A 51,119-nucleotide genomic window follows, 5' to 3' on the forward strand; every position below is an offset into this window, starting at 1 on the left:
GCAATTATCGGATAACAGGCAGAGAACAGGGAAATATGAAGATTGAGAACTAAAGATATCGTGGAGTAGGATATATGGATTGAACGACGTCATTATACTCTATTAATAATCAAATATTTGGAAATAATATTGATCAAATAGTCCAGTTCAGTAACTTATCAAGACAAAATGTGACATAAAGATCCAGATATTAAGTACAAATGATTAATTGAGCATCATCAACAAAACAAAGTAATGCAGAGACGGTGCTAAACCTTGCACAAGTTCATTACTCAGCTATGAAGAGGACGACAGTACTAAACCTGTTGCGGTCGTCTTATTGTCCTAGATAGGGATGGCAATTTCCCTTTTAGTGAGATCTCCGTTGGTATTGCCCCATATAGAGGTGATAGGAGAAATTTCTGCACCTTAGGACAAAGGCTAGGTAAATTACTCCCTATCTAAAACATGGGAAAGGGGACTAGGTTTGCAGAAATAAACTAGGAAGGCCTCTCTGCCTCTGCCCAGTCGCCATCAGCCCTAATCAGCAACCTTATCGTGCTTTGGAAATAATAAAAGTAGTATCTAACTACAGCTGAGGAATCTTAGTATGTACATTCCTGAACTTAAACTCCGGTCATTGTTTTCGGATTTCTGCGGCAGGGATTGTTAAAGTCAGCCAATAGTATTGGATATGACATTGTTCTATTAAAAATGGGAACCAATTGCTGATCCAACAGTGATGCTTCAAGTTATGAAAGAAACAAACTAACTACATCTAACTTGCATGATTCCACAAAATTGTAACTTTATAAAGGAATATCTTTGACAACCCCATCATTGTATCACATGTTACACATACATCCTAAAAGAGGGACTCCCATTAAATTTTTATGACACGTATGGTATCCCTCTCCCTCTCGATTGAAAAGAAACCACCCAAAAAAAAAAAACTGTATAGTATGTTCCTGTTATCTCTATTAAACAGAAAATGAACATTTTAATGATATTTTGACTTTTTATCCCAAAAAAAAATGTTAAAAAAAAAAAAGAAATATGCAGGGTCTCTTATGGCTTCATCATCACCCAACAATGTGTATCTTTTCATCACTCATTTTTTGCAACGGACGAGAGTCGTCTTCCACTTAGATCTTCCTTTTGTTTCTCTTTTCATACCTAATATTCTACATATCAAAGAACCCCGTAGTTATTCTTTCAGGTTTGAAACAAGTTATGTAATGTCAAACACTCAACCCATAGATACAATTCTCTGTAAACTAGAGAATAAATCATTAACCTTTTCCAAAGAACTTTCCACCAATTTACTACAAATAACTGAAACCTCAATAAAATGTTTCGTGTCCAATTAATTCCACCAAGACAAGGATGAATCTTTAACCTGAGAGACAATATAAATGGAATTTATTTATTCACAAGGAAGTTGTGTTAGTTACAAACAGCGAAATTGTGTGAAAATGAACAACACTGGCAACAGATCAGCAGTGCGTCATTGAGATATACACAGGATAATGTCTAGGTCTATCCGAATTATTCCTTAAGACTAAACATCAAGAATCAAATTGATCCAGAACAAGAAAGTATTCATATCCGTACACCAGAGAAATTGAAATTTACGTCTAAATCACAGAAAGGGAAAGGAAGGAGGAACTTACAATGTCTTTGAAGATAACATAAGCGATAACAAAGAAAAGAAAGAAGAGGATCTCAAACTCAGCGAATTTGACAAATGCAAAGACGGATTCTACCAGCCGAGTCAAAGCCGATGGATCGCCTGTTCCTGTTCGCCTGCTCATCGCCGATCGAAGAATTTCTCGTCCTTGATTCCGCACCGGAAGAGAGAAGGAAGCTTTGGGGTTAGGTGACACGTGACTCGGGAAAAAAATATGAATGGGGGACAAGCCGGTCAGAAACGCAGAATGATTTTGCATCCGTTTGGATCGGGGACTGAAAAAGTAATTTATTATTAATTTAACTTATAAAAAAATAAAATTAGATAAAAACTAAATTAAATAAATTGAATTGTATTTAAATTAGAGTTCAAAAAATTAGTTTATAAAAGTGAGATTGGCAAAGAGTTATTTGAATTATGATTTGAGTAAAAATAAGTTTGATTGTAAAATAGATATAAGTTTTAATAAATAATGAAAAATAATTAAAAAAACTGATTTCATGTGATACAATAAAATTAAAATAATTTAATATGAATAAGTCAAATTTAATGAGTGAATTAAATTTTAAAACTTTAAAAAAATCATTAAAAAATTTGCAAATATAAACCGGAACATGATAAAAAAATTAATTTACATAATAAAATAAATTTAAATTAATTTAATATGAAATAATGAAATTGAATGAGTAAATTAAATTTTAAAATATTAGAGAAACCATAAAAAAATTATTGCATTTTGTTGACGAGGCAAACTTTTGACAAAAACTCATCCATGCGGTATTTGAGTGAGATTGCTTACATGACAACAGGTGTTTTATTGATTTTTTTCCCAAACAAAAATTCATCACATAACATGGAGAAAAACTTTTCTAAAAGATCTTGACTTTAACTTCATCACAGAATTGTTGGCCAAATTAAAATACTTCATCACAGAACAAGGAGAAAAAATATGGTCGACCCCAAACCATGATTGACATCGTGAATCGCGAAGAGGAGTTTACTCTTAAGCTCGCAAGGCAAACACGACGGAGCTTCTGGCGAGGAGGAGACGGAGCTTCTGGCGAGGAGGAGACGGAGCTGGTCCAACGGCGGAGACGAGTCATGGGTTTAATGAGCTCTAGTCCAAAAAAAGAGAGTGAACAATAAGAAAATAATAGGAGGAGTGAGAGAAAAATGGGAAGAGAATAGTTCTGACAAGACAACAGTCCATAAGCTCTTTAAATAAGCTCCCCATCAAAGCTTATTTTCAAACGCTTGGTTGCTCAGCTTTTAGCTTTCAAGCTCAGCAGTCCATAACCTGTGCCAAACATGATCATATTTTTCAATCGGGCTTCTTTTCAAAATAAGCTGCTTATGACCCAAAATAAGCCCTCCCACACAAGCTCTTTCATTATTACTCCCTCCGTTCCTTATTATAAGAGACATTTGATACTTATAGCATGTTCCTATATAGAAGAGACACTTAAAAGTTGTCTCTACTTTTTGTGTTGATTTTCTATTTTACCCATATTTATTATCTCCAACTCACACTCTCTCTTCCTCCCACTTCTCTTTCTTTTAATAATTTAATTGTTCTCTCTCATGCTCTCTCTCCTTATTAATGAGGGTATTTTTGGAAAAAAAATTATACTTTTTACACATTAATTGTTCTTAACTAATTTTAACTATTTTTTTGATCAATGTACTTCGGTTATTTGTCTCTTATAATAAGGAACGGAGGGAGTACTTCCCATAGTTTAAAGTATAAGACGAATTTTGTTGGGGAGGAGTTTGACTCTTTTTTTTTAAAGATACTCCTTTAAGTATAAGACTTTTTTATAGTGTAATTTTACACTATAAAAAGAATCTTATATTTAGAATCGGAAAAAATAATATTTATAAGTCACTTTATTAAATTTTTAACATAAATATATTATTTTGTTTTTTATTAGCTAAAATATATACAGCACCCCTCAACTTTGGTTACACATGTGACCTCCTTTAACTTTAAAAGTTTAAATGGACACCCTAAACTTTCTAACTTTATTTATCAACCCCCTAATCGTTAAATAGCCGTCAAACTTCACTGAAAATGCCAGCTCACGCCTCATACTAATGAAGAACAAACCAGCAAATGACATGAAATTTTGAGTTTAATTATTCTCATCCTCACATTTCTAGTGGAGGGTGATTTTGTCACATTTGTGCCAATTCCCAAGTTTCTTTTTCTTTTTTTTCCCCCATGTTTTATCTTCCCATCACCTTCTTCGGCTTTTTGTGAGGGAGCTTATCTTCGTCCCTCTTTCTATCATCTCTACTTTTATGTCTGCAAAAAACAAAAATTTCAACTCTCACAGAGAAGGAGCTTCAGTTTAATTAATGCAACTATAAAAAAGTTTCACAAGCAAAAAAGTTGCCAGATTTGGAGGAAGAGGATGACTGAGATGAGATACATAGGGATGGATTTTTCAATGTAAATAAGGGTTAAAAGCTGGACAAGCACCGCAAATACAGAGGACCTGCGAGAGACAGGGAGAGCGAGACGCTGTCAAGGAGGATGGGAACCGGGGATTGCCATAGAATCACAAAATTACCCTTGATCCTATCTAAGAGTTTAATGTTAATAAAATATGAGAAATTACATGTCATTTTCTAGGTAGTCTTAATTAATTAATCTGATGTGGAATATATTCTGTTAGATTTAACTGTGATGTTAGGAGTAAGGGGCTAATGGTCAAGATATGAAAAGTGAGGGTGTGATTTTTAGACTTTTAAATATGAGGGAGATTATGTGAAATTGAATTAATGCTGAGAGGGTTGTGTTCTTTGGCTTTGTTTATTTATTATAATATGGATAGTTGTTTTTTTACAAAATATATATATTAAATATGGGTAAAGTTATAAAGTTGTTATATTTTAATAGAGAGTTAATGCAATTTAAGGTTTTTCTTAATCTATGTGAAAATTACAAAAAATATCACTATACAATTAACTATTTGCATTATAATAAATAAAAGGCAAAATAATATATTGATACCAAAAATTAAATGATACTCCCTCCTCTTATTAATATAAGAGCTTGTTTGACTTTTATTTTTATTCCAAATATAACACCCAAATCTACTTTGTTTCTCATATTTATTCTTTTTTTAAGATACTTGTAATAATGGTAGTTTTAACTAATACACTTGATTAGCAAGAATATTTTAGGAAAAACAACATCTATTTATTATAAATAATTAACTTAACTAGTTTACTTAATTTTCTCAAATTAGTCTACTAATTCTTTTATTAAAGACCAAATGTAGTATGATTTATAAATAGAAAAAAAAATTATTCTCTCTCTATCTTATGAGTAGACCTAGAAGAGTTTTTTTTTTCACATAATATATGTATTTATTAAAAATTTCCTTACAAAAGATTATACCCCTTTTCCCGGTTAAGAGTGTTGATTAATGATTATCTCACTCCGCCACAGTACTACCGTTAGGTGCGTTCGTAACGATGGTTTTGAGTCCTTGAGGAATGAAACGAATATTCACATACATCCTTAATCGTAATACATTTTTTATTTTTAAGATTAATATTTTAAATAGTTAAAATTATAAAAATTAAATTGTATCAAAGTTAAAATACAAAGCTAAGTTTAAACAAATCAAAACCACTACTGTAGTTGTATATATTACTCATATCACTTGAGAGTTGAGATACATCAAGTTTTTTTTATATCTATCATGTCAAATTCTCCGACTACACATAACCATGTATCCTGTTTTTTAAATATTAATATTTAAATATAAATTCATACGAAATAAAAAATGACATGTAACCATGTATGATATACAAAACTTGACACAATAGATATAAGAAATTTGACCTAAGTTTTTTCTCATCACTTATACTCCACACCACACATTAATGCAACCTAGCCACTATTATCTTTTGTTTTTAATATAAGATTCATTTTATAGGTAAATTTTACATTAAGAACCAAAATTAGTAATTTTATAATTTAAAATATATGTTTGGTCTGATCTTTAATTTCATAAAGATTTCAGTTAATTTTTTTTAATAATAAAGATTTCAGTTAATTAGCTAGTTAATTTTAAATTATAACGTATTTTTTAATCCATTAATCTTAATATTGTTAGTTTCATTTAATAAGAAGATCCTAACTCAAACAAAATTAAATAGTGATTCAACAATTAGATAAGTATGTTTAAATTTTAACCATTTAATGTAAGCAAATAAAAGGGGAGAAAAATTTAAAGACCCTAAAACTTATGAAATCTCAATTTAAGTACTTCAATTCATATAACATCTTTGATAGATGAAAACTTAAATTGCAATTATAAAATCATGAAGAAAAAAAATCAAAATGCTCTTATGCTGAAAAACGTGCTGTTAATATTATTTTAAACTTGTCATTTTACATTTTAGAATTTGTTATTTCCAAATAAATTGTATATAAAAAACGTTATTAGTATTATCAAATTTAGACTTGTGATTTTATAATTAGAATTTATTGTTCCCAAGTAAATTGTGAAACATTTCGCCTGAGAAACAAAAGGGCATCTGGGTCCTTTCCTTATAATTTCGTAATTTCAAATTAGGTTTTTGTGTTTGACAGGGATTATATGAATTGTAGTATCTAATTTGAGATTTTATAATTTTTACAGTCTTTAAATAACTTTTTTCTGCAAATATAAAAATGAATGTTGTTGCATAATTTTTTATGCTTGTGGATTATATTAAAAATGCGTTAAAACATATATTTAATCTTTTAATTTAGTTCCTTAATTTTAAAAAATATAGTTATAACCTTTAATTCTAAAATTATTAGCCTAAAAAAAACAGAGAGAGAGAGAGAGCAGCACAGCACACCAAAAAAGGAAAGGAGAGACTGGCCCCAATTTCTCCTTCACATCCCATTCCTATTCCCGAGCTTGCACGCCAAGCATCTTGTGGTGGTGACCACTAGAGCTGGTAAAACGGGCCAACCTGCGGGTTGCGAGTTGGCCCGTAGTGGGTTGTGGGTTATTTGGGTCGAGCTCAAAAGGCCCGTTTTCTGGCGGGTTGGTATTCTGCCAACCCTAACCCACCAAGGTGGGTTGGCGGGTCAACCCACCAACCAGCCATATTTTTTTTATAAAAAAAAATTCTTATAAATAATCAAAAATTAAAAAAAATCAGAAATGATTTAAAGTATTCCAAGCATTCACACAAAATTACAACACATTAAAACACAAAATATACAATTGTTCAAAGTTCAAACTCTAAACATGATAAAACACAAGTTCAAATATAAATTTTTCCTACCTTTCCAACCCATCTCCTAATATTTTAATATATATAAAAATTAAAAAAAATTTAGGCAGGTTGGCGGGTTGAGGGCTGACCCATGGCGGGCTCGGGTTGTGACGGTGCGGGCTCATATTTTTCAGGTGGTGGCGGGTTGACCAAAGGCCAACCCTAACCCGCCTCTTTTGGCGGGTTGGCGGGTTCAACCCGCGGGTCCAACCCATATTACCGGCTCTAGTGACCACCCGACGCCCGATTATTAATTTGAAATGTCATTTCCCCTCATTGTTTGAAAATGTCCAAATCTTACACTTAAGTCTTTATATACATATACATATATACATATATAATCCCTTCAGTTTTATTTATAAGCTTCAAATTGGGAGAGAGGTATGGTCTATTTTATAAGCTTCAATTTTGTACCTATCTTAACATTTAATGTATTTTTTCTAATTTTATCTTTAATTATTCATTCTTTTTTTTGGTCATAATATCTCTTATCACATTTTTCCACACATTCTTTTTTTTTTCTCATTTATTACAAGGGCATATTTGAAAACAAAAAGAAATATTTTTAACCTACTTATTACTTTTAACTAATTTTAACTAATTATTCATTATTCATAAATTAGTTATTAGAAGTTTATAATAAAGACTGGAGGGAGTATAAGTACAAATGTTTCAACACGCACAAAGCTTGAACCAGTGAGTCTTCCAAGTCCTTCTTCAATCAAGTCGCCCCAAGAAGCAAGCAAGCCAACAGGCTCCATGCATTATGAAAGCGTGTGGGTCACAAAACTTCCATAAATAATATAATTTCACTATCGTCCCTCTTTAGTTATCAAATTGCTCTTTTATGCTTGGGGTATGAGCAAACAGCTCTTTCTATATATCTCACTGATCTTAAGCTTCTTCCTTCTTCATCTTCACCCTCCTTCCATGCTAAGCAAACGATGCTTCAACCCAATAATAATCTCCTTTCTTTAATCATCACTTTCATCATGTTCTGGTCATGGTCGACACTTAACGGCGTCGTTTCCGACCCACAGGCCAATCTCTTAAACAAAGGATGCACCCCATCCAACGCGTTCGCCGTGTCCAGCTTCTCCATCTTCAGTGGCAATGTGAACGAAACGTTTCGAGACATCAGAGAGCAGATTGTCGGCATGAACAAGCACTTCGCGACGGCGCAGAAAGCAAACCCAGAAAACCCCGTTTTCACCCTTTTTCAGTGCAGAGACTACCTCTCCATTCATGACTGTGTCACCTGCTTCGACGTCGCTGCCGTACATATTCGCCAATGCCCTGCCGGAGCACAAGGTGGCCGTGCCGTCTACGATGGCTGCTTCCTCAGGTAGTACAAACTAGTCCATTTCTTCTTCTTCTAGTCTGATCTTTTCTTTCTCTGAATAATATATCATATAAAGATAATGAAATTTATTGCTCGCATTATTATACAGTTTTTACGTTGATTAATTAAACTGTAGCAATATAATAGAGACCAAAAAAAAAAAAAACACCTAATCGATCAAGTGGCAGGATTATTCGGTTGGAATATCGTAAAGGTCCAGTCACAAACCTTGAGGTAACAAAGGAAAAAACAAAGTATAGAGACAAAGGAGAGAAAATAGACTTTGGTTTATTTTTATAGAAGGCAGGCATAAATAACGACCGAGATTTGTAAATTTTGATTATATATTGAAGCTGTATGTCTATTTCAGTCAAAACTTTTGAAATTTATGTTCATAAGAAATATCTTATTCTAAGGGTTATAGTACAAATTTGTCTTGGTAGTTTTCACTTAAGAGTGTTGGTCACCTGAAAAATTTTTTAGGATACAAATTTGTTCTAAAAGTTTAAAATCATAGCAATTTTACCTCTTATCGTTAAAAAACCAATATTGATAGTTAAAATAGTGTCTTGACCTACCACGGGCCAACCCGTAACCTGCGGGGTGGCCCATATTACCCCTCTAAGTATAGAGCAAAATTACTATGATTTTAAATTTATAGGACAAATTTGTACTAAAAAAACTTCCAAGTGCCTAATGTAAAAACTTCGCATAAAAATTTGCTCCTTAACCTCTATTAACTTAGAAAACTGATATATGATATCTAATTTTGTGTATTGAGGTACGAGATCAGTGCTTTCTTTGACCAGACACTGGACAGTTTCAATGCCGTATTGTGTGGTAATCAAACTGTAAGGGAATCCACCACATTATTTACCTCAGTTGGGCAACAAGCGCTCATGAATCTGCAAACAACAACACCCAAAAAGCAAGGGTTTTTCGTGACAACAAAAGCACAATTATTGCCTGATAATAATAATAATGGTACAACTATTTATGCTTTTGCTCAGTGTATTGAAACTATCACACAGCGTGGGTGTGAAGATTGCTTGAAGGCTGGTTATAGCAATTTGCAGACTTGTCTTCCAAATTCTAGTGGTAGGACTGAAGCTAATGGGTGCTTCATGAGATACTCCACCACTTCCTTCTTTCCAGATAATAACCAGACGTTTCATATTGTACCCTTGATCAAGCAAGGTACGTACATATCTTTGATTCTTAATATAAGAGCTACTCAATTAATTTGAATAGATTAATTAAGAAAATTAGTTAAGTTAGTTATTTGTAACAAATATGAATTGAATTTTCTAAAGTATATCCTTTTTAATCATGATTATATTTTATATTTAAGACCAAATCAAATCCCCAACTAGTTATTATATTTAGGACAGGAGATAGTATTTCCTTCTTCAAATCATAGTGATGATATCACACTCTACTTTGGATGCATTTAGTTAATTGCCTTAGTGATTGCACATGTACTCAAAATGACAATTGGGTTTGCTTATCTGTGTAGTTCTGAATGAATCCCTCAAGCTAACTAAGTTACATATGTATTATGTATGTTAGAAGGTTAGATGATTTTACTTCGTTATTAGTCATAATCACCAATTTAGTTAGTGATCCTGAAAGACTTACCTATAGGGTCATATATATATCACTGTATTAAGCATCCTCACCAAAAACAAAAACAAAAGAGGTTAACATAGGTCCTCACCTCATTAAATCACTTATAGAAGGGTTGATTAGCTCAGTTGTAGGCGTTGATTCTTGATTAATAAAACCCTTCTTTGTTTAGTTAATGCTCCTTCCAGTTCAATATATAAGCATCAACTCTTTGAGGGGGCTTAGTTCTTTTTACAAGTTACAATTTGGATTTATCTAATTGTTTAATGCATTTTTTCACTTTTACCCCTAATTAAGTGTATTCTCTCCCTCATTTCTTTTTTTCATTTATTCTCTCTCATATCTTTTTGACTCATTCTCTCTTCCACTTACCCTCTCCACAGAAACAAAGGTGTTTTAGGAAAATAAGTTATAGTTTTTTATATTTATTGTCTTTAATCACTTTAAACCAACTTTTTGAATTGCATGATTTGGTTAATTAATTTGATGCTTATATTTTGAATAAGAGAAAGCAATATCTTATTTCAGTGCCTGATTAGACATGGATATACATAGCCATACATAAATATTGACACATTAACAGTGTGTTCTTTACTTCTGTGTCTTGCAGGTTCAAATAAGAAGGGTACCATTAGAGGAGTAATTGTTGGAAGTGCAGCTTTTGTTTTGATCCTTCTTACACTATTAGCTTGGATTAAACGACCAAAAAGACCTAAGAGATCAGTTCCTAGGGGTAAACACCTTGAAAAGTACTCCTGTATATATTTTTTTAGTAATTGAAAGTGATGGTTTGGTCACACTTTCCCTTGAAAGAAAATGATATGTTATGGATGTTTAATTAATCTCTATGAAAAAAGGAATCCGTAACTGCTTTTTCTTAGAGACATGACTTGGGTTACGTTTTCCTTGTTTTCCTTGACAGGAGACATATCTGGAGCAAGTAAGTTGGAAGGCCCAATTCATTTTAGTTATTGGGAGCTGAAGTCTGCTACTAAAAGTTTCAGTGCAGAAAATAAACTTGGAGAAGGAGGATTTGGTGCTGTGTATAAGGTAACCATATATTTTGATTCTCAATTTTTTTATATAGATCATGTTCCAACGCAAAGATGTATTAAGGGAATACTTTCATTTAGTGTTATAAATAGGTCAAACTTCCAGCTTTCTTGACATTCTTCATTTTCATACATAGGGTACTTTGAAGAATGGGAAAGTAGTTGCTGTAAAGAAATTAACTTTACGCCAGTCTAAAAAGGTGGAAGAAGAATTTGAAAGTGAAGTGAAGCTTATAAGCAATGTTCATCACCGAAATCTCATTCGACTGCTCGGATGTTGCAGTGAAGGCAATGAGAGAATTCTTATATATGAATATATGAAAAACACCAGTCTGGATAAATTCTTATTTGGTATGTTTACCACCTAACAAAGCTTCTATATAGTCCTTCAATTTTTAGAAAGTGAATTTTCGTGTAAAATTATGACATGTGGACATATTTTCATGTAACAAATATATAACTAGCTCTTCACATGTCATAATTTCATTCAAGAATTCAATAACAAAACATGTTAATGTCTCGTCAAATTCTCCTTTTAATAAATGTTATTCTTTTTCCTCAACCCTTTAATGTGTGTAAATTTGTGAAATAGGTAAAAACAAAGGTTCTCTTAGTTGGAAGCAGCGTTATGATATAATTTTAGGAGTAGCAAGGGGTTTGGCTTATCTACATGAAGAATTTCATGTTCGTGTCATACATAGAGACATAAAGACTAACAACATTCTCTTAGATGATGATCTCCAACCAAAAATTGCTGATTTTGGCTTAGCAAGGCTTTTACCAGAAGAAAAATCTCATCTTAGCACAAAATTTGCTGGAACATTGTAAGCCAAAATAATAAATAATTCATATTGATGACACACATACATTACTATTTCATACTCAAAATATTGTTTCTGCATCGATTTGAGCCATTAACTACAATAAACATGTATATTTCAGAGGATACACAGCACCAGAATATGCAATTCATGGTCAATTATCAGAAAAGGCTGATATTTATAGCTACGGTGTTGTAGTTCTAGAAATTATCAGTGGTGAACGAAGCAATGAATTGAAGGTACAAGGTGAATTTGAAGGCGAATTCCTCCTTCGAAAAGTAAGAAAATTTCTATGATTAATTTAAAATATTATTTTCATTATAGAAAATTAGAATGCGGGATATTATTTCAACCACACAGAAGTTTTGCTTTGTCTTGTTTGCTCTTCTTATTCCATTTCCCTCTAATTCACTTGATAGGCTTGGAAACTATATGAGAGAGACACACACATCGAGTTGGTGGATGATACCTTGAACCCTAATGATTATAATGCAGAAGAAGTGAAGAAAATCATAGAGATTGGTCTGCTATGCACCCAAGCATCTGCAGAATTAAGGCCATCAATGTCTGAAGTCATTGTTCTGCTTCAAGGCAAGGGCTTATTAGAGAATATGAGACCCACCATGCCAATCTTGATTGAAACTTAATACTAGAGGTCCTGTACCACATCTCTACACTAATTCCTCTATGTCAACCGTCATGGCCTTCGCTATTTTATTATCGGCAAACTAATGTATATTTTTCATTTAAAGAGTAAGAGTATTGTTGGAGACATTCTTCTGGTTCTTAATATAAGACCTAATTAATTAAGTTAAGTAGATTAATTATGTTATTTAAATTAGGTAATATGATTTTTTTTAAATACTCTAAACATCTTCCTTAATTTCCTCCCTCACTCTCCTACTCGATTATTGTTTTGAATACCAATATGGTTAATTTGAGAAAAAGTTGATAAACACGTAAAGTAGGTCATATATATGACCGACATCAACTCCCATCCAACATTAAAGACTGGAGAAGTGTTAATTAAAATATAATTAGTTGGTTAGCTAAGGTCTTAGCTTAGTTCAAGACTTGTCCAGCTTCAAGCATGAAAGTAGAGCTGCTTCAAAATATATATATATTGTTCCTCTAAGAAATTTTTATGTTTTGTGAAATTCTGGAATTATCTTTTAATTGTGTGGATATTGACCTCCTTTATTTTTTGTTGCTACCAAAGATATAATTATGTTAAAATTTCGTATGTCTTATATCTAAGGGAAGACTTTATCAAAATTTTTCAAATTAGAGTAAGCTTTTTTTTATCCTTAAAGAAAACATCTTTAATTTTAAAGTTAAAATTTCGAGTTCAAAACAGTTAATCAAACCAAATCTGCTCACCATGAAACTTTAGATATATGTTCCTTATCGGCCATAGTTTCTCACTAAACTAGGGGGGGAAAAAGGCTCTTTACAATTTCATGCATTTATATGGAATTATCTTCGCTTCTTAAACATGATATTTGCAATTATTTTTGTAGTAATGCAGTTAAGCTAGACATGGAACTTTTTGCGCTGAAACTATTGATTTATTGTTATTGAAATTTTGGGACATATTAGGGAATTTTGTCAACATTTTTTAAAATAAACAAAACAATCCATTAAATTTCTAAATAAGCAATAAGTAAATTCAATAATACTACCTCTAGTCCTAATTATAAGACCTCCTTTGCAGACTACAAACGAGATCTTATAATTAGGACCGGAGGTAGTAATAGCTCCAATCCTTAATATAAGAACTAAATAATTAATTTATGAATTTAAGAAAATTAGTTAAGTTAATTATTTATAATAAATAATGAACCAAAATAGTGACAAGACAGAGAAAATGTATATTGTATTCATTAATCTGTTGTGTACACTGTATATGCAATATATAGACTAAGTTAACCAGTACAATGAAAACATGTATAAAGGAAAAGAAGAATATGGAATAGTAACACTAGGAGGGGTTGATTGGGCTTGTCATTGTAATTGGGCTTCAACATTCCCCCGCAAGGTGAGCTGGGCTGGTAGCACAGTGAGACTCAAACGTAGACAAGCAAACCTTGACGAAAGAAGAGCTTTTGTTAAGATACCAGCAATTTGGTCTTTGGAGGAGACATTTAGAATATGAATTAAGCTAGTAGCAAGTCTCTCACAGACAAAATGATAATCCAGAGAGATATGTTTGGGCCGGGAGTGAAAAGTTGGGTTAGCTACAAGATATGTGGCACCAAGATTATCACAATGGAGAAAAGGGGCCTCTGGAAGATAAATATGAAGTTCATGGAGAAGATTTTGAAGCCAAATGAGTTCACTAGTGGTGGTGGCAATTGATTTATATTCTGCTTAGTGTTGGGTCGGGCAACAGTGGGCTGCTTTTTTGAGCTCCAAGTAATCAAGTTAGGACCAAAGTAAATAGCAAATGCACCAGTGGATCTAGAATTATCGGGGTTTTCTCCCCAGTCAGCATCAGAGAAGGCAGAAAGAGTGTGGGAAGTGGATGGTTTAATGTGGAGAGCATAATGAGAAGTACTGTTAAGGTACCTAAGGATTCATTTAACCGCAGTCCAATGATGCTCTTTGGGATTGTGCATAAATTGGTAGACACGATTAATGGCAAAGGTGATATTTGGTCGTGTGAAGTTTAGATATTGTAAGCTTCCAACAATGCTACGATAAAATTGAGGATAAGGAAAATCAATGCCAGACAGGGAAGTCATATGAGTACCAAAAGACATGGGTGTCGAGACAGGTTGGGCATTAGACATTTTGGCCTTGAGAAGCAAATCAAGGATGTATTTCTTTAGAGATAGAAGTAGGCCTGAATAAGAAGGTAAAACTTCAATCCTTAAGAAGTAGTGTAGCCGACCAAGATCTTTAACAAGGAAGGAGTGACTGAGTACTTGAATCAGTGCTTGAATAGCAAGGGGAGAAGAGCCAGTCACAATGATATCATCCACATAAATTAAAACATACACTGTGCATTTCGAATTGTGGCAAATGAAAAGAGAAGAATCAGATTGAGAGGCACGAAAACCCAATTCAAGCAATCGGGAACTTAATCGAGCAAACCAAACACAAGGGGCTTGTTTTAGACCATAAATTGCCCTATTTAATTTGCAAACATGAAGAGGTTTGTGAGGACGAACAAAACTAGGTGGTTGTTGCATATAGACAGTTTCATTGAGAAAGCCATGAAGAAAGGCATTACTGATGTCAATCTGATTGATAACCCAACCATGAGATACAGCAATAGAGAGAACCAAGCGAAATGTGGTCGGCTTAACAACCGAAGAGAAAGTGTCAGAGAAATCAATACTTGGTTCTTAGTGGAACCCCTTCGCCACAAGATGAGCCTTCAACTTTTCAAGAGAGCCATCAGGATTGAACTTCTGCTAGAATACCCATTTGCAACCCACAATATTCATGGTGGGAGAGTGAGGAACAAGCTCCCAAGTATTTGTAGAGAGTAGAGCTTGAAATTCATCTTGAAGTGCTTGACGCCATGTTGGTGATTTGAGGGCATGAGAGACAAAGGTAGGGACTGTAAAACCCTTAACCTTAAAAACATCCTAAATCATCATAAAGTCCACTACTATGGTAGAAAAGGAAAGCTGTTAAAACGAGCTACCATAATAGAAGGAAAATTTCATATTTTTAGAAATTGACTTTCAAACTCGGGTCAACCCGATAGACGTTGCATGCAACTAAAATAATCCATTCATATCTACTGGGCCTCCGAGCCTCCGGCCCGGGTAACACATACATCAAAGTCAGCCCATCTAAAAAGTTTTCAACTATATAATCCAGAGTTCATCAAACACTAGCAATGGCCTCCGGCCAATCAAAATAAGGAGATACATTCTCTCCAGTTTACAACAAGGCCGGGTAATCAAATATATCAAAAAGCAGTCCTAAATGTGGCAATATATACTAGTCATACATATACAAATGCTAGAGACCTAAAGCTAACCAAGCTCAAGCCTCTGCGTCTCTTCCCGAAGGCGCACGCCCGGAACCTTCACCTGAAAACATTGTAAACCACGGGGTGAGACAAAGTCCCAGTAACCAACCTTTCCAATACTAGGTACTACTAAATAGGTGCTCGTGAGGTGTCAAGTGGGGCAGTTCACAAATAATATAAAACGATAGCCACAACAATTCATGCAAGTGCAATGATGCAATCCCATCAACCAAATCCCTCACTTTGGGGGATTTTCAGGAGCCGGAGCCGGCCTATCCCTCACTATGGGGGACGTAAGGAGCCATAAAAGGCCTATCCCTCACTATGGGGGACGTACTAAGCCAACCATCATGCATTAATGGAGGCCTTACCACGTGGTAGTAACTATCAAACTCTCACCAAATCCCAAATCATGCATCATGCTCAAATCATAATCAAAGAGTAATAATCATTTCACAATTAACCTCATTCAGTGGCATATCTTTCACAATTCCAAAAATGCATTCATCATAAATCAAAACCCCACAAGACGGTTTTCCCTTTTTATATACAACATATAGTTTGAACACAATTACTATTTGGAGCACAAAACACAAATCTACTCACAATACCACAGAAGCAAGTACTAAGGATTGGAAAGTGGTTACCTCTTGCCTGAGCAAGGAATAACAAACCGACAATGTGGCCCCGTGCACCACCACGACTCACAACCGGTCTACACAAGCACACAAACACACAACCATCATATATTAGCTTTCAAACTAATAATGTGGCCAAAACAACACTTGGGGACACAAAATTCCTATCTCCCATCAAAACTCTACCCAACTCAAAGGGTATAACTATCAAAACAACACTTCAAAGTCCTCAAAGTCTATTAAAACATCAAGTCTCCTTCCAAGCATCAATTAGAATTCAAACCTCAAGGACCCACTATAGGAATTCAACCTCCAACATCTCATTTGAGCAATTAAATCTAAACCGATTAAACATCCAATTTAACCCTCCTTAACATAACCCAATTCACAAAACTCAAAATCAATCTCTACATTATCATCCTCAATCCCAAATCATCCATTTCCATAAACCCTAGCTCCAAAAACTCAAGATTCTTTAAATCCAAGAAAACTACACCGATTAAATACTTAAACTAACCCAATGCAATCAATTAAACTCAAAACAATCGGTCAAAAACCTCAGTTTCATCACAACTTAGAAAATTCTAGGGTTCCACCAAAAATCCTCAGAAATTCCAATCAAGAAGATAGATTAGAGGTTAAAATCACTTACTTGAGGTAATAGATCCTTAGAAATGTCTCCTCCAAGCCAAAAGTTCGAAACCCTAGCAGAGCTTCTCTCTCCTCCTTCAGATTTTTCTTATTTTCGCACGTTGAACCCTCCCGCGACTATATAGATTCGCGACCTTTCGCCGCGGCGAACTAATCTTGAGAGGGATTACTCGCCTGAAAACCTGACTTCGCCGCGGCGAAAGCTTCCCGAGAGGAAACTCTCGCTCGCCCACAAAACATTCGCCGCGGCATACCCCTACCTTCGCCGCGGCGAAACCTTCCCGAAAGGGAAGCCTCGCTCACCTGAACAACTTCGCCGCGGCGTCCCCTAGACTTCGCCGCGGCCAAACCTTCCCGAGAAGACACTCCCCTCTGAAACTCCCGGTGCGCCGCGGCGAAGTTTGCTTCGCCGCGACGAACATACCCTGAGAGGGGTACGTTCACCTATTCCTCCAACAAACCTCAAATTCAACCCAAACACCCAGATCAAGATTAAATCACTAATCTATCCTCAAAATCAACCCAAAAGAGGCTATTAAAACCCGATAAAAACTTAGGATGTTACAGGGACTAATAGTGAAGAAATTGAGGAGGAGTAAGCTCGTGGTGGTAGAGAAGAGACAAAATCAGGGGCTAGGGACTTTTGTTTGAAAATGTGAGCCTTGGATCTAGTGATTATAGGGTGAGAGGGCAGTGGGAGTGGCAACTATTGTGACAGAGGAGTGGTGGTAGTAAAGGAAGAGGATGAAGAAGCAAGAGAGGCCGAAAGGGAGATTGGGTTGACGGTGCAAGGGAGAGAGAATGAGGGCTCGTGTGAGGTTGAGGGCTAGGATTATGTGTGGTGAGTGGGTTTGGATTGTTTGCCGTAACTAGGCTTAAAGGGATAGGCTATAAGTGAAGTGAGGGGAGGGTTATATTTTATGCATTAGAAGTGGGTGAGAGAGCACTTGGGGCCGAAAAAAGAAAGAATGATTCATCAAAAATCACATCTCTGGATGTATAAACTCGACCTATGGGCAAGTGTAGACACAAGTATCCCAAATGATTTGGTGCATAACCGATGAAAACACAAGCTAAGACCGTGGGGCAAGTTTGTCAGATGCATAAGGTCTTAAATTAGGCCAGCAGCATGCGTAAAAAATTTTCAAAAAAGAGTAATCAGGCTTGTGCTTGAACAGCAATTCGAAGGGGCTTTTTTTTATGCAAAACTGATGAGCTAGGTAGTCTGTTTAAAAGATAAGTGGCAGTAGCAAAACCAAAGGACCAGTAGCTTAGTGGCACAAATGCGTGGTGCATAAGTGCCAGTCCTGTTTCCACTATTGTACGATGCCGTCTTTCTACAGTTCCATTCTATGTATGTGTAGGAGGACATGTGATTCAATGATATATACCAAGGGAAATTAAGTCTTTATTTAGAGAGTGAAATTCTCCACCCCAGTTTGATTGGAAGGATCAAATTTTTGAATTAAATTAAGTCTCAACAGAAGCTTTGAATTGATGGAATACTGAATGAAGCTCACTTTTAGTTTTGAGTGGATAGAACCAAATAAAACGAGAATAATCATCAACAAAGGAGGCATAATACTGATAACTGTTTACAAACACAGTGGGAGATGGTCCCTATACATCACAAAATATTAGTTCAAAAGGAAAAGAAGAACGATGTGAAGAAGCTGGTGAGGGCAGGTAATGACTCTTGGAGGTTCTACAGGCTGAACATTGGTGAGAGGAAGACTTGGTTGTGACTGAAAGAGAGTTTGATCAAATGACTTTGTGAATAGTACAATAGGAGGGATGACCAAGATGTTGATGCCAGTGAAGAAAGGAAGTACGAGCACCATAATGTGCCTGAGGGGAGTTGGAAAAATGACTAGGATACATTCTGTTGAGACTAGGACCTTGATGCAAAATTTCCCTTGTTTGTTTGTCCTTCACAGAAAAATAACCAGAATGAAATTCAAAAAAGACATTATTATCATCACAAAATTGATAAACTGATAGCAAATTTTTTATAATAGGAGGAACATCAAGAAGATTAGTGAGAAGATAATTGCCAAAAGCTGTGTTGATTGTTTCAGATCCTTGGTGTTGAATGGACATCGGAGAACCATTACTGACTAGAACTGAATCATTTCCATAGTATGGCTCACTATTGAGATCTAGTTTAGAGAAGTCATTAGTCATGTGATGAGTAGCAATAGTGTCAGGATACCAAAGAGAGTCATCTGCAGAAGATAGTTCAGAGTAATGGACAGCAAGAGAAGGAGGTAGAGGTGCTTGTAGTGCATGATTTTGACAATCAAAACAAGTTAAGGCAGTATGACCAAATCTATCACGCATCTGGCAAGCCAATTCATCAAAGTCAGGTCGAAAATAGGAAGGTGAATACCTCCCTCTTCCTTTAAAGAATCCACGAAAGAATCCACGAAAAGGTTGATTTTGGTCGAGACCTAGGATACCGCGACCTGGGTTTGGAAAACCACATCCATAGCTGGTGAAGCGTCCACCTTGACCACCTCTAGAAGAGGACGCTGAACCTCTATGAACAGCATTTGCAGTGACCACAGTACGAAGAGAAGTGGAGTTTTGTTGAGAAAGATGCTCTTCAAAGACAAGTAAATGGCTTAAAATAGCTTCAACAGAAAGGAAACTTCTCTGTGTGGAGAGAACAGTGACCATAGTGTCAAACTCTGAACCCAATCCAGCTAAGAGATAAGTGACAAAATCATAATCTACAACGGGTTTTCCTGCTACTGCCAAGGAGCCTACTAACATGGTTGCTCTGCGATAATAGTCAGTGATACTCTCACCATCTTTCTTGAGTTTGGTGATTTGTTGATGGAGATAGACTAGTCGGTCTTGAGTTTGTTGAGAAAAGGAGGTCTCCAGTGCTATCCACAAAGTACGTGAGGCTTTGTGATGAATAAATTGAGGGATAATTTTTTCAGTGAGAGATGCAAGAAGTATTGAGAGAACCAACTGATCTTGCTAGAACCACGTAAGGTAATCTCTGTTGGGGAGACCAAAAGAGAGCTTTTGAGGTGGAGGAGGTATAGAGCCATCAATATATCCCAAAAGTTGTTGACCATAAAGATAAGGAAGAAGTTGAGCTCTCCAGATTAGTTATTTTGGGTTAGTTTGACTGTAATGTAGTGGGGTAGGTTGGAAGGTGGTGAAGCAAGAGATACAGAAGAAGATGAAGCAGTATTGGGAGGAGTGACCATGGAGGTGGAGGATGGAGATGATAAACCTAACATTTTGGGAAGGATGTTACGACTTTGATGCCATAATGAACCAAAATAGTGACAGGACGGTGAAAATGTATATTCTATTCATTGATATGTCGTGTACACTGTATACGCAATATATAGATTAAGTTAAACAGTACAATAAAGACACATATAAAGGAAGAAAAGAATATGGAATCGTAACACTAGGATGGGTTGATTGGGCTTGTCATTGTAATTGGGCTTCAACGTGAGTGTTGTATTCTTTAAAATATTTTTATTAATCATATATGTTAAAATAAAAATCTTTTAATATGTGCAATCAGTATGGGGGCTACTGTGGGGGAAAATGAATAAATATAAGAGATAATATATCAAAATTTTATATTTAGAACTAAATTATATTTCTAACTAACTCTTATATTTAGAATAAGAGGTAATACTTTATTATTTAAATCAAATAAAGTAATTTGATTCAATTAGAACTAAGCATTATAAACATGATTATGATTGATTTATGGGATAAGGATCTTTCCAGTATACCCTCTTTCTCAATTTTTCTCTTAAAATCCTTTCTCCACCCTTAGAAAAAAAAATGAATGACTTAGATATAATATTTTATAAATATTTATAAGTTATTTTTTTATATTACAAGTGTAAACTGATCCAGAATAATTTTTTTAAATTTAAACTTATTTCTTTATATTTTAATAATATTTTATAAGATATTACATCTAAACTTTTTTTTTAATCTAAGGGTAGAAAAGGGATTTCGAGAGGAAAAAAGAAAGAAAATTTTGAGAGGATAGATTTTCAACCCATAAGCACGGTTGTCAATTTTTCCCATGTTTAGATTAGCTTTTGACTAATCTTATTTACAAGTCAAAAGCTGTGACTTACTTATAATTCATGTAAAAGTAGTTTTTTTAAAAAAAAAAATCAAAAGATATTTTTACTGTTATGTTTATGTTAGTTTTATGCTTCTCTATGCATATTTCTTGTGTTCTTAACCAGTTTTTTGTTATTTATTTTTAATGTTTTATTAAGTGAAAATAATTTCTAACATATTTTTATACTACCTCCGGTCCTTATTATAAGACCCCGTTTGACTTTTTGTTTGGTCCTAATTATAAGACCCCAATCCATTTTATCTCTCATATTTATACATTTTTTTCCAAGATAATCCTTCTAATAATGATAGTTCTAGCCAATATACTTAATTAGCAAGGATATTTTAGAAATGACAACACTTATTTATTACAAATTACTAACTTAACTTACTTCCTTAATCTCCTCAAATAAGTCAACTGGGTCTTATAATTAGGACCGGAGGTAGTAACATTTTTAATTTTTAATATTATTTTTTAATTTTATGTTTACATAAATTGTGCAAAGTATATCTAATTATATAATATTATTTGGTTAAAAAAATTTCACATTATTACGATTTCTAATTTAAATATATTTTAGTCATTAAATATAGCTCCTCCTTATTATAATAATTTAAAATTATTATATTTTGTAAATTCATATTTGTAATTATTTTTATTATTTAATAAAAATCATATTTATTTTGGTTATTTTACAAACTAAACTTACTTATCCAATCATAATCTAAATAACTTTTCTATTCTACAAACTAACTTTCATAAAAATCAATCCCAACATAAATTGTATTACTTAATCTAACTTTTATTTAATCTAACTTATTTAGAAATCAGCTTAAAATTAAGTTTTTTTTTTTACCATCAATCTAAACAAACTCTTAGTTAATAATACGACTTAAGCAACACCCAAAATATACGGCTGCCTTCCTATTCTAACTTCTATTAGCCGACTAAATTATCTATGGTATTTTTTTAAAGAAAAATAACAAAAAAAAAACTCGAAAATTGCATAATCCAATGAGAAGCTTATATAACAATGTGCTGTTATTTTCAAATCTAAGTATCGTCAAAATCACCAACAAGTGTTGGTCCAAGTGGAAGGGACTTGGGTCCCTTAAACATCATGTCCTTTAAACATCATGTCTTGGGTTCAATTCTTGGGACGGTATGTATGGAAAAAACACTGTTGGGAAAACAAATCTGATTTAGGATTTAATAATTTTCAGGGTTTTTTTCTGCTTTTGTTTTCAAATATTCCATTCTTACCCTTCGGACCAAAACGCTCGTTTCACTCTCTTCTGTCTCCCCAATGCTCGTGTTCACGCATCTCCTCCTCCCGTCGCCTGCTTGGTCCTCCAGCCTCTGCCTTCCAGTAGTTGCCGCCGCCTCCGCCGCCTCCTGCTCCGTCGTTTTTGACCGTTGCCGTCATCTCTTCTGTAGAGTCGCTCGTTCTCGTTGTCCTATTCGGTCCTTCATTCAGGTTTCTGAGTTCTTGCTCCTTGATGTGATTGAATCTCTGTTCTTTTCAGTTTATCATGGTAAAACCATAGCATATGTTGCCCTGTTCTTTGGTGATTTAGGTATTGCAAAATTACCAGCTTCTACTCATTATTTTGGGTACTCCCTTCGGTCCATAATATGAGAAGTTAGTTTAAGTTTTCTCACAAACCAAGGAATGTTAGTTAATTCATTAAATTTGTTTCAAATTGATGAAAGTTACCCATTAAAGAATGTGACTGGAAAATTCTCTCTCATCTCTTCAGCATTTAAAACTCTCTCCTCTCTTTGTAACAAGGATCAAAAGTGGAAAACTATCACTAATTGCCTTGTTAACCTCTTATATTTTGTACCAGAATTTTCTTCTAACCAATTTCTTATATTATGGAGCAAAGGGAGTATAAATATTCAGTATACGCATACCCTGCTTTACGGTGGTCTAATCTAATCATGCAGTGAGACTGATAGCCAATAAGTTATTCTTTGTTTTTGTGCAGATTGGATTTAATTCATGGGAATAGAAAATTTCTTTTAGGCTTTGCATTTTCCTATTATTTGTTAATTGTTATTTTTGTTTATATGATATCTAGACCTTTTTTCGCCTAATATTTAAGCTACTCTTCAGTTTATTACTGGTTTCTTGATATATACTATTTGCCTTTGGTCTTCATTCACGTGCGAGAGGGATAATAACCTTTGACGTTACCTGCAGCTTTTGAACTCGTTGAAGCATGTTCTCTGTTCATTAATCTCATGGAGCTTTTTGAGTTCTAAGAAATTCCAAACTTATTCAGCTGTTAATCTTAAAATTTTGTCCATGTCATTGGCCCTGTATTCTTGTGAACTGTGATGACTTGTTTTATCTACCACTTTTAAGTTGCTAATCCTTGATCTTCCTGGTTCAATCAAAAGTGAAGGAGGGGTTAGACTTAGAAGATTCCATCAATGAGAATGAGATTAAGCCTAAAAATAAAATAAAAACTGTGGCTGAGACATTATTGGGAGGAACAGAGACCAGCTCAGGCCTCATTGTGGCTTGCACGGGTATGATTTCTTCGCTGTGCTTTGTTTCTTCTTAAAAGCTCCCCCAACATATCAATTATAACCCTCAGAGACTATGCAAAAGCTTCTTTGGCCTCATTCTTTCAATTCTAGAAGTCCCTTTTCTTCCAATGATATATCATATATTTATCAAGTGGTTTCTTCCTGGGGTATATATATATCTTCTGACTTTAATGTATCTTCTCTCGGTATGTGATGATCTGTGCGCAATTCAAATAATCAACCGACATGAAGGACTCTGGTTTATGGTAGATGCATATTTCCCATCTTCAATTCTACATACAGTCTAATTTCATGCCTTATTAACTGGTCTAGTATATTGGTGGCTCTTGGACTGACAAACAACAAGAACTCGGGAACACAATCATTTTGAAGTCTGAACTCTCTCTTTAACCCCATCAGCAAATGGAAAAAGATAATAAGGACCCGGATGCCCATCTGGCCTCATCAAAGCCAGTTTAGTCACATCCAATGCCCCCTAGTCCTATCTCAAACCCCATACAAATTTCTCATTATATTTAGCCTTAGCAGCTTCCACTACTTCAACCTCAATCTTCATCATATCAGGGAAGTGACTGTAATTGGTTGCCAGCCATGGAATGATGCAAAATTTGGTTCTATATGAGGAAGAAATTATGCTTACTTGTGGTTTTCTCAAATAAAATTTGGGCAGCTTTAAAGTGGTATGTATAGTCCTTAATTGTGATGTCTATATGATGTTTGTTGCTCTAAAAATGAAGTGGATTGTGAAAATATGGGTTTCGTATGTGCAATTGTACATAAAGCCTTCTAAATGACTTTGCATAGTCAAGCTCCATTATTGAGTTTGTATGACATTCTTTCTCGGTTCCTTTTTCGAGCTTCTTTTTTCCCATTATAATACGATATTTTTGTTTAAGTTTGTATGGCATACTTTCTCAGTTCTTTTTTCGAGCTTCTTTTTTCCATTATAATACATGTTATTTTTGTTTGAGTTTGTATGACATACTTTCTCAGTTCCTTTTTCGAGCTTCTTTTTCCCCATTATAATACATGTTATTTTTGTAATCATTTTTATGTTATATATTGATCATTTTACTTTATTTTTTATTGAATTAAGATATTAAGTAATTAAGTAATTATAAAAAAACTCATGCCACTATCAATTATATAAAATAAGTGAATCAGAATTTTCCCCCTTTTTTCCCTCTAAGTTGATTTTAAAAACAATTGTTTCAAACATGTATGGTTTTTTTTTTTTCAAATGTGGCTTTTTTTTAGAACATTTACCGAAACAGATTTTTTACTTTTTTTGTTTCCAAAACTTGTTTTATAAAACTGTTTTGAGAACAAAAACATTGCAAACAGAAACAAACAAGGCCTAAAATAACTCCCATTCCCTCCAACCAAAGAAAGCTCATAACCTCACCTCCCCACTCCTTCCCTCCCTTATGTTTGAAATGAATGGACTAATCCTCCTTGCACGGCTTCTTTTTCTGCTTTACGCATAGAGAGAGCTAAGGGCAAATTAATATACCTGGGAACCACATTTTTTCCTCTTTGAATCTTTTTGCCTTCCTATTATTGTCGCATCCTAAAGTCGTTTATTTAATGCAACCAAACTTTTTTCCCTATAACATTGGTCAAAACAAATGTAGGCTAAAAGAAATCAAGTGGTGATTGGAAGGCTGAACCATGCATGTGAAGCAACGTTGCGAACTCTCTAGCTTGCTTTGTGCTGTATTTGTTCATCTTGCTTTTGTATGCAGTACTTGCTCTATGTACTATGAAATAGAAATCCATTGACTATGGCCAGTGTCATCTTTTATCGGACTGAACAATCAGAAAATGAATCCTGATCTGCATGCTCTTACCTGTGCGATTTACAACACTCATCACTCAATTTCTCAAGTGAAGCAACTCCACCTGGCTTTTCTCAAAAGGGGTATTCTGAATTCTGCACTTACAATCGGAAACCGCCTTCTTCAGTTGTACTCCAGGTGTGGTAGCATGGTAGATGCACGGCAGTTGTTTATGGAGATGCCTCAGAGAAATTGTTTCTCCTGGAGCACAATGATTGAAGGTTATATGAAGCTAGGTCACAAGTACAAGTCCCTGGAGTTATTTGATATCATGCCCCAAAAGAGCAATTACTCCTGGAATGTGGTTGTTTCAGGATTTGCGAAGGCTGGTGAACTAGAAATGGCCCATCCATTGTTCAATGCTATGCCCAGGAAAAACGAGCTAGTGTGGAATTCAATGATTCATGGTTATGTCCGAAACGGGCAACCTGGAAAAGCTTTAATGCTCTTCAAGAATTTGAATTCAGACCCATCAGAAGCAAGGCATCGGGATACATTCATTTTGGCAACTGTAATTAGGGCTTGCACAGATTTGTTGGCTTTAAGCTGTGGCAAACAAATCCATGCTCGCATTTTCATTGATGATATTGAACTTGACTCGGTCTTGTGTAGTTCGTTGATTAATTTATATGGAAAATGTGGTGATTTTGTTACTGCAGATCATATTATGGATGTTGTGGGAGAGACTGATGATTTCTCTCTATCAGCTATGATATCAGGGTATGCACATTCTGGTAGAATGAATGAGGCTAGAAGAATTTTTGAAAGAAAAGTTAATCCATGTCATGTCTTGTGGAATTCAATTATTTCCGGATATATATCCAATTGTGAGGAATTGGAAGCATTGGCTCTCTTCAACAGAATGCGTAGAAGTGGGGTTGAGGAAGACCCCTCTACTATTGCAAACATTTTGAGTGCTTGCAGTAGCTTGCTCATTATTGAGCTTGTCATACAGATGCATGCCCATGCTACTAAAGCTGGCGTATCCGAGGACATTATTGTTGCTAGTGCTTTGCTTGATGCATATGCAAAATGTCAAAGTCTTTATGAAGCTTGCAAATTGTTCAGTGAGCTCAAAGCTCATGACACAGTTTTACTTAATACGATGATCACTGTATATTCCACTTGTGGAAGAATTGATGATGCTAAAGGGATTTTCAAGACAATGTCGAATAAAACTATGATAACATGGAACTCAATGGTAGTGGGCCTCTCTCAGAATGCTTGTCCACATGAAGCATTAGATATCTTTTGTCAAATGGTTAAGCTGGACTTAAAATTGGACAAGTTTAGCATTGCCAGTGTAATCAGCTCTTGTGCAAGTACTTCATCCCTTAAACTCGGTGAGCAAATATTTGGTAAAGCTATTACTATTGGGCTTGAATCTGACCAAATCATTTCTACTTCCCTTGTTGATTTTTACTGTAAATGTGGGTTTGCTGAGATAGGCCATAAAATTTTTGATGGAATGATCAAAACTGATGAAGTCTCTTGGAATACAATGTTGATGGGATATGCTACAAATGGATATGGATTTGAAGCACTAGCCCTCTTCAGTGAAATGAGGCTTGCTGGTGTTAGACCTTCTGGTATCACTTTTATTGCGGTTCTCTCAGCCTGTGATCAAAGTGGTCTAGTTGAAGAAGGAAGAAATTGGTTCAGTAGCATGAAATGTGACTATAATATTGATCCAGGGATTGAGCATTACTCTTGCATGGTGGATCTTTTAGCCCGTGCTGGTTCCTTTAGGGAAGCAATGGATCTTATGGAAGAGATGCCTTTTGAGGCTGATGCAAGCATGTGGTCATCAATATTGAGAGGCTGTGTAGCCCACGGAAACAAGACTCTTGGCAAGAAGGCTGCTGAACAAATTATTGAGCTTGATCCTGGAAATTCGAGTGCTTTCATTCAATTATCTAATATACTTGCAACTTCTGACGATTGGGAAGGATCAGCTCAAGTAAGAAATTTGATGAGAGATAAGCATGTTCAAAAGAATCCAGGTTATAGTTGGGCAGATTGTTGAATAAGAAATTCTGCTGAGGCCCCCAGTTTTAGCCTTTCAGATGAAAAGGAACGAATTCAGGGAGAAAAACCCCCGTATAAGAACAAGCGATGCTGGTGGATTCTGTTTCTTGCGCTATGTTTTGCACTGATCAAATGATCTGAAGACAATGAATAGCTCGACTGTATTTTGATGGATTTTCTTTCAAATACATGTCATGGCTTCAGAGTCAAAAAATGGACCTGAAAATTTTGAAGAAAGAGGCAATGATGCGTTGGGGATGCATATCTGAAGCTAACAAATAAAGTATGTTGCACTTACCAACTCCTTTGACTTGACACGTGCAGACTACAGACTACAAAGCTCAAACCCGAAGCATATTTGAAGTAATAGAGAAGTAGACAGTCATTTCTCAGTTCTTGCGAATTCACTTGTTTAGATGTAATCACCTTCTGGTTCTTTGAATGAAGCCTTGATTATGTTAAAATAGAAACAATTTCACATTGTGGAAGACAGAACAATAATATTTCGCCTCCGTAATCCTCTTTCTAGAAAGTGAGGGATGAGTATATTTTGCATTATGGACAATACAAGGAGCATTGAAGAATAGGTTTCATTTTGGGGAAATTAGGGCTGCATATTGTGTCATCATTGCTTGTGATTTCACCAAAGATCACATTGAGAATGACATTGAGCTCATAACTGATAAAGTTTGAAGTGGGCGTGGCCCTTTCAGCTCATAACTGAGTTTTTCTTGGTTCATCATGCCTAATTTAAATTCATGCTGAGGTTAGCATCAAGAAAATTCATAGCAGGATTTTCAGTCAGACAGGTTAAGTAACAAGAGATCTCGTGCCATAATTCAGCTTGGATAATATTTGATCTGCATTACAGTTGGTGAAAATTTCTTACGAATAAGTTTTATCATAATCTTGCCTAATGAGAACAATTGAACATATTCTTCAGTTCTCTTTTCTATTCTTCTCCCATTGGTTTCATTTTTAACTAGCAAATTCGAAAATGGCATCTTTAACGTAATCTGAGATATCCTTTGAACAAGAGACCATGTATGGTTGCATTAATTTCTCTGCGGAGACCTTGATATCTCAAGCCTTCATAAGACAGATGTCATGGAACATTAGTCACTTTGCTGTTTGTCCAACACTGTTTCACTATCAGATTGTTATAGTGTTGAAGACATTGAGCATTCTATCATCTCTGTTCTATAATCTCTCGCACAAGATATCCCTCTGTTGTAGTCTCTTTTAATACCTATGATTTTGCTAATAGGTCATGGCGGCAAATTTCTTCAGATTTTTTATCTTCCTAATGCTCTTTGAACCGTGCCAGATGACTAACCCGACCTGTGATAAATCCCAGAAGATTACAGAGCCAAAGCACCTGGCGTGAATAAGAAATGGACAGCAAAGGAGTCAATAATTCTTATTAATATAGTTGAAGTTAGCAACATGCCAGTAAAAACTCAGGTCAGGTTTTCCAAATCTTTTACTGTTTATATATGCTTGTACAATTTCCTCATCTTAAAATGTTATGTTTCCTAAATTTTGAGATTCTTTTGTGTTCCTGGAAGTTGGACATTCTACCAGACTTGCGAATGAATTGTCCTTTCTGTTCTGTTCTCCTTTGGACCATAAAAGAACAATAAGCAAGGAGAAATAATAAAACTGCAGGTAGAAGCTGTCTTATTAGCTGCATTTTAATGATGAAAATAAAACCACTCGAGTTTGATGAGGTCATTATAATGGTAAGTATATAAAAAGATCAATGGTTATCCAGTTATTAGCATCAACAGAGAGTTATTAACATTCCATTCCTTCTCATAGTGTGGAAGAACAAAACAAATATGGCTTTTATCCCTTGAATTAGAGACGCATGCACTAACGGTCTAAGGTTACAAGTAAGGTTACGCCATTTGAAATGCACCAATTCCTTTTTCTTTCTTTTTTTTGGTTGATTGTGGCGCAATGACTGAGTTGTATACCTTGGGATATACAGGTGGCCATAAATTATTTCAAGGGATATGGATACGGTCACATCACATACAAGCAAGGCTTTACTTGGACTTTGCATCTGATATATACATACTTTTTAATTACTACCTCCGACCCTAATTATAAGAGCCAGTTGACTAATTTGATAAGATTAAGTTGAGTTAGTTATTTGTCCTAAATTGGTGTTATCTTTCCTAAAATATCCTTACTAATCAAGTGTATTGACTAGGACTATTATTGTTAGAAGAGTTACTTTGGAAAATATATATATATGAGAGCAAAGTGGATTGGGGTCTTATATTTAGAATCAAAATAAAAGTTAAATAGGGTCTTATATTAAGGACCGGAGGTAGTACTTCTTAAGAAATGGACACAAACGTTGATTATTTATTCTTACCTATTTTTATTTATGATTGCAATAGAGTTAAAGCCTTGTTTGGTCTTGCTATTAGAAAAAATCATTTTCTATGTAAAAAGAAATAATAAGATATATAATTATCTCTTATATTCTTGTATATGATTATCTCTAATATTCTTGTTATTACTCTATTATTGAACAATTTTTTTATTATTTTAGGACGAGAGTTTCTTATCAATATTTTCTTTTGGCCAACATTTCATTCAAGTTTTGACAAGAACAATAATATTGGGATGCTGTTCTGTTCTCTCACAATGGTGGCCAAAATGTTATGGATTATGAATATATTACCCTCTCTTATCATTCATATAGGAGCTGGTTGGGAATTAGATGTAGTGTGAAATATAATAGTTCAATTTATCTTTCAAATTAGTTTAATTAACTTGTAAACTGATATATAATTAAATATCACATAAGATTATTTTAGAAAAGTCAGGACATATTTATTATAATTAAATAATTTTTTTAATTTTTTTTAATCCGCTGAAATTAACAGTTGTTGTATTAATAAGGTGAGCCAATATCATCACATGTCTCTTGACTGACATTTTCATGGAAGCTAGAATTCTGACCTGCGCGTTAGCGTTCATTTTTTTCCCAAAAAAATGAAGTAATAAGAATTTTGAAAACGCATTTATTTATACCTAACTTTTGAACATTGCATTATTAAATGGGACAATCTCATACTGAAATTTAAAATCAGGCTTTTACTTTGAATAAATTCTTAATTAGGTTAAGAGGTTTAACTAGAAATTTATGAATATTATTAAAGGATCAAAATGTCCCTCTATAATTAAAATATGAGCTGTTATTTTTACATTTTTCTTCCTTATAAATTCTTTTCTTAAAATATGACAATAATAAATTATAATATTGTCACAATCTAAAATCTATTAAAAGTTCGTTGTCTGAATAAGTTTTTCACTCTTAAAATGTATGCGTGTTCTATTAAAAAATATATATACCTGTTAAATAAAAAATTTGTATGTGTGGGTATATATTATTAAATATATGGACGATGAATCAATATTAAAACTTAGCAGAAATTGAACACATCCAAAATTAAAATCTATCAATGACCTATACTGTTACATTATGAGGGTGCTGGAGTAATTATCAATTTGAATTACGGACTATGTTGTAACTACTTGTCATCTATTAAAGATTTTTTTTTTTCAAATTTCAGGAAAATCCCAAAAAAAAAGTTTAGGAAACAAATTTGTGAGGAAGACAAATATAAAAGTAACAACTCATATTATAATCATATAGGGGTATTCTAGATTTTTAACATTTATAAATTCCTAATTAGACATTTTGGCCTGACTAAGGATTTGTTCAAATTATAGACCTAATTTTATATTTTAATATTTCAGTTGGATTCAAATGGAATTCTCCCTTATTAAATTTAAAGAGATATATTCAAATTTACTAGAAAAATTAAATTGATGTGAAATTTACAAATAAATATTGCTACCTGTCCTCTTAAATAAAAGCTAGATAGAGTTTTTAATTTGCTCATAAATATAAAATTTTAATCTATTTTTTCACAAATATGTAATTTTCTTCTAAAATATCTCGGTAGATTCCACATAGTAAGAAAATTCTAATTAATGAATAGTTACAATACACATTATTAGAAAAGATATTATAAGAAAATTAACATATATTTATTATAAATAAAAAATTTAACTAATTTTTTTAATATCCACAAATTGATTATTAATATTAAGATAGTAAAATGAAGTCACTGTTTATTAGTATCATATAATTATGTCAATAATAAGAAATTATAGGAAGAACTGCAAATATAGTGCGACCACTTCAGCAACCTTGACAACCTCTGGAGATGATGACAAGTGTAGAAATAATAAAGAGTGGTGTGGAATATTGATGGGAAGAAGTGTATAAAAATAATGGAGAATTGCAATTAGGCCCCACTCAAAGGAATTAAATGCAAAAAGGTCCCTTGAAATCATGAAATTATTCTGAAGCCCCAAGGGATCTTTTTACAATAAATTTTATTTATTTAATTACCAAATTACCCTTCTTCTTTTTTTTTTTAAATTTGCATTGACAACTGAAAGAGCAGTGGTTGACAACTCAAGGTGCAAGGATTGACAACTATCGCGGCTGGTTTGACAACACATTTTCTCAGCATATCACACCATAAGTTGTCAAACCAGCCGCGATAGTTGTCAATCCTTGCACCTTGAGTTGTCAACCACTGCTCTTTCAGTTTGTCAATGCAAACTTAAAAAAAAAAAAAAAAGAAGGGTAATTTGGTAAGTAAACAAATAAAATTTAATGCAAAAAATTTTTTGAGACTTTAAAATAATTTCATGATTTTAAGAGATTTTTTTATATTTAATTCCCTTGAATGGGACCTAATTGCCATTTTCCTTAAAAATAAGTTTCAAACTGAGGGGAAGATAAGCATGGAGATGACGACAAGTGGCGTGAAAACAACCAGAAGGGCCAAGCATGGCATGGGAGGATGGCGTGGCGTGAAAACAACCAGAAGGGCCAACAACCTTTATTTTGTCCGTTTCCAACTCAAAAAGTGAGGAAGCACATGTGGGCCCATCGCTGCAGGGTGAAGCACCTCAATCTGCCAAACGCCCGTGAGCACTGAAATGCACGGTGCAGAGGAATCCTTGTACCCAGTTCGGACGCGCTATAATGAGAGCCTGTGGGCACGTTTTTGTAAAATGGAGATGAAATTTGTATCACATGTCTATATTTACTTCTCTGATCTTATTTATAAAGTGTTTTTAATATATTTTACACCGATAAAAAAAATCTTAAAATACATTAATTCTTTATGAAAATATAACAATTTTTTAATTTGATCTATATTTAATATATATACCTTTTAAAAGAAATACCTACCTACATTATAATAAATAGAGGACAAAAAGTACATTCATGTTGAAAATTTAATGAAGTGATTTATAAATAGGATCACAAAAAACCTTTTCACTCTATCCTATAAATAAGATCAGAGAAATATTTTACATTTTATAAATTATAATTAAAAAGTTATTTATAAATTATTTTTTTTATTTCCAAAAGAATGTACAGGGTCTCTGGATTAGTTATTAGATAATAGTTTCTAGATAAAAATTATTAAAAAAAGTTATTTTAAAAGTATGTTTTAACTACTGAGGATTGGGTCTAACATAATGAGTTAGTCCTTTATAACTTGACGAATCAAAATTTTAATTCTCATTGAAAGAGGTATCTACATTTATTTAGTATTAGACAATGGTTTTATTGATTTCGTAACCAAAAAAATTTCTCATTATAAAATTTATTATCTAAAAGTATCTAACGTCCTATATTTTTGCTCATATGCAACTCATCTCCATCAATACAACTCTTTTTGAGTTGTGTGCAATATATTAGATATGTATAACACATAGCTAAAGAAATATTGCACACATCTAAATAAAAGTTGCACACAAGTTTTTTAACACATTTTAGATATTTTTGGACAATAAATTTTACCATGGAGGATATTTTAGCAATTTTCCTAATAGCCAATGCACCTTCTGCTCCTCATTATTAGGCAAGATTAATGTGTAAATTTATTTCAAAAAATTTCATTCAAGACTAATGTTACTTTAGAAGTTTTTTTTTTTCTAAGTCCAATATAGTCTTGAAGTTTGAGAACATAGTAATGTCATCACATGTCATTAGAAAAACCAACATTAATCGTTCAAATATTGACATTGATTGTTTTAACATTTCTGGGGCAATCTTGGACCGCAAAAAAAACTGTCAAGACAATGGTACTATGTTAGAAATTTGAAAAATTCACACATCAAATGATGAGAAATATATAATGTTACCTCCTGTTTTTAATATAAGACTTTGTTTGATTTTTATTTTGGTCTTAAATATAAGATCACAATCCACTTTGTCTCTCATATTTATATTTTTTTCCAAAGTAATCCTTTTAACAATGATAGTTCTAGCAACTACACTTGATTAGCAAGAATATTTTAAGAAAGACAACACTTATTTAGAACAAATAACTAACTCAACTTAATTTCTTAATATTCTCAAATTAGTTAACTGGTTCTTATAATTAAGATCAGAGGTAGTAATTGCAGAGAAAAACATATGCTGGAATAAATTGATTAAACCGATTTAATAATATATGCCTTTAGTCCATCATATATTCTTATTTTCTCATCCCATACGTTGTTTGGTTAGACTTTTCCCAGACTTGGTGGAGTTCACATCACAAAGTCACAACATGGCAATCCAATCCAATGGGCACACGTTCGTCCCTAATTCATTGTTGTGATCACAACTAAACGCTACTCTAAGTTGGTTTGTCTATTTCGTTGCCTAAATCAAAATGGTCTATTTTGGTTGGCAAAAAACAAAGGTCTATATGAAAGTGATAAATAACTAATATTTAGTTTTTCCATTTAGTTATTTATTTATTGTGAGTATGCATTTTTACATAATTCAAACTTAACCCAATCATCGATGTTGTGTTACTATAAATAAATAAAAAGTCAAATATATAATATTTATTAGCCACAAACGTAAGATGCTGATGTAATTTAACCTTTATTTTAAGTGTAACTTTGTTGGGGAAAAAAAATAATTCTCCCTTTTTGTTTTTATCATAAGAACCTCTTATATATCTTTTCTATGCACATAAAAAGAAACACAAAATAACAGAACAAAAGAACCTTATGGCTTTTAACTTTAAGCTGAATTCAAAAGATAACAAATTTTTTTCCCAAAACATATGAATATACAATTTTAACATTTATTTATTATTTTGTTGGTTTTTTTCATAGGTTATACTCACTCAGTTCCTTTTTATAAGAAATATTTGACCAAATTAAGCAGATAAAAAGTTCGTTTAAATTGGTTAAAAGATAATAAATATGTAAAAATTATAAATTTTTCTTAAAAATATGCTTGAGAGTATAAGAGAGAGAGAAAAATATTAAAGTGAAGAGAGCTATGAAAAAGAAAAAATGAGATTAAGGAATAAATGATGCTTTAGGAAATGGGGGTAATAGATATATTAAATATTAAAATAAGTAATTAATAAAGGTAAAATAGGAAACTAGTCAAGAAAATTTGAGACATCTTGCAAATGTTTCTTATAAATAGGAATAAGATAAAAAAAATGGTAGCTGTTTTTTTATTAAAAGGAATGAGGAAATAATATATTACATATGAATAAAGTTAAGAAATTGTTAAATTTTAAGACAGAGTTAATGAAGTTTAAATTTTTTTTATCTATGTAAAACTTCTTAAAAATAACTTATAAATAGGGTCATATAAGTATATTTAGTACTAAATTCAACTATCAAATTAGTTGCTATTTTAGATATCAAAGAGAAAACTACCTTTTGTCCTAAATATAAGATCTGCTTTGATATACTAGAAAAAAAACACTTAAAAAGTATTGTTACATAAGTTAAGAGAAAATTCTTTTCATACTAAAAATACTTTTAAAAATAAAAAATTTAATCCAAACACTTTAGTTAAATCTTCATACGAAAAACCAAAGTACAAGGACATTTTACTAGTTTTTTTTTTTTTTTGCTTTTTTTAGTGGTATAGAGCCAGAAAAACAAGCCAAGCTCATCACCTCGGCCCGTTTAGACTCAAAAATTATGAGGGTCGTGCTTAAAATTTTTTTCCTTAAATAAAAAAATGTTTAAAAGGACTATCCCTGCAAGATCGAGGGTCGTCCTATTTAGACCCTTTTATATTTTTTTATAATTTTTTTATAATTCTAATATTATTAATTTCTTACATTGTTAATAATATTTTGAATGTTTAATTATTATTATCATTTTAAAATTAAATTTCATAAAATGGTTTGATTTATTTGGTTTTAGACAATAATTTATCTAATTAAATTTTAAAAAATGGGTTAATTTGGATTTTAATAATGATTTGATTTATACTATATTTGTTGATATTTTTAAACCATATATATTTAATAAGAAAGTATTTTTATACTTATATAACTTGTCACTCTATAATTTGAATTGGAAATTTATGAGTTTCAACAACAATACTTCTCAAACTAAAGTAAAATAATAGCTAGGCTACAAACTTTAAAAGTGAAATTCTTATAAAGAAGAAAAACTTGATATTTTTGCTACAAAAAAAAACAATTGATTATAGTGATAATGAAGTTTCAAAAAATTAATGATATTATTTATCTATTGCATATTTGCACTATTGATGAAACTTTTGGATTATTGATTGATGTTTTAGATATTCTTAGATGTTAATAGATATTTAGATATGTGATATTTTGTATTTGAGATTTTATTTTATTTATATTTATGTCTTTTATTAATATTTTTACTGGTTTTTTTTAATTTTTTGATAAAGAATGTAAGAAATAATAAAAATAGTTTTTTTTTTAAGCGGGCTAAAAGCCCACATGTCAACCCTGAGTCCATTAACTTAAGGGCTAAACCTAGCAAATTAGAGCCCATTAAGCCCGTTAGCCCTGCAAGCTCGGCTCTGAAGGAATAGGGTCAGCCTGTATTTCCACCTCTAGATGACAAGGACTGAGGACACACAATGCCCTTGCATGGGTCCGTTTATATAATACTCTTCCGACTTAATTAATTAATTTAAATAAATTAAGGATACTTGTTAAATTTATTAATATAATATATTCTTAGGAAATATGGTAAGAAAATCTCTATTTGAAAACTTAATTGCTTAAAAAGATCTAAATTTGAGCCCATACAACTATAATCTATGAGTCCAACTTTTTTTTTTTTGCTGTGTACAATATATCTTTCATTTGTACAAATGACTTTTGTATTGATAATTATTGTATAGTGTTAATGACTTGTTGCACACAGTAGAAGAAAGGTTACACTCACAGATTTTAATTGCACTTGGAAGTGTTTAGATGGAAACCAAACCATGATTTTAAAAGTAATTTTATGATATATGAAGTAAATATATAGAGAAGTTTATCTTGATTTGTAAAAGAAAAACTTTATAAAGGCACTTTTAGGATGTTCCAGACACCCCCTTATTCAAATTTATGCCTTTTTAGTCAATTAAGTTTTTAAAGAGGGACTTTTAACCAAATTTCCTTATATTCTTCCTAAAGCACTCTAAGGGTTTGTCTGATATGAGGGAAATAGAGAAGAGGCTAGGAAGAAAAATTTTGATGAGCTTGGCATAAAAAAATTGAATAAGTAGGATTAATTAATTTTTATTACTCTTTTATTTTATATTTTGTTAACCCTATTTTGTTAATTTTTTAAATCGAACTCGTGAAAATTTTTCTTTCCCTCTGGTTCCCTTCATTTTCCTCTTATCAAACATAGCGTAAGCATTTTTTTTTTTTAATTTCCTTACTCCCCCTCTTTCTTACTTAATTATTCTTTAAAAAATATGAATAAAATTAATTTAAAAAATAATAATAAATGTGCGAAATAAACGTTCTATATAATATCAATAACAACTCAACTCTCTGATTAAGTAGTATAATTAAGCAGAGGACGAGTGTATTGGCGAAAATCATCAACAATATCCTCGGTCTTCGCTATTATCATATATTATTTTTATATATACAAAAGAGGGTAAGATACAAATGGTAGTTGTTTCTTATTAAAAAGGATTGAGAGAATAATATATATTAAATATGAATAAAATAAAAAATTTGTTAAATTTTAAGACAAAATTAATAAAATTTAAAGTTTTTGTTGATTTATGTAAAAATTAATAGAAATGACTTATAAATAAGACTATATGAGTATACTTAATACTAAATTCAACTCTCAAATTAGTTGCTATTTTAGATATCATAGAAAAAACTATCTTTTATTTTAAATATAAGATCTACTTTGATATACTAGAAAAAAATCTTATCAAATATTTTCATATAAACTGAAATAAAATTTTTTCATATTAAAATTATTTTTAAAATTTTAATCTAAACACCCCTTAATTAAATTTTTATGAGAAAAACGGAAGGACGAGGACATTTTAGCATTTCTCCTTTTTCGGTTTCTGGCGACGACAAGGACTGAGAACACACAGAGCCCTTGAATGGCTTCGTTATAACACTGTTTTGATTTATAACTTAATTAATTAATTTAAATAAATTAAAAGTATTAATTTAATTAGTTAATATGTTTTTTTTAAATATTATAAGTATTATTTTAATTCATTTCCTTTCTCTCTTTCCTACTTAATTATCTTTGAGAAAATATTAATTTAAAAAAAATAATAAATATATGAAATAAATCTTATAAATAAAACTAATATTAACTTTTCATCAAGAGTTTTTTTTCGAGCTTCTTCCTTTCTCCTTTCCTCTTCCTTATCAACAATATCCTCGGTCTTCGTTATTATCTTATTATCATTATTCAATTATTGAGTCAATTTTAGCCGGGCGTCTAGTTTCCTCTTAAAATATTTTTTTTAAAAAAATTTATGTAAGTTTTTTTTTCCATATACTTACCGTGAAATCCACACACCCTCGATATTAATTCTCATGATTTTTATACTTTCTTCTTAGTATAAAAATTTGTTTGACTTTCATTTTAATCGTAAATATAAAACATCAATCTATTTTATCTCTTATATTTATTTATTTTTTAAATAGTCTTAGTTCTAATCCGTACTTATAAATTAAAACACCAGCCACGTCAGACGTCACCCCCACCTTCATCCCTCTTTTTATACTGCCCGAGCTCGCCTGTGTTAGTGGGAGAGCAAGTTCTTCTTCTTCCATCGTCTTCCTCCTTTAGCTATGGAAGATCTTAGGCCAAGTACTGCGAATTCTCCCCCTCTCACTCCTTTGGGTTTTCTCGATAGAGCTTCCACTGTCTATGGTGACTGTACTTCTATTATTTATAACCACACCACTTTCACTTGGTCCCAAACCCACCGCCGGTGTCTCCAATTAGCTTCCTCTCTTTCCTCCACCGGAATCCGTCGAGGTCATGTCGTCTCCGTCGTCGCCCCCAACATCCCTGCTATGTATGAACTCCATTTCGCAGTTCCCTTCACCGGCGCCGTCCTCAACAACATCAATGCCCGCTTGGACGCTCGCACCATCTCCGTCATCCTCCGCCATGGTGAATCCAAACTTGTGTTCGTTGATTGCGTCTCACGCGCTCTGGTTCTTGAGGCCATCTCCTTGTTGCCTCGGGAGATTCAACGGCCTACTCTTATCCTCATCACTGACGACTCAGTGGGACCCACATCATTGGAGGGATTCTTCGACACCTACGAGGGGTTGCTGGCGAAGGGCAACCCAAATTTCCAGTGGATCCAACCTGAAAGTGAGTGGGATCCGATGATCTTGAATTACACGTCCGGTACAACTTCGGCTCCGAAGGGGGTGGTTCATTGCCACCGAGGGACGTTCGTCATCACGGTCGATTCTCTGATTGACTGGGCCGTTCCCAAACAACCGGTCTACCTGTGGACACTGAATATGTTCCACGCTAATGGGTGGAGCTTCCCGTGGGGGATGGCAGCCGTCGGAGGAACCAATATCTGCGTCCGAAAATTCGATGCCGCTACCGTGTTTAAGCTGATCGAACGCCACGGCGTCACACACATGTGCGGCGCACCGGTGGTGCTCAACATGCTAACAAACTCCCCAACAAACAAACCTCTAAGAAGCCCAGTTCAAGTCCTCACGGCGGGAGCGCCGCCACCAGCAGCGGTGCTGCTTAGAACGGAAGCGTTAGGATTTGTGGTGAGTCACGGGTATGGGTTGACAGAAACCGGCGGGTTGATGGTTTCGTGTGCGTGGAAGCCTGGGTGGAGCAGGCTGCCGGCGACGGAGAGGGCAAGGTTAAAGGCGAGGCAAGGTGTGAGAACAATTGGGTTGGCGGAGATGGACGTGGTGGATCCGGATTCGGGTAAAAGCGTGAAACGAGACGGGTCAACCCTTGGGGAAGTGGTTCTTCGGGGCGGATGCATCATGTTGGGTTACTTGAAAGACCCAGATGCAAACTCCAAATGCCTCAAGAATGGCTGGTTCTACACCGGAGATGTTGGAGTTATGCATGCAGATGGGTACTTAGAGATTAAAGATCGATCCAAGGACGTGATTATAAGTGGGGGTGAGAATCTGAGCAGCGTGGAGGTGGAATCGGTTCTGTACAGCAACCCGGCGGTGAACGAGGCGGCGGTGGTGGCGAGGCCGGACGAGTTCTGGGGAGAGACGCCGTGCGCGTTCGTGAGCCTGAGGGAGGGATTGGAGAAGAAGCCGACGGAGAAGGAGATAATGGAGTATTGCAGAGAGAGGATGCCACGCTTCATGGTGCCCAAGACGGTGGTGTTCAAGGAGGATCTTCCCAAAACATCTACCGGTAAGATTCAAAAGTACGTTCTGAGAAAGGAAGCCAAAGATATGGGAAGCTTGAAGCGCAGCAGATTATGATGATGAGAACAAGATCGTTAACGGGTTGTCTGGCAAGAACTTTAAAAAAGTATTTTTTTAACAAAATAAGTTAAACTTCTTCACATATTATTTCGTATATTATAAAAACACTTAAAATTAAAATTATGATCGGTTTCTAGCTATGCATCCGTGGAGCAACAAAGAAGCCAGCATGGGATTGACTTGAACAGGATAAGATTTGAATATTTGATGTTATATATGGCGAGAAATATAATATAATGGGGAAGGATCCAGTGTGGGTACTATCTATGGCTAAGTTGTTCTTATTCTTATCTAAATTTCTGGCATGGAATAATTTTTTTTTATGCCTTTTGGTTTTTTTATCCCTCTTCGGTGCAAATCCAAGCTAACCCAATTAAGTTCAACTACAACTATATGATATAGAGACGTCTTAATTTTAATTACCAGATTTGTCTTTAAGCTAAGAATACCCAAAATGAGAATTCTGTGATTTTCAGATACAGTACATGGCAGAGCGAATATTTATCATTGTTTGATTTGAAACGTAATAATGCAGGCGTGAAAAGAAAAGTAGTTTAGGATTGTACTGAAACAGAAAATTAATAAAGGAAACGTGTTTGTTCATATGCATTTATAGTCTTGTACTGTTAAGATTTTAGAGATCTTCAGATCTTGAAGGTGCCTTGCGTTTCATAGTGGGAAAATAGCCAAAAAAAAAAGAAGCTGAAATAGAAAAATTACAAATAGAAACCGGTTTATAAGAGTTATTATCAAAATCTATACTAATGTTGTAGGAGTTTTTATTTATAATTTTTTTAAATTTTGACAGTCTTTTTTTGCTATTGTCCCTTTCATAATTTTATGTTGTTCAAATACGATTTAGTTAGGGTGTTTATCACCCCTCCATCTTAAAATTGAGTAGTACAAATATTAACTCTTGTTCTTAATATAGGAGTTAGTTGATTAATTTGAGCATATTAAAAAAAACTAGTTAAATTAGTTATTTGTAATTAGTACGTGTTATTTTTTTTAAAATATCCTTGCTAATAAAGTGTAGTGGCTAGAGATATCATTATTATAAGAACTATTTTGAAAAAAAAAATAAATATGAGAGACAAAATGAATTGAGGTCTTATATTTAGAATGAAATATTATATTAAGGACAAGAGGTAATATAATTTTATATACTTTTCATCAGTTATTTTAATAAGTATATAATTAAAATAAAGATGATTTTTAGCTATCCAAAAATGGTCCCGTAGCATTTCTCTATCTACGGTTTTATTATATTTTTATCATTTGCATGTTAGAGTTCAAATCAAGGAACCAATTCTATTTTCCAATGTTCGTGGGGTGAAGTGGCGTGAAAATAAAATAAAAATAAAAATAAAATAACATTAAATCTATATCATCCAATTTTGATTTGAATGGTTAATTAGTTTAGATGCCTTATGATTGGATTGAAATTCAATCCATCTAAGGCACCAAAAAATAGTTTTTTTTTTTTTTTAACTCAAAGCATCATCAAGTTATTTTAATTTGAATTTGAAACTACTTTCTATTCGGTCATAAGAGTGAAGGTCAAACTCTTTTATATTATCTTTTTATTTAGATTTAAATATAATTTATGTTTAACCAAAAACATTTGTTTTTGTGGGGTTGGAGCATGTGAATAGATCTTACAAGTCTTCAAAAGTATGAGTGATAAAACGGGCGGATTAGCTTAGGAGCAGACAATGGGGGTTTAAAAGACCCTACGTAGCGGGGTTGGCTTTTAGGTCCGCCAACTATTATTTTTATTTTTTAATTTTTAATTTTTTTTATACATATAAGTATTTTTTTAAAATTTTTTTAGATATGATGTAAAATATAATAATATAATGACAATAATTAATAAAATTAAAAAAATATGGGTTAACCCACGAGTTAAAGAACTAACTCGCCACGGATTGTAGGTTTTAACAAGTGTCATTTTTCGTTAGAGTTGGTTTTTAACTAATCATAACATTTCATTTTTAATGGGTTGACAAATTGAACCCGTAAATCCAACTCATATCATGAACTTTATTTAAAAGCAGATTAATGGTGGGATTTCATGGAATCCGGATTAGGCTGCAAGACCGCGTTGTCTTTAAAAAAAGTAAATGGCATCCCATCCCATTACTTTGTGTTTGATTATGGCAATCTCTTGTTTTCCGACTTATCAAAAAAAAAAAAATAGCAATCTCTAATTTTAATTTTTTTATGACAAAAACAAACTAAAATCACGGCCAAGTGATTATCCAACAAAATTTTCCCGATAATTCATTTTTAAAATGCCATGCTAATTTGAGTGAAATTAACCACAAAGAGAGTGTTTGGCAACCTCCAAACTATGATTTTAGAAGCATTTTTTCGTAAAATGAAACAAATTCCTTTACATATTTACTTCGTAAACCGTAAAAATATTTTTGAAATCATGGTTTGGTTTCTATCCAAACACCCCCAAAAATAAATTTGATTTCGTTTTTATGTTTTGTCAGGATTTGATTATAGAGTCAACATTAAAATTTAAATTTACTGAGTGAACATTTTTCGTTAAAAGAAATCAACGATACTAAGATTAAGAAAAATTAAAAATAAATTTTATAAATTGAAGGATTAAAAAGTAAATACCCATGCATACTTTATTAAAAGAAAAAAAAAAAAAAAGATACCCACGCAACTCACGTTGTCTTTCTCATTGGTTAAGTTAAAACTCTTCCATCGACGTCATATGGGTCTGATGTGATAGGACGACAGATGGCAGGCCAGAGATTAAAGAGAGCATCGGCACCACAAGTTAAGAAAATAATTACAGTGGCAGGAAATAATTTGGGAAAAAAAGCCAAACACAATTTTAATAATTTAAATTTAAAATTTTTAAATAAAACAATCATTTTTTCAAAACCTTACTGTTAAGAGGTTATATTTATTTTGGATCATGCATGAAAAATATTTTTCAAAAAATTAAAATTAAAAATTAAAACCTTAACTATTTATATTAAATTTGAATGGTTAGGATTTACCGACCATCATAGTACTCATTAATACAATAATGACCGAAACTGATTGTGTACGATAATAATGTGACCTGTCACTTGCCCTCTTTTAAAAAATTGATTTGTCCTTTTCCACTCAGAAAATCCATTTGTCCACTTAAAGAATTCGACTTAGGGAGTGTTTGGATAGAAACCAAACTATAGTTTCAGAAGTGTTTTTATGGATTACGAAGTAAATATGTAGAGGAGGTTATCTCGTTTTACAAAAAAGTGCTTCTGAAACCACGGTTTTAGAGCATCCAAACAAGCCCTTATTTGCCCCGGTACAAATTAAGTTGTTACGAAAAAAACTCTATCTCTAATAAGGGTATGGCAGAATTTTTTTGGTCGTAAATTTTTGCTACTGATTTTGAATGAAATAATTTTTTATCATAAAATTTTCTTTTGCAAATTCTGGAAGGATGTGTGAGCCAAATGACTTGAGTATTGGTATTGGACTCACTTTATAGAATCCACGTTCGCTGCCCATCATCGAAACGACAGCGTTTGGGGGATGAGTCGTGTACATTTTTCCTTTCTAATGTTTTTGTACTTTTTTTTCACTTTTTTTATTTGGGTTTACTGTTTGAGGATGTAATATGATTTTTTGAATAAACTTGATTCTTTTTATAGATTATACTATAGATACGTCTAAAATTTTAATACATATTTTTTCATTTTTCATCCCAGTGGACTATGTCTGTGAATTAATTATAACAGGTGCTTACCCATTTTCTCTCTCACTTACCTACTCCATGATTAAGGATATATTTAAAAAATAATACATGATATAATTCAATTGAAAAAAATGACAGAAGGACATATCCATACACATGACTTTTTATTATTAGTTTAGCAAAATATTCAACCAAGTGGTAAGAATCCAGCAGGCCTTGCTTTGACTTTGTATAGTGTTTATCCATTAAAAGGAAAATTCGAACGAGCAACGGTCGGCCTTGCTTTGACTTTGTATAGTGTTAATCACGCCGTGAGGTCTAATTAAAATTTTTTAAATATTATTAAATAATCAAAATGTCCCTCTTTAATTTAAAAAATTAATTATTTTATCCCTTTTAAGCGATTCCTCGTCTTTTATGATTTTAAAAAAAGTATACAAATAATTTTACTGTGGTTAAAATTTGTATATATAACTGAAACCATTACAAAAATTTTAATAAGAAAATGTTAAATTAGAAATATAATTAACCTTTAAATTAATATTTTTATTTTCACTTTTTTATCATCTACGTTAGTTTTATTTATTAGCAGTGTTGGATTCAACCCAAAACGTAAATTACAACAATTTAATATTAAATATTTCATTTAAAGACTATTTATATTGTGTTATGAATGTTATATATGGATGTTTATTTACTTTTTTTTTCTTCAACTTCATCAAGTAACTACTATTATTTTTACTATGCATTACTCTTCCACTACTATATCTTTCTACTATCTATTTAATCTTGTAACTCACATCTATGCACATTCATAAAATTGATTATCCATTATTTGTCATTTAAGAATAAATATAACTCATGTGTAAGACCATGCTTATAAATAGGACATGTCATTTTGTGTTGTGGGGCAAGTGAAGGAATACAATAGTTCTCTTATCTATCAAATGCTCGCTTAGACAGTTATACCACATATGTTCTAATTACTTTAATCCATATAGAGATTTATTTAACTTAATTGAGTATTGCTCTTGAGAACTTGAATTGTATGTTTTTGGCAACTTGAACCCTTCAGAGAGTTCCATATAAATGTCATTGCAAGTCAGCCATACAAATATGTTGTAATAACATCCATCAGACGCAAATCAAGTCATTCTTTTACTGCCGACTAATTAAATATCCAAAAGTAGTTATGTCCACTACTTGTAAGTATGTTTTCTTCAAAATCGATATTGGGTCTTTGTGTAAATCCCTAGGCAACAAGCTGTACTTTATATCTTACAATTTTACCATTTTTATTTTGTTTTCGCACAAAAATTCATTTGCCTTTACCTGGTTTTACATCTTCAAGTACATGGATTACAGGTCCAAAAACTTTTCGTTTTTCTAGTGAATTCAATCCTAGCTCAATTATGTCTTTCTATTTTAGCCAATTTTTTCTTAGTTATATTCACTAATAGACTTTGATTCATGATCCCATTATCATTCATCACATCAAGCGCTATATTATATGCGAAAATATCATTAATGTTGACTTCATTTTGGTCCCATCATATTCCATTCATAATATAATTTATTGAAATCTCATTATTTTCGCACATTTTAAGTACCTGAGTTTCTTTTGAAACTAAGACATTAACATTATCTAATGGCTTTTCTTAAATTACTAATTTTTCTTGATTATCTTTAACTTGGCTATCTACATTTTTAGCTCTTTTTCTCTTTTGAAGATTTTTATTTTTGGAACTAATAGACCTACCATGCTTCATACCTGCTTTAGATTCATTTACAATAGCAGGTTGTCTAACAAGGATATCAATTCTGATAGGAGCATTAGCAACTAAAACATGTGATTTGGTTACTTTTTTTTGGGTCAGTAAATACGTTTGGCAATTGATCAGCTAAATTTGTAAATGAATTATCTTTTGAACTTTTAGTTTACATTGTTTTGTATGAGAATCAAGTTGAGATAATAAAGGTTTCTTCCAACTAATCTCTTTTTTCAAATGCTTGTTTTCCCCTCCAAATATTAAAAATTTTGATTCATCAAAATGACAATCAGTGAATTGAGCCCTAAATAAATTTCCTATTGATAGTTCTAGATATTTTATTATAGCGGGAGATTTATATCCAACATATATTCTCTATTCCCATCCTTCTTTAAGGACCCATCTTAGTACGTTGTGGTGGAGTAATAAGAACATATACTGTACATCCATCCGAAAATTCTTAGATGGGAGATATTAAGGGGGTGTTTTTGGATGAGGCAAAACCATGGTTTGCAGAATAGCTTCTGGAGAATAGATTTTGAAAGAATAGATTTTCTGGAAAAGTGATTCTGATAAAGTGAGAGTGTTTGAATAATTATTGTCAGAAGTGCTTTTTGATATGTAGAAATTACTAAAAAGGACATAAGTTTAAATGATAATTACATATAATATATATTTCATAATATATGTTTATTTGAAGTAATAAATTTATTAATAATATATATTTTGACAACATAATAAATATGGCATAAATAATATAAATAATAAGAAATTAGTGTGTGTATATATTAATAAATAAAAATAAATTGTTTTTAAAAAAATGATTTATTTTGCCAAATAATTGTACCCTGAGCTGAATGAGTACCCCCCAGCGTGCTGAATGAGTCCTCCCCCCCCCCCGCGTGCTTGTTCCCTCCGTAGAATTGTCCCTCCGCCTGCTTATTTGAAACCAAGGTTTTGTTGGGCAAAACCTTGGTTTTAAAAAAAATGGGGGTGTTTGGAAAACCAAACCATGGTTTGGCAAAAAAGCCAAACACCCCCTAAGTTCCTAACCAAAGACCAACTGTAAAAGGGAGGATTTGAGATAATTTGTTGGCTTAATACAAATTAATATTGTTACATGCAAAATTGCGTGTCCCTAAGGAAAAATTGAGAGATTCGATCTCATAAGTAATAGTCTTGTAATTATTTGTAATCGTTTAATTAGTGATTCTGCAAATTCATTTTGTGTGTGAATATCAATCCCATGAGACATACAATACTCATTGAAAGCTGGCGAAGTAAATTCACCAGCATTATTTAAACATATTTTTCTGATGGGATAGTAAGAAAATGTGCTCTTAATCTAATTAATTGAGCAAACAACCTTGTGAATACTAGATTACAAAAGGATAATGAGTAAACATGTGACCATTTTGTTGATGCATCAATTAAAACCATGAAATACCTAAATCGTCCAAGTTGTAGGTGTATCTGCCCACAAAAGTAATCAATAGGAAAATAAAACTAATCAATAGTTAAATAAGAGTAGTCATCAAATTTTTAAAAAACAAAAGTAGTAAATTGTGATATTAGAATAGTCAATAACTAAACAAAGTAATCATTAAAATTCTAAAAAAAAATAATTAATAGCTAAAAACAGTGGTAGTCAATACCAAAACAACAGTAGTCATTGAACCTTTAGCAATTGATTGCAAGAGCTTCGATGACATGTTGCCTAAGTTCTGGTGGCCGTTATCGTCGCCACTGCCAGAGCTCTAGTAGCTAGAAACTGGCTAGAAGTGTTGAGGTGGCAATCTTAAAATGAGGGAGGGAGAAGAAGAAGCATATTACGTCATTCATTTTGCTTGCAAAAGAAGGAAGAGGGACGTCTCATTCCTTTCAAACCACTCGAAATAGTTACAACGGATTTTCTTTAAAATTTTAAAATTCACTCGCACATTTAATAGTTTTTAGGATATTTTATTTTTTTCTGACAAAAACTCTTTGTTGCCGGTGCAATTCCCTCCTTCTCAAAGTGACAAGATACATAACAAATGTTGTGGCCCACTTTTTTCTTGTTCTCTCATTGCTTCCCCACTTATAATAGGCTTCGTCTTATCCATTAGGGATGGATCCGAAGACATTTTCCAAAACTCTCAATTGCCAATTAAACAGCACACCCAATTAAAAAAGCAATAACCTTGAGCCCTGTTACGAAAAAAAAAAGTAGAGAATAAATTTCCTCTAATTTTCCTTATCATATTAGGGAAAATGAGACAAATATTCTCTCCCCCTCTCTCTGTTTTTTTTTTAAATAAAAAGATGAGCAAAAACATGCAAGAAGATTACAGAAATATTAGGATGGAATCAAAATCATGATTTTAAAAGAACTTTTACAGTATACGAAGTAAATATGGATAAGTTTATCTTGATTTACGAAAAAAGTCATGGTAACCCAAATTATTGGAGAAAAAAAAAAAAATCGATAATTTTATACAATATAGTATTTATGATTGATATTTTAGGTTTTATTATTTCTGACAATGGAAAGCTTAGGACTTAGTTCAAGTTTGCAAATTTATTTGGGGCCTAAAAGTGTTGCAAAACCAATAATCGTAATCTGGATCTGGTTTCAAGAAGCCCAGCCCCATTAACTTCGAGAGCCCAAATTAACGAAACATAAGGTCACTAGGGTTGCCTTATAGTTTCGATCTCACCAAATTCTCTTCCTGTCTTGCTCTGTGCGTTCTCTGTGTTCCAAGCTCCCGGTAAGCATCAAGATGGCCCGCCGTGGTTGCTCAACCTCCGACTCATGATCTCTCCGAGCCAGTTATTCGACGTCAAGCTCTTCAATCGCTGGACCTTCGACGATGTTCAGGTTTCGATTTTGTGCATTGTCGATCTCGTTTCTCTCATTTTTTTTTTGGGTCTTAAATTGTAGCCTGTGTTTAATGCATAGTAGTTTGTACTTATTCTGGGATGTCTTGGAAGGGACTTTCGTTTTTCCTTCTTCTCTGATGGATATAATGTCTTGAAAGACTGCAGATTTGTTATAGAAGATTTCACTGAACTTTATTGAAGTTGCTAATGCCTTCGCGCATGTTTCGAACTTGAGACGTCCTAACTGTCACTTGCACATCTTTCGCTCTTCAGGAGATTATATTTCTGAAACTCATATATAAGCAAGACTGGCGTTAATAGGGTAGGTTTAACGGTTATGAGTATTAGGTCACTATAAGTGGGGCTGAAATTCTTTAGGGCGACTACTCTACGTAACATCATCTCTGATTGATGTTCTTCTTCGCCTAATTGGATGAGAATTAAAATCAAGCAGGTGAACAACTTGTCCAATCCTGCCCTTTTTGGGAGGAACTTGGAAGGGATATTCTGTTAATTACCAGTATCCGCTGCCTGGGAATTTTATACCTGTGGTCCTTTTGTTGGTTGCTGTTGTTGCTATAAAGAGCTGTCATTCTGTGCTTTTTCTGCATCTCTCTGTTTTGCTATAAAAACCTTCATTCTCTTGATGTAGAAGGACTCGGTAGTTCTTTGAAAATTATTAAAATTAATTATATGTTGTGATTTTAGGTAAACGACATATCCTTGGCTGATTACATTGGCGTGGCTCCTGCCAAGCATGCAACCTATGTGCCTCACACTGCTGGGAGGTATTCAGTCAAGCGTTTCAGGAAAGCACAATGTCCAATAGTTGAGAGGCTTACCAACTCTCTCATGATGCATGGACGAAACAACGGCAAAAAGCTAATGGCAGTGAGGATTGTTAAGCATGCAATGGAAATTATCCACTTGCTAACTGATCAAAATCCCATTCAAGTTATTGTTGATGCTGTGATCAACAGGTATGAAAACAAACGAAAAAAAATGATCTTTTCTTTTTATAACTATGAAACAATATAATTTCTTGCTAATTTATTATTTTTCGTTTGTAACATTCCTTTCAAATGCTTTTGTATGTTATTCTAGTGGACCAAGAGAAGATGCTACTCGTATTGGGTCTGCTGGTGTTGTCAGACGTCAGCTGTGGATATATCTCCTCTGCGACGTGTGAATCAGGCAATTTACCTCCTTACTACAGGAGCTCGTGAGTCTGCATTCAGGAACATTAAGACGATCGCAGAATCTTGGCTGATGAACTTATCAATGCTGCAAAGGGATCATCAAACAGGTATTTGTGGCATCGAATTTTAGCTCTATAGTAGAAAAGAAATTCTTCAAGTTTGTAACTATTCCTTGAAATGTCGTGCCTGTGTAGTCCTCTCACTACTTTTTGTTTCTGATAATTGTTTTATTCAGTTATCATGCTCCTTTCTGCATGTTATGAATATTTCTTTCTATGGATGCTGACTATGACATGAAATTCTTCAGCTATGCCATCAAGAAGAAGGACGAGATCGAGAGAGTTGCTAAGGCCAACCGTTGAGGGATGGAAAGTGGCATGGTATTTAGAGTTCGGTAGTGGCTTTTTTCATTGGCTGTTGCCCATGAGTTCTGTTCCTATTGAACCTAAGTGAAGATATGGTTGCTTATTGTTTATGTTTACGATGTAGTTTGTCATTAGACAGTAGATTTTATCGTCAGAAAGCATAATTTTCAATTTTGAAGTTATGATATCATATGACTGGCTCCTTCATAAAGTTTTGTTGAAGTTGAATTATCGAATCAGAGCTTCCCTAGTGTCCCGGTTAATTTTCGAACCTATGGTGATTAATATTTTTTTCATTATTCGAATTGCATGCAGACTCGGATTCACCTTCTCTGAGTCTGACCATCGTAGACTAGTGTTTCTACAATTTAATTCAACATTAGTGACAGGAATTTCACCAAATGACAGTTACGGCCTAACGCTGCTGTTGGTTAGGGGTTGACCAAAGTGTATCATGTGAGCTAATAAACATTTGATGTGGGGAGGTATCAAAAATCAGGCAAATGGTAGGGTTAAACCTAGGCTTGTGGAGAAGCGGCCGCAGACCACGTTGGTGGCTTCCCCAAACACATTGATTTGACAAATGATCTTATTGAAACATGCCAATGGCAAGCTAGCAACTTGGAATCCAATATCTTTGCTAGATTTAACTTTGATCATAGGCCTTAAACTTTACTGGAATTGTGAATGGATGAAAGTTGATCACGTTTATAGACTCTATTCAAATCGTGGGGCATTTAGTGTTTGCTCTCCAGTTA

The 51,119-nt window shown here is 33.3% G+C and overlaps 3 protein-coding genes, 1 long non-coding RNA gene and 1 pseudogene across 15 annotated transcripts; all 5 read left to right on the plus strand.

Moving 5' to 3' along the window:
- Positions 1 to 7,729: 7,729 nt before the first annotated feature.
- LOC114753560 (cysteine-rich receptor-like protein kinase 3) lies at positions 7,730 to 11,806 on the plus strand. Its single transcript, XM_028942242.1, has 6 exons — positions 7,730 to 8,303; positions 9,082 to 9,497; positions 10,537 to 10,659; positions 10,849 to 10,976; positions 11,116 to 11,266; positions 11,571 to 11,806. Exons 1-6 carry the CDS (start codon positions 7,903 to 7,905, stop codon positions 11,804 to 11,806), a joined length of 1,455 nt encoding a protein of 484 aa, XP_028798075.1. The 5' UTR covers positions 7,730 to 7,902.
- A 226-nt stretch (positions 11,807 to 12,032) lies between these two features.
- On the plus strand, positions 12,033 to 12,623 carry LOC114753559 (uncharacterized). The gene is made up of 2 exons (XR_003741012.1): positions 12,033 to 12,077; positions 12,219 to 12,623. It is a non-coding gene; the product is annotated as an uncharacterized LOC114753559 (long non-coding RNA).
- A 6,823-nt stretch (positions 12,624 to 19,446) lies between these two features.
- LOC114753561 (putative pentatricopeptide repeat-containing protein At1g77010, mitochondrial) lies at positions 19,447 to 29,707 on the plus strand. Of its 12 annotated transcripts, none has more exons than XR_003741014.1 (7): positions 22,529 to 22,670; positions 23,600 to 24,432; positions 25,387 to 27,901; positions 28,886 to 29,082; positions 29,287 to 29,360; positions 29,440 to 29,518; positions 29,612 to 29,707. XR_003741014.1 is itself a non-coding variant. In XM_028942244.1 (3 exons), the coding sequence occupies exon 3, from the start codon at positions 25,577 to 25,579 to the stop codon at positions 27,614 to 27,616; it is 2,040 nt and encodes a 679-aa protein (XP_028798077.1). In that variant the 5' UTR covers positions 22,529 to 22,670; positions 23,600 to 24,432; positions 25,387 to 25,576; the 3' UTR covers positions 27,617 to 28,106. The 12 variants fall into 12 exon arrangements, 1 of the variants encoding a protein (XP_028798077.1); XR_003741017.1 differs by having other exon boundaries at positions 23,600 to 23,731; positions 23,984 to 24,432; positions 29,440 to 29,707; XR_003741013.1 differs by having other exon boundaries at positions 29,440 to 29,707.
- An 8,998-nt stretch (positions 29,708 to 38,705) lies between these two features.
- Positions 38,706 to 40,735, plus strand: LOC114753562 (probable acyl-activating enzyme 5, peroxisomal). The gene has a single exon (XM_028942245.1). It carries the CDS (start codon positions 38,802 to 38,804, stop codon positions 40,446 to 40,448), a length of 1,647 nt encoding a protein of 548 aa, XP_028798078.1. The 5' UTR covers positions 38,706 to 38,801; the 3' UTR covers positions 40,449 to 40,735.
- Positions 40,736 to 48,656: 7,921 nt separating this feature from the next.
- On the plus strand, positions 48,657 to 50,657 carry LOC114753567 (40S ribosomal protein S5-like; annotated as a pseudogene).
- The last annotated feature ends 462 nt before the right edge of the window (positions 50,658 to 51,119 follow it).

The sequence above is a fragment of the Neltuma alba genome, unplaced genomic scaffold (assembly GCF_004799145.2).
Source record: "Neltuma alba isolate B1F8T4 unplaced genomic scaffold, ASM479914v2 tig00007991_pilon, whole genome shotgun sequence".
NCBI classification, from domain to species: domain Eukaryota; kingdom Viridiplantae; phylum Streptophyta; class Magnoliopsida; order Fabales; family Fabaceae; genus Neltuma; species Neltuma alba.

What these genes read in the sequence shown, in the direction of transcription:
- LOC114753560 (XM_028942242.1), top strand. Translation starts at nt 7,903, where the DNA reads ATGCTTCAACCCAATAATAATCTCCTTTCTTTAATCATCACTTTCATC. An exon ending in GATTTGGTGCTGTGTATAAG is followed by an intron (nt 10,977 to 11,115) that starts GTAACCATATAT and finishes TTTCATACATAG; the next exon opens with GGTACTTTGAAGAATGGGAA. An exon ending in GCTCGGATGTTGCAGTGAAG is followed by an intron (nt 11,267 to 11,570) that starts GCAATGAGAGAA and finishes TTTGTGAAATAG; the next exon opens with GTAAAAACAAAGGTTCTCTT.
- LOC114753561 (XM_028942244.1), top strand. Translation starts at nt 25,577, where the DNA reads ATGAATCCTGATCTGCATGCTCTTACCTGTGCGATTTACAACACTCAT.
- LOC114753562 (XM_028942245.1), top strand. Translation starts at nt 38,802, where the DNA reads ATGGAAGATCTTAGGCCAAGTACTGCGAATTCTCCCCCTCTCACTCCT.